Raw genomic sequence first — 70,242 nt, 5'->3', positions numbered from 1 at the left:
CATCCTACCAGGTTCCACATCCATCGTGGGCCAGGGCTGCTGACAGGGCACAGGCCCATCCCTCAACCCGGCTCCGAGCCCGGGGGAGACCGTGGAGACGAGATGAACATTTCGCATCCCCCCTTCCTCAGTGCTGCTCTGCCTCTCCCTTCCCTCCCCCGCTGCAGATCATCCACCCACTCGAGCAGGTGGTGCACCCCCGGAGGCAGCACCCCCGGCCTCGGTTCTGACTTCACTTGGCATGAAGTGTCAGACGCTCCATGACACAGAAGATGGGTGGTGATCAGGAGAGAGGCGACGAGAAGGCATTGGGTTCAGATAATCCAACACAGTCTGAAACCATGATATGGGGCAGTCATGTCACTAAAATGCCTGGAGGTCAAGTCTGCCCAGAAGGGGGACAGCTGAGAAGATGGGAGAGGGGTCAGGAGACCTGGATCCCAATCCCAGTTCCTTTAATCGATGAAACTCTAGGAATTTGGGTGAATCAACCCATGGTTCTAGGTCTAGTTTTCTTCCAAAACTGGAATGGATTCCTTCCCATGCTGGTAGTGGGTCCTGTGCTGGGGATTTAAAGTCATGATACTAATACTCACCCATCTGTCGAGCACTTACTATGTGCCCTGCATGGTACAGAAAAGAGCATCAAGCCTTACATGAACCTTGTTAAGAAGCTAACTTCAGCCCCATTTTACAGATTAGGTACCTGAGATACTGACTTGAAGTCCCTTGTAGGAAGTAAATGGCTGAACCAAGATTCAAACCCACCCTGTTAACTCCTAAGTCCTTTCTTCTTACTGGATGATGTGATGGTCCCAGGGCACAGAGACTCTTGGGAGCATGGACCGCAGGGAATCTAGTGAAAGTGTAAGTTGCTCAGTCGTGTCCGACTCTTTGCGACCTCATGGACTATACAGTTTATGAAATTCTCCAGGCCAGAATACTGAGCCTTTCTATTCTCTAGGGGATCTTCCCAACCCAGGGATTGAACCCAGGGAATCTGGAGGAATAAATAATTGAAAGGAAGGATTTGAAACCTCAAGAGAGCCGTTTGAGAAAGTATTTCCATTCTTGGCTTCAGTTAACACTTAGCATAGCTCCATCTCTCATTGGGCCCCAGTCCATCCTCATCTCTCTGCATCATAACCATCTTTCCAAACCCTCATCTTCTTTTCTTTAAAAAAAAATTTATTTATTTATTTATTTATTTTTATTTATTTGGCTGCACCAGGTCTTAGTTGCACTGTGAGGGAACTTTTAGGTGCTGCATGTAGAAACTTTGGTTATGGCAAATGGGATCTAGTTCCTCGACCAGGGATCAAACCTGGGAGCCCTGCCCTGGGCGTGTGGAGTCTTAGCCACTGGACCTTCAGGGAAGTCCTGCAAAATCCAAAGCCTAATCTTCTCGGACCACTCTGTACAAGTCTCCACTGAGGCACATCATGCCTGCCTTGCCAGTTTGCTCACGAGCTCATGGGGAGAAGTCTTGTGAGTTTCCAAAAATCCCAGGGCCCCCTGTTGCTTCTGAGTCTCTGCTCTATTCTGGGTCTCCTCCATTGCCAGCACAAGTCCTCCTTGTGCTGCTTCCAGAAGAAAGTTCTGACCTTCCTGGTACCTCTTCTGTTTGGCCAGTTGGACTTTGTTCGTTCTCATCCTTCCATCCTCACCCCGGCTCCTCGCTCCGTGGGGGGAACCCTCCAGGTGAGACCGCAGAGCCTCTTTTCATAGGAGATCGAGTCATAGGTGGGGGTGAGCCTGAGCAGCCCAGGGTGGGGTTCTTCCAACTCAGTCTTTGAACACAGCTCCTGTCATGCCTGCCTAGTGGCTGTGGATTCCATTTCCACAGTGCGAGGGAGACAGTCCTGGTAGTGGACACCAGCCTGAGACAGAGTCTCGTCAGACCACCTCATAGAGAGGGCACTGGATCAGGGAAGAGTCAATTCCACTGCCTTCCAAGCTGGGTCAGATTGGCCAAGGTGACGCCCAAGTTCACCCGGGGTGCCCCTTTCTCCCAGCCAGCCTCTGCAGGGCTCGCTCCATCCATAGGTGTTTCCATAGTCTCTCCAGGATCTCCATCTGATGTTTTCCTCCCAGAAGTCTTCTTGGCTTCTACGCCAAGAATGTCAACCCAGGCTCCAGGGCACACCCTTTATGTGAAGGCTTCTGGTTCTACCTCACCAGGCACGATTCCCAAATAAATCATTTCGTTAGGGTTAATAAGTAGTTAAAGTCCCTTTAACTACAAAGTATTTCCAAATAGAAGGCCCTCCAGTCTGCTTTAATGGACAGATAAGAATCTTTGTAATTAACTCAGTGATGGCTTGTATGTAAGTATTCTTCTGAGTGCTGTGAGACTATTTGGTTATTGTTTCAAGTATAAGGTAAACACACCCCTGGTCCCTCTCTCCAACAAGCTCTTATACAAGCAGCCACCCCCATAAGTTATTTACAGTAGGATGGGCAGCCGCCCCTGTCTTCAGACACCCCGTGGGTACACTGGAACCTACAGCGCTGTGTGTCTTTATTCCAGCCTCACTTTGTTGGGGCCACCCATCCATCCGTGGCTCACAGCTCGATCTGGCCCCCACTCATCTGATCTCTGCCTGCCCTCCTGGCAGGGTAGAGGGGCTCTGAGGGCTCTGCCCCTTCATGTGATCAAGCTTGCCTCCGGTGATCACCGCACTGGAGCTATGGGCTCCAGCTGCCAGTGTGCGTGCGCGGTGTGCGTGCGTGTGGGTGTGTAAGGGGCACGCTCCCATCTGTGTGGTTGAAGGGCGTGTGAATGAGCAGGGATGCTCAGAGAGTTTGCATTTGTGATGCGTGCTCTGTGTGCCGGTCGGGCGGGTGTGCACGCCTGCTCTAGGTGCCCTGCCCACAAGAGCCCGGTTCCTCGCCTTCTAACAAAGGCAGCACTTTAATCGCTGGATGCATCTGGTGCTTTGTCATGTCTGTTCCTGGAGCAGGTTTGCTGGAGCGGAGGGTCCCCCCGTGGCTCTGGCATCTCTGGAGATTTCCTCAAGACCCTGCAGCTCCTGGAATGTCCTTTCCTCCCCCTCCTTTCCTTCTCTTCCCTCGCTGGGAGATGTGGTCCCTGCTTGGTGCGCTAACCGTGGTCCAGCTTCCCTCCCCTGGGTCCGCCCTTTCCCTAGATGGAGAGCCATCTCACAGGGGATCTGAAATCTGGAATGGAGCCCAGATGGGGTGGGGAACAGACTGTGGAAGGAGGACCCCGTGGGCTAGTGTGTGTGAGGGAGGAGACCCTGGAACAGCATCTCAGCTTCTGTCAGTGCTGACAAATTGCGTCTCATCAGGCGAGGGCTGGGCTCCACTGTCTCTGCCCCTTGGAGGGGTGGACTCTGTGTCGAGGTGGCGGTAAAGAATAAATCAGAAGAGGCAGAGAGGGGGAGGCAGGCCAGACCCTTCCCTTGCTACCTCCCACTGTTGGTATCCCCCCAGCCTCCCCCTTCCCTGATCTGTCTGGGCTGGGGGTGTGCAGGTGGAGGTGGAGTCCATTTCAGGACCAGGGCTCAGCTGCTGGCTTCACTGAAGAACGGAAGCGCGGGGGTCCACTCTCAGGACACTGCTCATTTTACCTGCACTCCCAGGCAACTCTCCTAACTGGCTGGACCCCTCCTAATGGGAGAAGCTGCAGGAAGCAACCCCAGAGACCCTGCCCCAGGACAAATCGCAGGAGGTCTGTTGGGAGCTGTTGCAATGGAGGAGAAAGAAAGTCTTTCTAGAGCTGTAGAAGGTTGGGAGGGTACTTCTGTGAAGCCCAAACAGAGCTGGGCGGGGAGCTGCCTGAGTGTTCACAGGAGGACGGCAGCAGACCTGGGGCTCAAGTCCTTCTGGCCTGCCCCAGGGAGCCGAGAGCTCCCCCAGGGTCTGAGGACCCCTCTGTGCCCCAGTGAGGGGGGGCTGGCAGGCACCGTGAGTCCTGTGTTTGAACCCACTTGACAGATGGGCTCACAGCTGGGCTCCAGACAAGGGCACAGAGGGACAGACCTCAGTCAGAATATAGTCCAGACCCTTCCTCTTGCAGCAGAGCCACACTGCAAGTGGTCGGGGCACCCAGGGGACTGGGACCCACACAGCTCCCTTCTCAGCAGCACAGGGTCACCCATGGCAGCATCCCTTCCTCACTTCCCCTGCCCACGCCTCTCAGCCAGGCCCCTGCAGACTCCATCCCCCAGCTACCAGGGTAAATCCATCCCACCACCTCATCCTCAAATATCTGTTTCTGACTTCCCAGCCATCTGGTAGACCCTTCCTAATGCCTTCCCTCAATGCCACCTATAGCCTCGTCCAGGCTGCGTTTTTGGATAAAATCTCCCAGCTTCCACGTGCACTTGACCTCTGCTCTGTGGGCTAAGTGTATGTGTAGGTTACTTTGAGCTTATTTGTACGTGTTCCTGTATTTTGCTGAATGCTTGATGACATTTCTTCAAGTGTGTCGGTCTCTCCTCTCAGACTGGGAGCTGTTACAGCACAGGGCCTGTTCCTCTTCCATCAGACGGCGATCTCCCATGGAATAGACTATTGGGCCCTTCCATCAGACTGAGCGCTCCCTGTGGGCAGGGGATTGACAACTTGAATGCTTAAGCTCTGTCTTAGCCCCAGGAGTCGCTGCCTCTCTGGCATACACAGGGATAGTTATCATTCCCTTCCCCCCAAGCTCCATCCCTATGGACCCCTCACCCACAATCTGGCAAATCCCAAACCCACAGAAGCAACTGCCAGCAGCAGCATCAAGCAGAGGATGCCAGAGACGGCAAAGCTTGGAGAGCCGCTGAGGACCATCAAAGCTGTTACCCCACCTCCTGCCCACAGCATCTCTAAGAGGGGAGAGGGTAGACGGAGCGAACTGGCAGGGCTGGTTGGTGCTCCAGGCTTCACACGTCCAGATCTGAGGGCCATCACGACGGAAGGCACTAGAGGGACCATCAGCCTCTGGATTCTAGCTGAGGTCCTGGCTTGTTCCAGACACGGGCGGTGCCAGACTCATGGCCACACGACCAGTCAATAGCAAAGAGAGACCACCCACCAAACCGCTGGACTCCCAGCCTCATGCTCTTGACACTGCATTGGAATGATTCTCTGAGCTCCTGGTCTCCACAGAGGAGGGCAGTGTGGGGCAGAGGAAAGATGGGAAGCTCGAACCAATGTCACCTGGGTTTAAATCTTTTTTTTTTTTTTAAAAACTTTTTATTTCCAATTGAAGTATAGCAAGTAAGTGCAAGTGAAGTTGCTCAGTCATGTCCAACTGTTTGCAACCCCATGAACTGTAACCTACCAGGGTCCTCCATCCATGGGATTTTCCAGGCAAGAATACTGGAGTGGGCTGCCATTTCCTTCTCCAGGTTTAAATCTTTCTTCGGCTATTTGTTTGCTGTGTGGCGTGAGACAAGCCATAGAACTTCTGGGCCTCAGTTTTGTCATCTGTAAAATGAATATAATGATAACACCTACCTTACTTGGTTACTGTGAAGAGTCAATGGAATGATGAATATAAAGTGGTTAGCATGGAGCTTCAATAATTTGGCCACCTGATACAAAAAGCTGAGTCACTAGAAAAGACCCTGATGCTGGGAAAGGCAGGAGGAGAAAGGGATGACAAAGGACGAGATGTTTGGATGGCATCACAGACTCAATGGACACGAGTTTGAGCAAACTCCAGGCGACAGTGAAGGACAGGGAAGCCTGGAGTCCTGCAGTCCATGGGGCTGCCAAGAGTTGGATAAGAATGAGTGACTGAACAACAAAACAACGACAAAGAATGGAGTAAGCTCTCAGGAAACATTAGTGATAGCTATTTAATCCTTCTGCTTCCTCTGTGCTTGGCACTCCAACCGATCCATGACAAGGATTTAATAAATATCCACTGTGCTACTGTGCCCGGGGTGGGAACACAGGGGTTGGCCTCAACTTCCCAGTGTCTCTTGCTTACGCTCCGCAGGCTGAAGGGACCGCCAGTTCCCCAAGGGAAAGGGCAGGTACAACTCACACCCACTTCCTTGTCTGTGCGACCTGCTCTGCTAACAAGCCCAGCTCAGCATCTTGCTTGGGAAAGCCCCGCTGGCTTTCTGCTCCTAGGGGGAGCAAGAGAGCACTGGATGTGGTCTGTTGTGATGGTCAGCTGGGGGTCGAGCTCCCAGTAGGGGAGGGAGTGAGTCCCCTCTAACAACGGGAGAGGAACCATAGTGCTCAGCGTGTTCCATCTGTCCCCCAACAATATCCACAATCTATACCTTAAATGGGGGTCCCACAGCCTTGCTCCCATCACATGCTGGCGCTTCAGTCATGTCCGACTCTTTGTGACCCCATGGACTTTAGCCCACCAGGCTCCTCTGTCAATGGGATTCTCCAGGCAAGAATACTGGAGTGGGTTGCCATTTCCTCTTCCAGGGAAATCTTCCCAACCCAGGGAACTGAACCCCCGTCTCTTAAGTCTCCTGTATTGACAGGCGGATTCTTTACCACTGGCGCCACCTGCTTCCATCACCGAGCACATCAAATCCTTACAGGGCCTTCTACCCTCCACCTTTTGGAGGCCCTTTTCACCTCCCAAACTCTCCAGCATCATCTCTCCTTCAGTTGTTAATATCATCAGTTTCTTCATGTTGCAGTAGAAAGACGGTAGGTTTGTAGCAGCCTGCCAACCTACTTCTAAGCTGGAGGCCTTGGGCAAGTTACTTGCCTTCTCTGTGTACCCCTCTCTTCCCCTAGAAAATAGGAGTTAGTAGTTCCTATCTCGCTGGATTTTTGCTTAGTACAGGCGCTGAGCCCCTGCGGAAAGAGCAGTGGATATTGTCTGGTAGTGGCAGCTTCCATGTTTGCATAACTGGAGAAACGAAAGCCCAGAGCTGGTCATTTTCTGGCTGAAGGTCACACAGCAAATGCACTGTCAGATCCCAGGAGTCCTTCTCACTTGTCCGAGGAAGTTTTATCTGTTTAAATGAGAATTTCCTTTTCTGGGCCCTGTATTGTATTTCCCATGCTCTCATTTTGGTTCCAAGTCTCTCCCCCTTCTCTTAAGGGGGGGACATAGTACCTGGCACACAGTAGGTGCTTGTTAATATTTATTGAAGACAGACTTGGAGGTGAATCCCAGGAGGTGATCCCCCTGTGTACAGGTGGATCAGGCTGTGTGGGGGGTAGGGGAGGGGGGAGAGCTCAGGATGTTTTCTCTGCACCCTGGTTCTGCCCTCACCCGCCCCTGGCTGTTGGCTGTCTGAGAAATCTCATTTGGCCACCAAGCTGATTCATGGGCCGGGTTCCCCCGTGCTCCCTGAGCCGCTCTCTTGTCAATAACTGTTCTTTACAAGCTCCCTTGACTCGTTTTTGGGGTTGAAGACAAATTTTTAAAGCAGAGTTTGGTGCCCGGGCCATTCCAGAGGGGCTGTTAACTTAATGTCCCGCCTCGTTCCCTCCAAGCTTCCTGCCTCTTGATCTCTATGTGGGTCAGGACTTGCCGTTTCCAGCAACTGCTTCTCTGGGTCCTCGCCTTAGAACAGGCGGGGTGATGAATGGAAAGGAAGGGACCCAAATGACAAGCCAGGGTGGCAGGCAGGGCTCGGGCTCTGCTGCTAGGGTGGCTGTGTGACTGTCGGCCGAGCGTGCCCACTCTCTGGGTCCTCGTTTCCCCGTTTGTGAAAGCATGGATGCGGACAAGCACCATGATGATCGCTTCCGCGGGCTCCCCTGGAGTGACCAGTTCTCTGAGGCTCGTTTGGGAAGGCGATCTTGGTGTCAGTAGCATCTCATGTGTCATCCCTTCATCCTCACGTGGGGTGATGCAGCTGGCAAATTCTTCACATTCAGGTCTTCGTGTTCAGGTAACACGTGAGCCAAATGCCATGGCGTCCACCGGCTGTCTGCTGCCACTGCCTTTCTGCTGCAGCCTCCTCCTAACTGGTCCCCTTGCCGCTCCAACCCTTCCTTCCTTCACCCAGAGCAAGAGGGAAATGATCTGAACCTCACGTCTAAGCCTGACTCCCCAGTCCATTTTGAACCTGCTGGCCTCCATTCCTTGGCATATATGTTTTGTGTGTTTCTCCATCACCTGAGACCCATAGTCCAGACGCAGGGAAAGCGCGTGCAGAGACAAGACCGCAAAAGAAAGCCCCTGGGGTGTCACATACACAGCCTCTGGGCCCCCACACCCACTGCTCTCCATTTCAGGAAAGCCCTTGGCCTTGTTCCCAGCAAACTCAGTTTGAGTATGTCTCCCCCTCCCTTCTTTGCATCCTGCCAACCCAGGGCAAAGCTCTATCATTAATCATCCCAGGTGACCGTGGTCAGCTGACGTGTCCATTGTCCCTGTGGGGCTGAGGCTCCTTGCAGACCAGCCCACGGTTTTGCCTCCTCTCCCTGGCAGGGCCCAGCGCACAGTAGGAGCTTGATGTGTCAAATAAACAAATTGGACCGTCATTCCAGATTCCACACCAGCACCTCCCATGCAGACACACCCCAGCTGAGATGTTCATCCTTCCTTGATGCACACCTATGTCCCTCTTGTTTCTCCCTGAAACTCTGCATGGATATGTGGTGAGGTGGCAGAGTGGATGGGGATTAATGGAAATAAAAATGGAAAGCCATTGAAATGGAAAGCCATTCATAGCTTGTGTCTGGACTTTAGTTACCAAAGATTTGTTGAGCACTCGCCAATTCTGGGCACCATGGGTGAAAGAAACTGACAGAGAGCCCCCCTCCCCGCCCCTCTAGGACCCTCTAGGAGGCCACCGTCAGGGCACATTGAAACAGTGGGTACACTCCAGGGGCACCCTCATGCCCAGCCCAGCTATGGTTCTGCCCTACATGGCTTTCCGGCAGCTCCCTGCTTCCCTGCCGTTGAGCCACACCTGTTCTTTGCTGCCAGCACATCTGGGGCAGAGCTAGCCTTCTTTCAGGCTCACGTGTTACCTGAACAGGAAGACCTGAATGTGGCGATCCCCGTTTACTGACCATCTCTGCGTGCCGGGATCTGTGCCCGCAGCTTTGTCTGCTGCCGCGCACCGTGCAGAGCACTTCACAGACATGATCTCATCCAGTCCTCACCCCAACCCCAGGGCTGCCCCGTTGGTTGAGCAGAGGATCCTGGCTGGCAGTCTTCCTTTGGTCGTGGGCAATAGCCGTTTGGGGCAGTTGCCAACACAGCACTCGTCCTGCCCCCGATCCCTTCTGGGACAGATGCAACCAGCTGCAGCCACCTGTTCAGGGTGCTGAAGGCTGGCCAGGGCGCCTTGGCTGGGCTTTTGCTCCCCCCAGACTTCCTGTGGTCCCCAGGACTGCAGCCTGCACTGGAGAGGGGTCCCGTAGGGCCAAGGGAGGCCATGACTAGGTGTGGGCCAGCCCGTGGTCCCCTGGGTAGGGAGGGGTTCACCCAACAGCCATTGCTCTCTCCCGCCTGGTTTTCTGACTCAGACACCCCCAGATTGTCCCCATCAATCCCTGGAGAAGAGAGGCTTCCCTGGGAGAGGTTGATGGTGACAAGGAGGGTCACCCTCTGAAAGCTGGACTGAAGGCAGAGGAGGAAACTGGAGCGAGCTCAGCTGTGCACACAGCCCTCTCACCTCTCTCCTTATTTTTCTGCCCCTCTACCCCTCTCCTAGAGGAGGCATCTCTTTATGAGAGCACACTTCTGGGTCTACCAGTCCTCCATCCCCGTGTGAGCATCCCTCCAGCACCCGGGGGTCTAAAGGGACCCGGATGTCGGAGAAGGAGGCACAGAACCGCAGGCGGCTCAGCCGTGTTTCCACCTCACGTCATTTAGTGTGACCTCCGTGTGTGTGTGTACACGTGCGCGTGTGCATGCACCTGCACCGCAAGGAAGGGACACACAGCCAGCCACCACTTACTATCTGTTCTCCGGGAGCTGTTGCCCCACCCCAGTCTTGTTGCCTCCGTTTATTTAAGAAAAATCTGACACAGTGGTGGGTAGAACCCGAGAGAAGGGCGGCCGTGGGATGGGGTCGGGGAGCCGCGGCTCCCTCTGCCTTGCTCATCCCACAGTCCTTCCCAGCAGTTGCCTGGTGCCCTCGCCCCCTCCCACGGGACGCCGCCCGGTGGGGGAGTGGGTGGCCACCCCGCAGAGAGGAAGGAGGGGTGGGCGGAGCGGGAGGGGCGGCTAAGGCGTGGTGTTGATCTTGCTGAGGGGTGGGCGGGAGGCACCCAGGGCTCCTGGGCGCCCAGACCACAGTGCTCTGGGGTGGACCCACGACTCCTCCCCCTGAGGGCCTGCCCACAGCCCTTGGGGGCAGAGGATGGAGTCCTGAGATCTCAGAGAGGGGCCTGGCTTGACCCCAGCCTTCTCTATAGAGTCAGCTCCCAGATCTTAGGGAGGGACTGGGGCGGGGGGTGGGGGGCACCCGGAAGCCAGCAGATGCTACAAATATTCCCTGCTCCCCCCCAAATGTTTTATCCACAGCAAGATCCGTGGCAGGGCAGGCAGCCGCTGCCTCCCCACCCTGCAGGACAGAAATCCCTGAATAATGGTTTGAGAAAAGTCTTTGTGCAGCTTGTAACACAAGGCTCCCCCCAGAACCGTGCCCTCCCCCGCCCCCCTGCATGGGGGAAGCAGGAGACAAGGGGGGCGGGGCCCTCGGCCCAAGCTTGACTTCCATGCCCCCCACTTGGGGCAGGGGGGTTGTCTAAGATGGGAGGAGGGCTGGAAAGGGGAGAAGGAGGGTCGGGATTGCTTTCCTCGTAGCCAGCTCCAGGAGGAAGGCGCCTCCACCTTTGGGGGCAGAGGAGGGTGAGGGTGAGGCGGGGAGGAAGGACCACCTTGGTGCGGGGGGCGGCCCTCCCCACCCCGGAGGAGCAAAGCTGCAGGGGCCGGACTATAAAATCCACTCGCGCCGGCCCACATCACATGTGAGCAGCGTCCCGGCTGAGACTCACACAGAGCCCACCCTGCCCTGATGGGGCGGGGGGAGTCGGGACGGCACCTCTACGCAATCTCTTTGATTCTGCGCATGTAATTGTGCAGGTCAGGGGGCGGGGCGGGCCGCGTGGTGCCCGTCACATCCGGGCAGCCCCAGCCCAGGTCCTCTTCGTCTTCCTCGTCCTCTTCGCCGGCGGGCACCGAGTCATAGGCCAGCTCCTCCGAGGGCAGCGTGGTGAAGGTGGTGAACTTGACCCGCTTGCGCTTGGAGGTGGGCGAGCTGGCGGGGTCCTCGGCCTGGTCCCGGGCCGAGCCGCCCGAGGAGCCGTCGCCCCGCCCGTGCACCTGACTCTGGACGCTGGTCTGCGAGCTGCCGCTGCTGTGGTGGTCACCGTGGCAGCAGGCGGGCACGGTCTCCATCGGGTTGCTGGCGGGCGGCGACAGCTCCCCCTGCACCCGCAGGGGCTGCCCGTTGCCCAGGAACACCCAGTGGTGAGAGTGGTCCATGCTGGTCTGGCCCTCGGGCGGGATGCGCTTGTGCCGGTAGCGCAGCACGAAGACGATGCAGTTGATGAGGAAGACGAGGATGGCCAGGCAGAAGACGCCCAGCAGCGCGTACATGCCGATCTCCAGGTCCGTCAGCCCCCGGGGCATCTGCAGGAAGCCGGTGGGCAGCGGCAGGAAGTCTTCTGTGGGTGGCATAGCCGGGCTGACAGTGCCAGGGCCCGCGGCCTCAGGTCGGGGTGCCGCCGTGCCCGGCGGGCCAGCTACCCGGGCCTCGTCCTCGCCCCCGCCCGGCCCTGGCTGGCTGGGGCCCGGGTAGTCGTAGGTGGGGTCCTCCTCGTCCCGCCCAAAGTGCACCCGCAGGCCCACGGGGGTCGTGGCCAGCACACTCTTGCGCTTGGTCTTCTGGCAGCTCTCGGCGATGGTGAGCTCCGCGCGGAGCAGCTCCCCGGCCCCCTCGGCTTCTGCCACCACCAGTGGAAAGGCCCGGTCCTGGGTCACCGTGGCCACGCGCTCGTCCAGACTGCTCACCAGCAGCCCGTAGTCCCGGGGGCTGTAGAGGGAGAGTGGGGCCGTGGTGCCATCGCTGTAGGAGAGCCAGAGGCTCAGGAGGGCTTCCTGGAGGTGGAGGAGCAGGAGAGGACGGGAGTCAGAGAGCTCTTAGGGCTGGCTTCCCTGCTAGACCCTGAGCTCCCTGAGGGTGGGGCCAAGGTGCTCTGGCTCCCTGCTGTGTTCCCAGCGCTGGAACAGAGCCTGGTCGGTGACCAGTGCTCGGAACCATTATCTGCATGGGAGTTCTTCTTTGGAGGTGGTGGAGAGGGTACATAGAAGTTTATAGACTCATACTTCCCTGAGAATATCCTCAGCCACTTCACCCTTCTCCCCTGGATGAGCTGATGGTAAATCCCACCTTGGGTCTAACATGAATCCTCCTTCCTGCTCTAGAAGCCACACCCCATCTCCATGCCTGACTTTGGGATCACCCCCAGCAGACATGTGGACATCGAGAACACAACATACTCAACCTCAGACTTGTCCTCTGTGTCTTAAACCTCCTGAAAACTGATCTCCTTGTGGATGAAGAAGCAGGGCCCAGAGACAAGCCACAGGCCTGGGGTTACAAAGCAAGTTGAAGCAGAGAACTCCTGAGTCCTGACTTCTGGCTTGGTGCTCAACACCCACCTTTGCCCTCCCTGTGACCCCACATGTAACTTTTCACCTTAGTCCCACCGGCCAGTGTCCTGGTGTATCTGTGGGGAGGGGAGCTGTAGTTGCGGCAGGGAGAGGCAGTCCAGAGATGGGTGAGGGTAATTCCTAGGGGTAGAGGGAAAGTTAATGGGCCCTCTGAGAATCCAGGAGGGAACCCTCCACTGGAACAGCTCGTGGCAGCAGGTGCAGGAAGCGAGACCTTGGCCAGACTCCTATGCAGATGGCAGGGGATGGGGTGGGGCAGGCTTGCTGGGCATGAAGAGTAAACTGATCTTTCATTATCAGAGCCCGAATCTGGGGGACCCACAGTCAGAACCTGCAGGTTCTCCTTCCACACTCCAAGCCCCGAGGCTGGCCAGTTGGGCATCCGGTTACCTGCTTGAGGAAGCTGAGGGTCTGCTGGGCGGCGGCGGTGGCCAGGATGGTGTGGCTGCTCCCAGGGCTGGGTCGCAGGGAGAGGGCGAGGCTGGCCACCACCTGGGCCTGCAGCTGTGTGATGCTGACCTTCTCCTCCGTCACCGTCAGCAGTGTCTCCCCGAGCACCGACTCCGTCAGGGGGGACACCACCTGCAGCAGAGTGGGGTGAGAGTGGGTGAGAGCCAAGAAAGCGGGACTGCCCCCCCGCCCCCAGATCCCCAACCAGGGAGGAATCTGCAACCAGGAGGAGGGTCCAGAGGCAAAGTGAGGGTCAAGGGCTCACAGGAGCACAGATGAGAGGGGTGGGTTGAGTTTTAAAGAAAGCAACAGCCCTCCCCCCCGCCGCCACAGTGGTAAATAGCAACTGGTGGTCAGCCTCGATGTCAGGGAGACAAAAGGGACTGGTGGGGACTGGGGCAAATGGGAGAATTCGTGCCCATGTCAAAAAGGCATCAGTACTGACTCTGGCTGATGACTGCCAGGTCGGAATGCAGACCCAGTGTTGCCAGATTCATACTTTGTAAAATCAGAAATTTATATTAAAAAAGGGGGGGGGAACCTCCCAATTTTTAAATGGTGAATCCATTGGTTTATAAACCAGATATGTCTACAACCATATTTCAGCCCATGGGTCACTATTTATAATCCTTTAGGTGGATGATATCTGCCCAGGCACCCAGTTATCAAGGAGTAAGGTCAAAATTGAGTTCCTAGGTCTCCATGATTCCCTTTCCTGGCCTCTGGGTTGGCTGAGCCCTCCCCCCTGCCCCCTGCTCCTCATCCCCATCTACTCAGGGACCACACTGAGCCATGCAAGGTTGATGAGCCTGGGAGAGAGAACCTTCACCAAGGTGAAGTTGACCTTGACCTTCGATGATGGAATTTCCAGCAAAAGGGCAGGTGGGGAAGCAAGTGTGTCTCGGGGGCCATCTGAGGTTACTCCCTGAGGCTAAGGCCTCAGAAATCCTGTCTTGGGGATGTCTGTATCATGGCACACTCCCTGCCCCATGCCTACCTTGAAGGGAGTGGTGCCCGGCTCCAGCCCAGCCAGCGTGCTGCTGTCTACCATGCGTGCCACTCGGGGGTCACCCACCCGCATGAAGTCGCTGACCAGGTCGGTGACCTCCACCAGCCAGTCTGGGCCCAGCATGGTGACCACCTGGTCAGTGCCTTCTGATGACGTCGTGTGGAACTGGGTGAAAACCTGCAGGGTGGCGTGCTGGTACTGCAAGGTGCAGCCACGACTCGCACTCTGGGGCCGCTCCTCCTCCTCATCCTCATCCTCGCTCTCCCGGGCTGACCTGGGTGGGAGAGGCCAGAAGTCAGGGCTCCCCACCTCGGCTTGGACCCGTACACATCCCACTCTCTCCGTTGCCCCGCCGGCCCCTCCCCGGCTCCCGTGGGCGAAAGCCTGGGCTCGTCCCTTCTGTCTCTGCCAAGCTTGAAGCCCAGAGTCCCAGGCTTTGCTCTCCTAGATGGGTGTCTTTTTGACCCTCCCCATCCACTCCAGGTCCCTCTGCACCCCTGCTTGGCTGAATCCACACCTGTGACTAGCTGGCATCAAATATCAGCAAATACTGCCTCTTTCTCAGCACTGAGCATGTGCTGGGGCCTGGGCTCAGCTCTAAATTGGAGCAAAGGCGATCCTTGCTCAAGCGCCAGCAGGCTTAGCTGCCTCGTGTCCGACAGCTGTGTGGCAGGCAGAATTTGGATGTTTAGCTGATGAGATTTCCAAGCGGCATGTGGGAGGTGTGTCCTGGCTTCCTCTGACTGCTCACAGCGAAATGCAAGAGAGGGATAAAGGGAGGGAGGAACAGGCAAACAAAAGGGAACCCAGACTTGACAACTGGGGAAATTCTCAAACTCTCCAGATTGCCAAAAAATGTGAAAATCAGGAGGTTCAGCCAGGAAAGCAGGCTTTGGAGAGACAGAAGGGTGTGGCTAGTGCTTCTGAAGGATCAAACCACTGGAATATTCATTCACATAGAGGGTTCTTTAACTTATGTTAACTAATTTAATCCTCACAGTGGTCCTCTGAGTTAAGTGTTAATGTGCCCATTTCAGAGATGAGGAAACTGAGGCACAGTAGCCTCAGGTTGCCCTGTTAGCAAATGGCAGCGTCAGGATTTCAATCCAGGCCATCTGGCTTCAGAATTCTGGTTAATTCTGATAATGAATTAGAGTCTGGCATGCTAACTAGTTATGAGACCCAGGTGGTCAGTGCTCAAAATTTATAGGGTTAGAGTCCTCGCTACTCAAAGCAGTTTCAGCATCACCTAGGAGCTGGCCTGAAATGCAGACTTACAAGCCACATCCCAGGTTCAGAATCAGAATCTGCATTTTAACAGCGTCCTCAGGTAATTCATGTGCAAGTTTGAGAGGCTCTGGTAGACACCGCCTTGCTTTCCCAAATCTCTGCAGAAGTGAGCTGAGCCCAACTCTCACTGTGCCACCCGCGTCTCTCCCCAGGCCCACCGATCCCGCGCTAAGCTGCCTGCCATCCTGCCTCTCTTCTCTTCCCTGCTGGCTTTTCTGTCCAGCAGCGATGAGTGGGTGAGTAAGCATGCTGAGTACCCATGGGCCTGCCCCACAGATGGGCACACATCCAGATGTGTGAGCCTGGATCCCAGTGAGGGAGCCTAGTGTAAAGTCACTGTGTACCTGGCTGACGTACTCACAAGTGTGCCCCTAGTGTGCCCAGGCTGGGGCACGCATGTACAGTTGTGGGTGTGCCTGTGTTGGTGTTTCTATTCCATTCTGTCTGCTCCTTGACTGCTACCGGGTCAACTCCTTTTTCACTTATCCTTTAAAACTTAGCTCCAGAGTCACCTCCTCCAGGAAGCCTGCTTTGATTTCTCCTGGAGGAAGAGATGGATTTTTGCTTGGTGCCACTTGACTCTCTGCACTCGGGGCTTCCCCCATCCACTGCTCAGCAGCATATATACGACGGCTTCCCTGATGGGCCCAGAGCTTGGCTGGGTCAGGCTCTGGCCACGCTGACCCCCTCCCCCCATCAGGGCCTGGCACACAGTAGCTGCTCCATAGAAGTTTGTTGATTGCATAACCGACCTGCAGACTGTATACACCTAGGGTCTTAACACACACATGCAGATGAGTCTCCCCAACATCCGTGGTGCGTGGCGGGGCCGTACCTCCGGTCGGGAAGGATAGGAACCCTCCAGCCCTTCACTTGGCTGAGGCGGGCATCCGAGAGCTCGATGTGCAGGGGCAGCTTGGGCACCCAGACGGTCATTTCCAGGGGGGCGTTGAGGACGTCGTAGCGGAAGGTGACCCTGGCGTTCATGGACCCGCGGGATTCCTTTCCGCTAACAAACACATAGTCACAGCTGCTGGATACCTGGGGGTGGGGGGTGGGGAGAGAACCTGGTTGACCTATTTTGCCCTACAGGTCATCCTGGGGGGCAAAGAAGGGGAGGGACTTCATTCTAACCAGGAAAGTCAGCCAGAAGCCCATTGGACAGAGAAAGTGCCAGTCATAGGAGGCTGAAGGGGTGGGGCCGGCTGGGAGAAGGCTCTTAATTTTAATCCTCTGGGAGGAGGTGTCAGCTTTCACTCTTTGTCTCCAGAGATCATCTCTTAGTGGCTCCTGTGGGAGCTTTTTTGCTCCCTGGCAAGAAGTCAATGTGCCATTCCTTTGAAAGGGGCTGCTTCCGATGTGCCAGGCCCCACCAAGTCTGCAGGCTGAGGGTCCCCAGCACTGGCTCCCTTCCAGCATGACCGCCTGGGCTCTGGAGCAGGTGTCTGCTGGGCAGAGTCCTCCACAAGACAGAGGAGTGACCTGTCCTGAGCAGGACACTGGGGTGTGACTGGGTGGGGAGGAAGTCATGGAGGAGAAGGTGGCAGAAGGGCAGGCCCACAGCTCCTCCAAGGTGCCTCTGGCCCCGAGGCTCCGGGCAGATGGGCCAGCTGGTTAATTTCAGGAAGGGGGTGGTTCCAGCCAGAGGTGGAGGTGAGGGAAAGAGAGCAGGAATTTCAGGACCACAGAACCTTAAGCACAGACAGGTGGATGACTGCCACCAATGGGAGGGAATTTTTGCAAACGCATGCCCACCGGGACATCACCTTGCATTCTTAGAGGTTCCCCGGGTGAGCATATGCTCGCTGAACACATCTTGGTGGACAGCTGTGCCCACTCACTGAGGTGTCCATGCCAGTACTTCAGGGTAGATGCAATTGGTGTATGTGGAAGTGCCCATGCACACACCTGGCACGCCTGGAGAGAGTCCTGCGTGCAATGCATTTAGGTGCCTCTACCGGTGCACACCCAGGGGTGCCCATCCCTGCGTTTGGAGGAGGGTCTATCAGGCAGCCTGTAGGCTGATGCCACCCTGAAGGCTCCGGTGGGGGTGGGGAGGGGGCTGGAACGGCAGCTCATCTGTGGAGAAAGCCCCTGAGGTCCCAAGCTCCTTCAAGCTTTCTTAATCATCTGGGGGCGGGGGTGGGTGGAGGGGCGTGGGATGGCGACCCTGCCAGAAATGCTCATTTCCCACTTTGGAAGGCAGAGAATTCCAGCTGAAGGCTGGCAGATCCCATTTAGAATGTTGGCAAACTCCAGAAAGAACCTGGGCATATTTCGCTGAGAACGGAAACTAATTCCATTTAGACTCTGCTAATTCCCTTTGGTGTCTAAGCCACGGTGACTCTTCTGGTCCACTCTGGGGTGGGGCTGGGGGAGTCTGGCTGGCAGAGGAAGGGGCTGGGTGGGGGGGCAGGCCCACTTCTCCCCGTCCCAGCCTGCCAGCAGTGGAGAGCCCCATGGGCCTGGGCAAGGCTTCTAGTCCTCAGGAGGCTGTGGGGGTGTGGTACCCAGCCATCTGCTCTGGCTCACTCTGGGGATGTTATTCCTGAATGCGGGGGAAGGAGGAGGTGCGCCTGGGGCACCCCCATTCCTGGAGGGATCTAGTACAGAGCACGGAGAGAGAGAGCACACATTCTCAGGGAGGGAGAAGGAAATTCATATCCCCGGTGCCCCTGCTGAAGGATTTACAGGAACAGAGACAGATCCTGCTGTCTGATCATTTGATTTTGACACCAGCTGGAGGCTGCCATGGCAAGCAGCTCGCCCACGCCAGGTACCAGAGCTGGATGCCTCTTGCATCACTGCCCACTCCACTGCCTTCTCCCCACATCTCACCCATGACCGCTGTCTAAAGCCAGGGGAAATCTGAAGGACTTCCGGGGGGAGGTGGCAAACTAGGAGGGATGGCCTTCACTCCATGGAGGGTGTTCGGCCCAGAGAGGGGTCTCTGGGGAGGAGCTCGGGGAGAGGTCTTCGGGAGTTGGAGGGATTGCAGTGGGTGTTCCCAGAATGGGTCCTCTCATATGACCTTCACTCCTGGACTAACTCATGAGCTGCTTCTTCTTAATTTTTATAATATTTTTAATATTTATTTATTTTTAATACTATTAAATTTAATATTTAAATAATAGAAAATATAAAATAAATTTATAAATAAATTTATTTATAAAAATAAATTATTATATTATTTTATCATATTAATTATTATGCTAAAAATAAATTTATTATAAAATAAATTATAAAATAAAATATTATAAAATTTATAAAATAAATAAAATAAACTAAATAAATGTTTAACAATGTTATTAAATATTTTTAGTATTTGTTTATTTATTTGTCTGCATCGAGTCTTAGTTGCTGTGTGCAGGCTTCTCTAGTTACTATTCATGGGCATAGTTGCCCCAGGGCACATGGGATCCTAGTTCCCCAACCAGGGATCAAACCCACATCCCCTGCATTGCAAAGTGGATTTGTAACCAATGGATCACCAGGGACATCCCCTAACTTATGTTCTTCAGGAGGCTTCCACCCTGGGCTGGATCTCCATCTGTTCACCAGCCCCCAGGTTTAGGGCCTGTCTCTGAGTACCCCCAGGCCCTCCTCCCCTATTGCCTTACCCAGTGTTTGCCAGACAGCAGGGCTCCATAATGACTTGGGGACTGAATTCAAGTTGTCAATGCTGCCTTCTCCTGTCGGCCTGCCAGAAGGTCTCTTCTAGGACCTCCCCTTGCTCAGACTGAACATGGGATGCTCTCCCCCCCATCCCCTACCACTTCCCTCCTCTTGTCTACCAAGAGAACCTGTTTGAGATGTGAAAATTCCCCTCTGGGTTGGTGTCCTACTCCCCCTGAAGGTCTGAGGCCTTTTTCCCAGGGGCTCCCACCTCCAGGAAGCCCACCTTGATGATGTCCTCATTGTCAGATTCGCATTCCACCAGGGCAGAGACATCGAGAACAAGGCCAGTCACCTCAATGGCGATGACCTTGACAGGGATGGCCACTGTCCGGCCCGTCAGGATGGCTGTGTTGATGATCTCTGTGTCCTGCAGGGAGGAGAGGAGGGTGAGCTCTGTGAGTTGCCTGGGGTCCCCTGCTCTCCCAGGACCACCAGCCAAGGCCCCCAGCTCCTGGTTGCCCCCACCCCGCAGATGCATGTCCTTCTTGGAAGGACACCGGCACACAGGCACAGACGGATGCATCCACCCAGCCTCATGTGTCTTCTCTGATGCTCTGCTGATGTGGACTCCCATGGGTGCCTTTGGGGTCCACCCCACTCTGCTGCCAGAAAACAATGCTTCCCCAATCCCGCACCATCTTTTCAACATCTTCGATGCTCGTCCAGACTCAGAATAACATCCAGCACGTTGGCCTGGGTCTTCCACATGCCCCTGGGCTGGCTCCACGTCCTCCTAGCCATTCCAGATGCCCCTGGGCTGGGCCCAGACAATCATCCCAGTGCACTCTCCCTAAAACCCATTGCTTCTTTGAACAAACTATTCCCTTTCCCATTGCTGCACATTTGTGCACACAATCCCCTGCCTAGAGCACCCTCATCATCTTCTCTGACTGTGTGAGCTCTTCCTCCATGAGCTCTTCAAAGCTCCACTGTATGGTCACCTCCTCCAGGAAGCCCCCCCATGGTGATGTCTCCCACCTCCGTGCCCCTCAGCAGCCGCTGTCCCACTCCAGCACCGGGCACAGAGCTTGCCTGCCTTCTGCGAGGGCAACTCACCATGGCCAGGGGCAGGATGGCCTGCACGTCCCGTTGGATGACCGTCAGCTCGGTCACGGCCCGCTCCAGGTCCGGCAGGGCTCCGTGGCCCCGGTAGTCAATGTGCCACATGATCCTGCGCTTGACTGACTGGCTGGTGAAATTCTCCATCTCAAAGTCCAGCTGTAGAATCTCCAGGGGTCCCTGGCCCTCCCTGCATGGTGGGGGAAGGGACGAGAGCCCAGGAGGAAGGGCTGGGAGCAGCTCAGGAGCTCCAAAACCCTTGCTGGGGACTCCATCCCTCCTCAACGGCCTGCCCCGGGGCCCTCTAAGCCTTCCCTAGCCTGGGGAGTCCCCAGAAACTAAGCCCCAGCCCTTCTGCCGGCTTAGCCTCCTCCATCAAGACTTCCCCTCCCGCTCCCCCATGGTGTCCTGCAAAGAGCTGGACAGAGGAGCCCCCAGCTCACCAGGGGGGCAGTGGTGTGCCCTGGGCCCAGGACACATCCACGGTGGCTGTTGAATGCTTGGCCCCAGTCAGCAGCTCCGAGGTCACGTGCCATTGGCCACTCCGTGACTTGGTTCCTAGAAGGGTCACACCCTTCTTGGCCTTCACCCTGGGACAAAGCAGGAAGAAGAGGCAGAGGATCAGCCTGGGGTCCCAAGGCTGGCTACCACACTTAGGCTGGGGCTGGGAGAAGGGGGAGTGGGTGAGTAACTTACCCCAAGTTCTAGACTCAAAGCTTGAAACTAATCTGGGGACTCTGGTATCACATAGCTGCAGCCTCTGGCCCTCAGTGGAAGCTGTAGTCCCTTCTATTATCTCTCTCCCAGGTCTTGCCATACCTCTATTTATATACTTTAGTGACAGGGGACTCACTACTTCAGCACACATCACATTGCATTTTCAGAAAGTCCCTAAAAGGAGAAACCTCTTCCCTATATTTAGCTGAAATAGAACAGTCAGGGGCTCTGTTGGGGCAAGAACAATTCTCCTCCACCCAAATAGACACCTGGGGAGGTGAGCAGGTATTCTCTGAGTCTTCTTTTCATCAGGCCTTAAAATCTTCAGGGCCTCCAACTCTCAACTTTGGCCATAGTTTCAAGTTACCCATACCCTAGGACACTCTGAGATATATCTAAAGTGTAGTGTCTTCAGCGGTGCTGTAGTTAACACTAACTAAAGCAGAATGATTATCACCTCCCTAATCCTACACACTCTACTCCTATTAATGTAGCCTGAGATCTCTGAGGACTGATTTAACTCACATTCACATTCAGGTATTAATCACCGAATTAGTATCACCCTGGGCATGGTAACCCAGTCCAGTACTCCTGCCTAGAGAATCCCAAGGACAGAGAAGCCTGGCAGGCTGCAGTCCATAGGTTTGGACAGCATCGGACACAGCAGCAGCTCTCCAGGAATATCTGGACAGTTAGGAGAGAAGGCTGGAGGTTAAGGGTGCTGTTTTGGGCCCCATGTGTTGTGCTTGGGTTGGAGGGGAGCATTTTGGTGGGGCTTTTCTTATATCCTCAGAATCACTCAGTAAGACTCAAACCACGGATTCTGCTTGTGAGACGTCATTATGTTTTGTGGGGATGTGATATGATTGAAGGCAATTCTGAATTTGTGAACTGTATCATTCTCAGGGTGTAGAAAAACTGGGGCTCCCCCCAGATTTTATCCCAACCCCAAGATTAACCAAATGTCCTGACACATGGACACTCTCCTGTTCTTATTTTGGCTTGCAGTCAAGGGACTGCTCTCTGATGTCCATTTCTCCTCTTTGGCCTCAGTCTCATTATTTGTAAAATGGGGGAGTTGCACCTTAATGTCTAAGGGCCCTTCCAGCCCCAGTTCTATCATTTTGGATGTCCTTGCTTGTGAAAATAGGCGTTTCCTCTCTACCATGACACTAAAGAAAGCTGGGCGCTGAAGAATTGATGCTTTTGAACTGTGGTGTTGGGGAGGACTCTTGAGAGTCCCTTGGACTGCAAGGAGATCAAACCAGTCAATCATTCTAAAGGAAATCAATCCTGAATATTCACTGAAAGGACTGATGCTAAAGCTGAAGCTCCAATACTTTGGCCACCTGATGCAAAGAACTGACTCATTGGAAAAGACCCTGATGCTGGGAAAGATTGAAGGCAGGAGGAGAAGGGGATGACAGAGGATGAGATGGTTGGATGGCATCACGGACTCCATAGACATGAGTTTGAGCAAGCTCCGGGAGTTGGTGATGGGCAGGGAAGCCTGCCGTGCTGCAGTCCATGGGGTCGCAAAGAGTCAGACATGTCTGAGTGACGGAACTGACCAACCATAACTCTATGTCTGTGAGATAGGGAGGTCAGAGCTGATATTTTGTGGCCATTAGGCAGATGAGAACATTGAGGCTCAGATCAGTGAGTTGTCTTTCTGAAGTTGCTCAAGTGATAACAGGAAGAACTGAGACTAGGATATTGGAGGAGCAGGTCTGGGCGCACCCCCTACAAGATTTTCAGGTGCACATCAGACCTTGGGAGGAGGCCAGCCAGCACCCCTCCCGCCCCCCTCCGCCCCATACCCCATCTCCCAGCCATAGCCCCCTACCTCAGAGTGAAGTGCTCCAGGCTGGGGCTGGAGGGAGAGGAGGAGTTGGGGGCCAGGTAGAGGACGATGCTGAGCACCTCGCCCGGCTTGAGGGGCCGGTCCGGCAGCCGGATCATCAGGTTGCTGTCCAGCCTGTGCTCCTGAAGGGTCCTCCTGGGGGGCGGGCGGAACAGGCTGATGCTTCCGATGCGCAGCAGCGGGTGCTGGGTGGGGCTCTCGGCCCGCGCCCCCGCTCCGGGGCCGGCGCCCCGGCGGGTCCCCCCACACCCCCCCGACGCATCGGGGGCATGAAGCGTGTAGTAGAGCTCGGCTTGCTGACTCTCCCCGGTCGCCTCGGGCTCCAGCCCATCCGGAGACTTGCGGCGGGCGCTGGGCGGCGCGGCCGGAGCCGGGGGCCCGAACCAGGCCAGGGGCAGCTCGGCCCGCACGAGACAGGTGGCCAGACCCCCGCTGAGGCGGCAGGAGCTCTTGACCTCCCGGGCGTCGCGGAAGGCGTGCAGGCGGACGCAGGGCAGCCGCTCGGTGACGCCGAAGTCATCCCAGTCGCGGCCGGCCACGTAGAACAGCACCTGGGCCACGGGCTGCGAGGCGGGCACGCGCGGGTGGACGATGAAGGCGCGCACCTTCCAGCTGACCGTCAGGCGCTCGGGGATGTCCAGAGTGCTGGACGGCTGCAGGAGCTCCCGGGCCACCACCTGGCTGGTGCTGAAGGGCCCCAGGGAGACGTTGAGGACGGGCAGCTCCTTGGTCTGGAACACCACGAAGGGCTCGGAGCGCTGCAGGGAGCCGTTGGCCACCGTGGGCGGCGGGGGCCGCGCCTCGCGCAGGAAGAAGGCCAGTCGCGTGTGCGACAGGCGGTAGCTGATCGGCAGCACCGGGCTGGCCTGGGGCCCTGGCGGACTGGGGCTGGCCGGGTGGGAGCGGCCAGAGGCTGGGGACAGACAGAAGAAGAGCCCAGAGTGGTCAGGGGAGCGGGCTCTCGGACCCCAGGGCGCCCCAGCCTCTCGCCTTGACAGAGGGCTGTCCACTCCCCGCCACACCCTGCTCTCCATCCTTGCGGCTCCAAGCCTGGCCCCACCTTTACTGGTTAATTGCCCTCTTTGCTGATTCCTCCATCTGCGAGGTAAGGGTAAAGCTAATCCCTATATCAAGCGTTGGGAAGCTTTAAAGAGGCTTTCTCCTCAGGCATCCTCATTTGTAAAATGACTGTAAAAATTGTTTCTGCCTCCAAGTGCTGTTGTGAGGACTTACCAAAGTCATGTGTGTGGAGGGCCCACAGCAGACTGTGGTGCTAAGGAGTAAGTTTTCATTCTTACTGTTATTAATGGTACAGTGCAGTACATATTACCGGCTTTCCCAGTAGCCCAGCCGTAAAGAATCCGCCTACCACGCAGGAGTCTCAGGAAATGTGGCTTCGATCCCTGGGTCAGGAAGAGCCCCTGGAGGAGGGCATGGCAACCCCCTCCAGTATTCTTGCCTGGAGAATCCCACGGACAGAGAAGCCAGGTGGGCCACAGTCCACAGGATCACAAAAAGTCGGACATGACTGAAGTCACTTAGCATGCATGCCCAGTACATAGTTAATGGTTTACAATTGTTTATTAAACTCAAATGATTGTGCATTATGATGACAGGCAGTGACTTATTTGATCCTCCGATTGAGCCTTTGAACCAAGTATTATTATGATCTCCATTGATTCAACCAGTTTTCTATCAGCAAGTTCTCTTTTTTGAGAGCCTATACTTATCTCTTACAAATAGAAGGTGCTAGAAGCTTAAATAACTTATCCAAGTCCACACGAGTGAAAGGGGCCAGCAGTAGGATTCGAACCTGGGGCCACCAGGCTTTCAGACCCAAGCCTTTATGGCTCCAGCTGCCTCAGGTGGTGCAGGGTCCCCAGGGATTCCACATGCACCACCCCCCCACCACCTACTCCCTGTATGCTTACATGCATGCTCAGTTGCTAAGTCGTGTCAGACTCTCTTGTGACCCCATGTACTGTATTTTTCTAGGCAAGAATACATGAGTGGATTACCGTTTCCTTCTCCAGGGGATCTTCCGGACCCAGGGATCAAATCCACATCTCCTGCACTACAGGTGGATTCTTTACCACTGAACCACCTGGGAGGCCCTACCACCCCGCAAATACACACAGGGAAGTTGATCGCCACCCCCCAAACCCAAACATGGGTCTTGGGGTCTTGGGCTTGATTTTTCCCTCCTCTTGGCCCCTCTCCCCATTCTCGCAGGATTGTGCCAGGTTCTAGCAGCTCCACCTCTTGGTGCTCTGTCTCTGCGTTTGAAAGCCAGGTGGGCGCAGCTTCAAATCCTACTGCTGGCCCCCTCCCCAGGTTCCTGCTCCAGCTTTGGCTTCACTCTTGTTGTTATGACAACATAACAGCATCTAACTGGGTCTGTCCTCTCTGCAGCTCTTCTCTCATCCCTTCCCTGCATCGCAGCCAGAGGGATTTGTTTCCTCCAGACACCAATTCTTGGCTCCTCATTCCCAGCTCAGCACCTGGGGGACACTATCAGGGGACAAGAAGGACCAATATGGGGAGGTTGCGGTTTGAGAATCAGTTCTGGATCTTCCGATGGACCTCTGAGCTGTGTTCTTCGCTTTTGATGTAGTGTTGTTATTTGTTTTTGAGAATCAAGAAATTCCTCTGTAATTCATGCAACACAATGCAAACATTTGTACTATTAAAGACTCTCTGCTTACAGAATAAAATTCAAACTCACCTTGCACCTGAGCATGGCATTCAGGGCCCTCTAACAGGGGGCTCTAGGCTTCCCATTCCCCAGCATTCCACTTCCCAAGCCCCTGCTGCTAGCATAACTAAACAACTTCTGGCTTCAGTGCTTGCTGATGCTGCCTTCCCGGGAGAAGGGCATGGCAACCCACTCCAGTAGTCTTGCCTGGAGAATCCCATGGACAGAGGAGTCTGGCAGGCTGTCCATAGGGTTGCACAGAGCTGAACATGACTTAAGTGACTTAGCATGATGCTGCCTTATCGCACCCTCTGCATTGGATTCTCTCCTTTCCTATCTGCCCACATCCAAATCCAAACCTTCCTCCAAGGCCCTGCTTGAGTGGCACCTCCTCCATGAAGCCCTCCAAGATATGACCTCTACTCCTGGGAATTTCTTTAGAGTTCTGCCCTTCTCTGTGGGGACCTCTCATCCTGCCTGGTGGGACAGTTATCTATGAGGCCTTGCACTCAGCAAGCCTCTAACAAATCACAATTGATTTACACTGAGTGATTCACAGAGACCTCGAGCCCAAGGAGGAGACTCCTAATTGATTATGCGGTGGTTATTGCCACTTATGCATATTATTATTTTACTACCATCAATGAAACCTTGACAGTTCCACAAACATTCACACCCAATTCCTCATAAACTCAATGAACTAAAAATTCCCTACTCTTGAAGATCTGATGTCCATGTCTGATTTTTTTATTTAAATCTGTGGTTTAATTTTCTAATTTAACAAATGAGGCAATTAGCTAGGGGCATGACAAAGGCCCTGGGTCAAATGTCCTAAGAGGAGTGGGACCTGGTGTGTGTGACTCTTTAGGGCCCCTCCCAAGCAGCCCTTCAGATTACCTGGGGAAACCTCTGGCCCCTGGTTCTCTGGACAGCCTGTACTTTAATCATCAGACTGCTCCCTCCGTTTCCAAGAGAACTCTGTTCTCAGGCCGCCCTTCCCCACTAGACACTCTGTGGTGCTGCAGAGTAAGCCAGTTGCCAGTGATGGGGTGGAGTTGGGGGCCGGGTCCCAGATGAGGAAGGGGAGGTGTCTGGAGAAACGACAGAGCCTTCCTGGGTGGTGCCTGGAATCCCTGCTCCATGGTCACCACTGGAGTCTCTGAGTAGGTGTGTGTGGGGGGGCTGGTCCCAGGCACACAGGTGGGATCTGGGATGGTGACCTGGGCCAGAGCACACAGCTGACCAACTGCTTTGGGAGTAGCAGGAAGCAGGCAAACAGAAGCTTCGAGACTCAAATTCAAGGCTTATCCTCACCACACTCAAACGGCAACTTGCTTCCCATTCTGAGCCTCAGTTTCCATCTCTAAAATCGAGGTGGTAGCATCAGGCCCCTCATGGAGATGTTGAGGGGAGCTGAAAGACCAAGGGGGAGCGGTGGGGCAGTGCTACACGTGATGGGATGTCCAGGGCCTATGGGTACTGAGTCGAGATGGGGAGTGGGCACGGGTCCTGCTGGGGTGGAGCAGGGCAGTGGCTGTCACGACTCTCATGAACTCTGCGTGCTCAGGCTGGGTGGACAGGGTGGGGACATGGACGTCAGAACCACTGGCCCTGCCTCGCTTATCATCCCCAGGAGACCCCAAAGGCTGCTAAGTGGCACTTAATCCCCTTTGACCCACTCACAGTCCCAACCTGAGGGCGGGCCGTCTGGACCCCTTGGAGGCACAGTTGGGGCGGGACAGTCAGACAGGCAGCAGACTCAGAGGAGCGTGGAGGAAGGGACTGGAAAAGCATGCTTGCCTGCCCTGCTCCACCCTCAACAGATTTTAGTGGGACCAATGCAGTACTCTGAATGAACCTCTCCGCATCAACTGGGAAACCGCAGGCTAATGAGAGCACCCTCAATGGGGCTTCCAGGGGAGACCTGATGGCCAGTGGGCTGAGGGTTGCTGGCCCTAGGCTTGGGACTCCTGATCCTTCCCAGCAACCCTGCAGATAAGGAGACTATGCTTCTGAAACAGGAAGCAACTTATTTTAAGAAACCAACTAGCATTTAAAAAAGGGAGCCAGGAAAGGTAGTGTTAGGTACAACAGTTTTGGTACTGATGGCATTATGACACACAAACATGGCCCCCTCCCATCACCACGACGAATCATTCTATCCTCTGGCGCTCTGAGGACTTTCTGTGGGCCGAGCAGGGATGGAGGTGTCCCTGAGACCCCTGCGCTAATCCCTGCTCTCCGGCTCACTGACTCTGGAGCCTAAAGGAGGTGGCTTGATCTCTCTGGGCCCCAGTTTCCCCAGGGAGGTGGGGAAGGCCCTGGAAGCAGTCTGGTGGGGCTGCAGGAAGGGGAGACTGGTGGAGCTGCCAACAGATCAAATTTTCAGGGACACAGTGTGTGAATGTGCATGCACACGCGCACGTGCCGACGTGGATGGTGGCCTCCATCACGAGCTAGGTTCTGAGGTAGGGAGGGGTCCTGCAGGGGTGGATGAGCTGGCCTGGATTCACTCTGCCTTGGAAACAACTCAACTCCCTCCAGACTAGTGGGAAGCACACACACGCACGCGCGCACACACACACACACACTCGTGCTCATAGGGAGCCAGGCACACGCCTGTCTGTCAAGCCCCACAGCAGGCACCCCTTGACAGGTGGTTCCAAACCCCTGCTGCCCTGGCCTCTCATCGGTTCCGCTCGACTTGCCAGACCCCAAACTCCACCTGCTGACTTCTGATTCGGCTCGGCTCACCCTGTGAACCAGACAGTATTGTCTTCCTGTTGGTGGCCTCCCTGCCCCGAGCAGCATCACTTGAATTCTCCTCTGCCCACCCCACCATCTACACAACCTTGGGCCTAAGGAATGATATGGGTCTGCCCCCTGACCCCATTTCTGTCTCCCTAGGAAGGCGGTTCTCCGTGTCTCATCATATCTCACCATCAGCGTTACGGGCTGAGTTGTGCTCGCTCCCAGGTTCATACGTCAAAGTCCTAACCCCCGGAACCTCCAAATGTGACTGTGTTCAGAGATGGCGATCTTTGAAAGAGGTGATTAAATTAAAATGAGGTCATAGGGGTGGGCCCTAATCCAATAGAACCGGTGCCCTTAAAGGAGGAGATTAAGATATAGCCATGGCTGATTCATGTCAATGTATGGCAAAACCCACTACAATATTGTAAAGTAATTAGCCTCCAACTAATAAAAATAAATGAAAAAAATTAATTAATTAAAAAAGAAAAAGACATAGACACACGAGACAAAGACACACGGAGAAGGTGGACATCTACAGGCCACAGCGTGAGGCCTCAGAAGGAACCCACCCTGCCATCACCTTGATCCCAGACTTCCAGCCTCCTCAGACAGTAACTAAGGATGGGGAGTCTGTGAATGTAAGAGGTCTGAACTCCCATCCCCTGACCTCCATCAATCTCCCACCCGCTCCCCTGGGTTCTGAACCTGCCCAGGCTTGGGGACCCTTGGGAGCACCATCCTTGGGGCCACTTCAGGACAATGCCCAGCTGGGAGGCAGCAGGCTTCATCCTTCCCCTCTTGTTCCAGAAAGAGACTAAGGCATCACTGGAGCGAGAAAGACACTGGACCCACCAGCATGGAAGAGAAGATTTGCACAGGGGTGGGGGTGGGGTAGTGAGGACCCCTCATTCTGCCATGCCTGGCTCAGGCATCACCTCCTCCCTGAAGCCTTTCTGGATATCTCCATTACCACCACCTGGGTGGAAAAATTGTTCTGTGCAGCTCCAGCTCCAGCTGATCTGGAGCTTGGCCCTGGTATGAGTGTGAGATGCAAAATCGATGTTGTGTCTCGTTGGTCACCTCTGTGAGTGCTCCCTGGGAGGCGGGGTGGGCAGGATGCTGGTCCACGTGCCTCTCCATCTCTCAAGTCACCTCCAGCACCAGAGGGCAGGTACTTATTTATGCTTTTGCCTTTCTAGCTGGCTTGGGATCTGGGCAGACACTGGACTTGACCAGCTTCACACAGTGCACGGCGTGGTACACACGTAGGTGTGTGTATGTGCTTAACGAATGTCAATTCTATCCTCCTCTAAGGCTTGAGGCACCTGCTTAGGGACATTGGCTGGTACATAGGCCCTCCCTTTTCACCTCAGCCTGGCCCTAGGTGTCTAGGAGGGAAGGAGGAGCCTTTGCTAACCCCAGATACGCGTCATACCTTCTCCCCAGACACAGAGGCCACTTCCTTCCAAATCTATAAATGAATCTGTGTGGAGGCTAAGGCCAGAGGAGGGGGGCCTCTGGCCATCTCCCTGCCTCTCTAATCAAGATCAGATGCCTCCTGCTTCTATCTCTAATTGCCCCCAAATTAAAACTAATCACTTGCAAATCAGAAAAAAAAAAAAAGATTGTTGTTAGCTTTTTGAGTTTGAAGCTGTGGGGTCACAGCAGGGCATGTCAGCAAGGCCAGAGGGTGCAGGTTTGTGCTGGGAGATGGCCTGCTCACGTGTGTTGTGTGTGTGTGTGTGTGTGTGTGTGTGTGTGTGTGTGTAAGCACCACACCCAATGTCTGGTGCTTAGGGATCCTTCAGCATTTATTCTTGAACTTGCCTGAATGTGAGACTCAGCCACAGAAAATCAAACAGCCACAGCAAATAGATTCTAGAAGGGCTGGATCCAGGACGACACAGTCACAATGTTCAGGGGAGAGACCTGGTCCCTTGCATGCTTATTAAGCCTCCCAGGCATTGCCATTATCATTGGAGTTTGGACCACACAGCACTAAGCAAGAGGGACTGGGAGATGCTGAAGGGTTGTGACCTGCATGCCATCATGTGATGATGCTGACAGTGCAGGATGAAGCATCCAGAGCCTAGAACAGTGCCGGGCACACACTGGTGCCAAATCTACAAACGGATGAATGACAGAAGAGAGGAAGCAAGAGGCGGGGTTGACGTAGGTGGTGAGGATGCTAGTGAAACTGAGCAGGACCCTGCCGCATCCTTCTGAATACAAAAGCCTTTCCCTGTCCCCTTGCTTCTTGTCTGTAGGAAAAAGGCTTCAGTCTCCTAGTTGGAACTCGGGGAAGTCTTCCCTGAGTTCTAAAGAGCAGGCACAAGCAGTTAATGATTCGGAGAATAGAGTCACAGGACTCCTGGGTCCTCCTGCAAGGATGAAAATAAGTCTGATGCATGACTTTGAATTGTTCTGCAGAAACTAAGACTCCCCTCCTGACCCAGGTGGAGGATGGTGACTATATGCTGACCACAAGCATGCAAACCCCAGAGTGGCTGGGACTAGAAGGTTGAGATTCCCAAAACATCACCCTATTACCTTACCACCAACCAGTCAGAAGAAGGTCCGTGAGCTGATCACCCATCCTCCAAACCTCTCCCTTAACATCATCTTTAAAAACCCTCACCTGAAAGCCATTCAGGAATGTGGGTCTATTAAGCACAAGCCACCCATTCTCCTTGCTTGACCCTTGCAATAAACCTTTCTCTGCCCCAAATGTCAACATTTTAGTTTGTTTGGCCTTACTGGGTATTGGGCACATGAACTAAAGTTTGACAACACTGGAGGCCACGTGGTCCAGAATCAAGAGCCCATGGATGGGCTATATCCAGTGACCCTTCAACCCAGACCTCCAGGCCCACAGGAGGGGTATGACTTGCAGAGTACACTCCCCTGGCCCAGGAGTTGGCAGTGGAGGAAACTCTCCACTGAGACCCTGAAGATCTAGAAGAGAGAGGAGGGATGCCTGGCTGATGGGTGGATCTGATCCAGTGCAAGCGCGTCATTTCTGCATTCTGAGGCCCTATTTCCCCATTAGCAAAATGAGGATTTAGCAACCAATGTACTAGTTACTGGGCTTTCCTGTTGGCTCAGACGGTAAAGAATCTTCCTGCAATGAAGGAGATGTAGGTTTGATCCCTGGGTCAGGAAGATACCCTGGTGAAGGGATAGGCTACCCACTCCAGTGTTCTTGCCTGGAGAATTGCATGGACAGAGGAGACTGGTGGGCTACAGTCCAGGGGGCTGCCAAGAGTTGGATATGACCGAGTGACTAACACACACACACATGCACTAGTTGCTCCAAAGTGAGTGCTGGAGTAGGAGAAACCTACGTCTTGAGAAAGATTTTGTTTTTTAAATTAGTGGTATGCGGTGTCAGTAAGGGTTTATAAGATATTAGATGTTCACATGACCTACTATTGAGGGGTTAACTGGGCAAACTTTCTAGAAAGCAATTTCAAAATATGTTTTAAAGGCTTTGAAATCATTCATGCTCCTTGCCCCAGTAACTCTGCCTTTGGGAATCTAATGAGCAGAAACTGGTTCAAAGATTTATGCTGAAAGATATTCACCACAATGCTATGCTTATTAGTAAAAAAAAAATTAGAGACAACCTAAATGTCCGAAAGCAGGGTATTGTTCAATAAAAGCAAATGTCTAAGCATGGAGGTTTTCAAAAAATATTTACTCAGGTGGGAAAATGCTCCCCAAATAGTTTGAACTAAACAAAGGAGGATGCAAAACTGGCAATATGGCAGCATATCAATTTTTTACAAAAATATGTAGACACTGGGAGGAAATACATCAAAATGCTAATGGTAGTTATCTCTGGGGGGTGAGGATTATGCATGATTGTTATTTTTTACTTTATGCTTTTATGTATTTCTAGTTGTCTGCAAAGAACATGTATTGCTTGTAAAATTAGAAAGAAAACAATAAATGTCATTAAAAATGAAGGAAAGTGTTTGAAGCTGTTCCAAGAATTAAAAAAAGGAAATTAAAAAATAAAAGGAAGAAGAATCTATGTGGTTTGGAAGCACACAAATTCACATACAAATTCCAGATCTGACACTTGTGAGCTGTGTAAACTTGAGTCAGTTATATACCCTCTCTGAGCCTGTATTGCCACATTTGTAAAATAAGGATGTTCTGTGCTACATGTAGTCGCTCAGTTCGACCCCATGGACTATAGCCCTCCAGGCTCCTCTGTCCATGGGGATTGTCCAGGCAAGAATACTGGAGTGGGTTGCCATGCCCTCCTTCAGGGGATCTCCCCAACCCAGGGATCGAACCCAGGTCTCCCGCATTACAGGCGTATTCTTTACCGTCTGAGCCACCAGGGAAGCCCAAGAATACTGGAGTGGGTAGCCATTCCCTTCTCCATGGGATCTTCCCGACCGAGGAATCAAACCGAGATTTCCTGCATTGCAGGTGGACACTTTACCAGCTGAGCTATCAGGGAAGCCCAAAATGAGGGTAATAGAATCTATTTCATAGAGTTGTCATGACTAAATAAGCAAATTACTTGGCGGAGTTTCTGGAACAGAGTCAGTGATCAGTGCTCATTCATTCATTCATTCATCACTTACTGGCTATTTGGTTCTGAGAGGAGGGAAGTGCTGACCTGCTTTTCCCCAGCACTTGGTGCATTGTTTAGCTCCTGGCAGGTTCCCTGTCAACATATGTTAAGTTAAACAGGACAAGTGCTGAGGTGACAGGCACATGGAACAGAATGTCCCGAGGACCTGGAAAGTGGCACCGAGGCCGGAATGAGGGCTCGCTGTTGGGGTCCCTGGAACCCAGCCCAGGAACCTGACGCTCAGCACTTTCCTCCTCCCTCCGGGCCTCGGTGTCCTCACCTGGGAGAAGAGGCTAGTCCCTGTCCTGCCTGCCACATGGGTGACCTCGGGCTGGGCAGGGGCCATGTGTGCAGGGAATCCTGGTGGGTTCTCATCCAGGCAGGGACGGCCAGATAAAGGGGAGGTGACAGCTGGGCCCAGCAGGCCCCAAACACGGCCCCCTCTCCGCTAGGACAGGGCTTCTGTGGACTCTAGAGCAGTCTGGGTCTTGCAAAAAGATGCTAAAACCCAGCCTCACCTCTGCTCATCAAACCCAGTGCCTAGGGCGGGGCTGTTTCTGTCTCTTTTCAAGCTGACAAAGATGCATTATAGGCTGGTCCATATAGGCAAGAGGCCACCCGAGGTGGGACGGTGATCATCCACCCCGAGCAGGAGGAGTCCAGCAGAGGAGAGGGAGGCTCCCTGAGGCCTGGGGCCCGAGACACATGTCCACCCCCGCTCCGAGCACCCCTGCACCTCTCTCCTCCACTTAGCTCTACCCCTTCCCAAAGCAGCGCCCTTGGGGCAGGGCTGAGTGGCCCCCATCAACCTGGAGGCTCCCTGTCCTCTAGCCCCTGTGTCCCCAGCACTGAGGGCCCCCGTGTGCCGGCAGTCTGGGCTGGGCTGGGAGCAGCAGGAGCTGGTGGGGAGAACTTCCGTTCAGTGAGTATGCTAATACCTCACCGCAGGGGTGGGGGCAGGGGCAGGGTGGGCCCCTGAAGTCTCCAGTGGCCCTCCCCCCCGTAGCCCCCAGGGGCTCCTGCTGCCTCCTTGGAGGGTGCAAATCCTGGGGCAGCAGCTTCCTAATACTGTCCCATCCCTCATGGGGCTGGAGCACAACACTGGAATAGTGAGCTGGGGCAGGGGCGAGTAGGAGGGGCCCCCTTCTCCCACGTTGCCCTAAATCCCCTTGGCCTGCTTGGTCCCGACAGCACTGGGCGATTGGCCAGGTCATTTCCGGCCATCTGCCTGGGGACTCCCCGAGTCTTAGCTGAAGGACTGCAGGGCCCCTTCCCCCATATTTTACATATAAAGCAACTGAGGGTCAGACAGGCTCTGTCATTCATTAGCTGTGTGACCTTAGGCAAGAGGTCTAACATCCTTCTATTATATTTCCTGGCTTCCCTGGTGGCTCAGATGGTAAAGAATCCACCTGCAATGCAGGAGACCTGGGTTTGATCGCTGGGTTGGGAAGATCCCCTGGAGAAGGGAAGGGAAAGGCTACCCACGCCACGATTCTGGCCTGGAGAACTGTATACTTCATGGGGTTGCAAAGAGGTGGACAAGACTCAGTGACTTTTACTTTCACATTGAAAAACTGCAAAATGAGGTGATAGCGGTCTCTCTTTTTTAACTATTAAAAAAATACTTATTACTTTTTAGCTGTGCTGAGTCTTTGTTGCTATGCCCGGGCTTCCTCTATTTGCAGTGAGTTGGGGCTACTCTCTAGCTGCGGTACTTGGGCTTCTTGTTGAGGTGGCTTCTCTTGTCACAGAGTTTGGGCTCTAGGGTGCATGGGCTTGGTAGTTGTCACCCACTGGCCTAGTTACCCTGCGGCATGTGTAATCTTCCCGGATCAGGGATCGAACCTGGGTCCCCTGCATAGCAGGTGGATTCTTAACCACTGGACCATCAGGACAGTCAGAGATGCCTCTTAGAGAGGGTTACTTTGATAATTAAATGCTAGTGTTAGAAGAAGCAAAGCATTTCAACAGTGCCTGACACCCAGCTGTTGTTGTTTAGTTGCTCAGTCGTGTCTGACTCTTTTGCGACCCCATGGACTGTAGCCTGTCAGCTCCTCTGTCCATGGGATTTCCCAGGCAAGAAATACTGGAGTGGGTTGCCCTCTCCTTCTCCAGGGGATCTTCCCGACCCAGGGATGGAATCCGCATCCTCTGCACTGCAGGTGGATTCTTTCCTGCTGCACCACCTGGGAAGCCTAACACCCAGTTAGCCCTCTTGAAATGTTAGCTATAGTTTGGGTGTTACTACCTTCATCGTTAAATGGATCCCCACACAGCCTCCTGAGCCCGGGCCCGGAAACCCTTAGAAACCCAGTGACTGGCTCCCCTTCCCCGTGCATGAACCCCTACCCTGATCGTCTCATGCTCTCTTAGTGGCTGACTTGCGTGCCACTAAGGGTGGGTGGCCTGTTGCTGGGTGTCCCTGGCACCCTGCACAGAGCTATGAATGAATGAAACGATGGCTGGGGTGGCCCTATCCTGGGCCATCTCTCCTGACCTGGCCATCTCTCATCTCCTGACCTTTTGCTTTCACAGCCTAAAATCCGTCCTTCCACTGGGCCAGATACTGCGGGAAATCAGAAAGACACAGGTGAAAAAGAGGAGGGAAGGAATAGATGCTGGTGGATGAAAGAAGGAACCAAACTCAGCTAAGGTGGGAGGTAGGGATGCTTCCTGAAGGTCAAAAGAGGTCCAGGGCACCAGAAGATCAGGCAGCCACGGGCCCCCAAGCAGGTGTTCCTGGGACAGCCCCTGTGTGCTGGAAATGGCTGTCTAGTCCTGCTCCTGGGCATGAGGGAGGGCACCTGAGGCTCCAGGATGGAAGGAAGACCTGCTGGCTACACAGCAAAGTAGGCCAGAGGCCCAAGGAAACAGGGTTCTTATTGCCCTGCTTCTCCCAGGAGCGTCTTCTTACCGGCCCCAGAGGCTTGATGCTAGACAGAAGCAATCCCAACAGGAGACTGAGGAAATGTCTCCTGGTCCCGAGAGACTGGTTGGGCTGAGATCACTCCTTCCCCTCCACCTTCTGCTCTCACGGAATCCTGTAAGTTGCTTCCCTGATGGCTCAGTTGGTAAAGAATCCGCCTGCAATGCAGGAGACCCCGGTTTGATCGATCCCTTGGCGGGAGGATCCCCTGGAGAAGGGAACGGTTACCCACTCCAGTATTCTGGGGGACTTCATGGACTGCATAGTCCATGGGGTCGCCAAGAGTCAGACACGACTGAGTGACTTTCCTTTTCATACATGACCCCGAGGTGCGGAGCCTTGGGACCTACGACACAGAGGGAGGGTGAGAAAGGGTAGCCCGGGGGGTGAGGATGTGGACCTGCTGGGGGGCGAGGACCTTGAGAAATGGACCACTCCTACTGTGAACCTGGGCTGCGGGTGGCCCCCTCCCTAGTGCCTGCTCCGTGAGCCTGCCCTTGGGAGTTGTGAGCACGTGTCTGTCTCTTAGTCTATCTGCATCTGCGACCTCATGATCAGGACCAGAGGCTCAAAACAGGCTCCTGCAGACAAGGAGGCCTGTATTTTCAGGCATCGCTCCCCTCTCCCCGCCCCAGGAACAGCTCTGTTATTTACTTCTGAAAATCTGGAGGGGCCCCGTCCTCACCCCTGGCCCCGGTGACCACCGGCAAGGCCAGGGCGTGACCTCGGCCCCAGACCTCAGTCGGCCCCGCCTGGTGGGCCGGATGTGACGTCTTTTCAGTGACGCAAAAGGCTGCATGGGGATTCAGCCCTCGGGGAGCCCCCGTTTCACCCCCAAACACACCTGCCTCTCCTGCAGCCCGATTTCCCCCACTTCAGGAAGACCCTCCCTGAGTGAGTGAGGAGCGGAGCCTCACTGATGTGGGAAGGGCCTTTTCAAGACAAAAGGGCTGCCTTTGCCAGCCCAGTCCTTGAGCCAGCAAGTACCAGGGGCCTCGGGCAGTGAAGGGGGTGGACAGCCGTGGGGCGGGGGCGGGGTACCCTCTAAAGGAGCAAGCCTGAGGGAGGTCACCCCACCCAGGAGGACCGGCCCCACCCCAAGGGCATGGAAACCCGGCCTTGACCTACTCACTGACCGACCTAACCAGACCACTGGTCAGGCTGCCAGGGAGGGCTCGGGGAGGGAGAAAGAACAGAAATAAGGCAAGGATGGCAGGAGGTGGGGGTACTGAGAGGTACAGAGGGGAAGGAAACAGCGGTGGGGGAGAGAGGAGGTAACTCCATCTGAGCGGGTGGCCAGGGGGTGGACGAGATGAGTAGAGGGCAGGGGATGAGGGCTGGGGGTTAGGATGGAGGCTGGGGCTGGTGGCCCAGGCCCAGGACACTGCCTCCCCGCCGCCCCCACCCCGACCCAGGAACCTGGGCAAACCTGCACAGCCCAGCCCGGGGGCTGTGGCAGGAGCGGTGGGGGAGGGGAGCCTGGGGAGGGGACTGCTCTCCGAGTTACACTAAATGACTAATGTGCATTATCCTAATTATAGCGGAGCAAGCTGAGCCTTCCCACTGGCGCAGCCGCCTGCATCTCCTAATAAACAATTAGCCGCAAACAACAGAAAAAGAAAGTGTGTGTGTGTATGAGAGAGAGAGAGAGCATGTTCCTGAGTGCGCCTGCGGTGAGTGGGGGTGGGTTTGGAGCTGGGCCTCCCCCCCACCACACACACACACTCTCCTCCTCCTGCTGCTCCCGTGGCAGGAGAACCACATCACTGTTCTAGCTCATTCCATCAGGTCGGGGGTCAGGGCTGCAGCCAACAGCAGCCCCTCCACCCCCTTGGAGGTGGAGGGTGGGTCCAGGGTTTATATGTAGAGGCTGCTTATGGAGAGCAGGCACTTGGACTGGGTCCCAGATTCCTCACTGATAACCCTGGGGACTAGCATCCTTGCTTTTGCCTGTGAAGGAGCCCAAAGCTCTGAGAGGCTAAGGGGCTTGTCCAGGGGCACACAGCTGGGGTGAGGCCCCAGTGGCCAATCTGAGTTCTCTGAGCTCATTGAGAAGGAGCATTGGTCTCCAGAAGTTGGAGACCAGGGGATCAACTAAATGGTGTTCCCAGACTGGCACTGCAGGTGGGCATGACTGTTACGTTGTTCAGTTGCTAAGTCGTGTCTGACTCTGAGACCTCATGAACACAGACCTCAAGCACACCAGGCTTCCCTGTCCTTCACTCTCTCCCAGTTTGCTCAAACCCATGTCAGCTGAGTCGGTGATGCCATCCGACCATCTCATCCTCTGTCGCCCCCTTCTCCTCCTACCCTCAGTCTTTCCCAGCATCAGGGTCTTTCTCAATGAGTTGGCTTTTCTCATCAGGTGGCCAAAGTATTGGAGCTTCAGGCACGATTATGAAGGCAAGATTTTGTTGCTGGTCCACAGAACCACCCCTAATGTCTTGACAGCAGTCTTGAGATGGGAGCCTTTTTCCTCGCACATTACGCCATTGGGAAGGAGAAAAGTATGTGTGTGTGTTGGAGATGGAAGAAACTCAAGGACCAGAGAACTGCCACCTGCAAGGAGAGACCTGGGCTCCCATTCCCCTTCTGCAGAACGCACAGGGGTACCAGTCTGTCTTGGTTTGTTCAAGATTGTCACGGTATAATGGGCTTCCCTGATGGCTCAGTGGTAAAGAATCCGCCTGCCTACATCATGATGTACCTTTTTTCCCCTCTGTACTGTTCGTTTACAGAGTTTGCTTTCTCTTATTTTTTCCTAAATAATTTATTTAGGCTGCACTGGGTCTTGGTTGCTGTGTGTGGGCTTCCTCTGGTTGCGGTGAGTGGGGCTACTCTCCAGCTGCGGTGCATGGGATTCTCACTGAGGTGGTTTCTCTTGTTGAGCAGCATGGGCTCTAGGCACACAGGCTTCAGCAGTCATGGCTCGGGGCTCAGTTGCTCCGCAGTGCTAACCCCTACACCATCAGGCAAGCCCTCTGCTTTCTCTTAGACCGAAGCCTTACTGAGGGCAGGGAGCAGGCCCTTCACTCTGCAGCCTGACTGCCTAGTACCGTATCATAACCAACACTCAATAAAGATATTCAACAAATAAATATTTATTCAGCCCTTTCTCTGCTCAAGACCCTGCTGGGAACTTCCAGGGAGACAGAGATAAAGAAGATGGTTTCTGCCCTTAAGGAATTTGCTGGCTACCAGGGAGACCAGACAAGTACATAAATAACCACGCTACAAGGTAGGAAGTGCTGTAAGGCTTCTCAGAAGAGCAGAGCTCCCTGGGCGTGGGAAGAAGGGTCAGATGCCTACACAAGCAACTCGGGAAGGAGGAGAAGGAGGAGGGATGGGAGCGCAGGGTCTTGAAGAATAAGTTGGAATTCACCAGCTGCCCAGATGTGTTGGGGACCTTTCAGGTAGAGAGAAGAGGGTGGCACAGGGGTCAGGGGGGCTAAAGGCCACTTTGGATTGAGCAGCATGTCCCAGGGAAAGCTGAGACTGGGTGGGCATCAGGGAGCAGAGGGTTTCAAATGCCAGGCAGAGGCATCTGTGGATTTCATCCTAGGGATTTTCAAACTGTATTCTGTGGAGCTCTGAGGCTCTATGGAAGCATCTAGGCCCAGTGTGGGGAGGATTCACAGCCATCGCCATCAACTTTGGTAGTCATGAATTTCCACCTAGGAAATAATGGCTCCTGTGTCTTTGAAAATCTGCCCACATGCCATGGGTGATAGGGAGCCGCTAGGGTTCTTGAGCGGCGGGGAGTGACGCCAGGAGGTGGTGCCTGGCCCTGTCTCCCTGTCCCCTTCCCTGCCACATACCCTCAAGACAGCAGAGAAAAGCAGGGGAGATGGATAAAGCTGCTGCTGTGAGGGGCTGATACACAGCATGAGAAGCAAGCACTGTGATTAATTTCCTAAGCTTCTGTTGTCTCAACAACCTGGTAGGTTGGTCTGGGCTCCCTGCCCTGGGCTGAACTCCTGACATCCTGAGGTGAAGGGGCAGAGACCCCGGCAGGCACCTTCCCCAGCTCACCCCCCTCTCACCTGATGACCATTTCTGCTCACAGTCGCCTTCCCCTTCCTCCTTCTCCCATCCCCATTTCACCCCCTTTAACCCGCCCCTCCTCTGTCCTTGCCCGACACCTGTTCTGAGGGTGCTGAGAGAGCAGAGTAGCCGAGAGGCTGGTCCTCCAGCCCACATGCAGAACTGAACACAGGATGCTCCCCAGACATCCCCCCAGACTCCACACCGAGGTCACGCTTTCCAGACTTCTGCTCACTGAGATTCGCCCACCATTTTTAACAGACGCTGAAATCCCACCTCTTCCAGGAAGCCTGTCTGGGCTGCTATAACGGAATCTGAGCTAAGAATGGTTCGGAATCTGAGCCCCTACTCAGGTAAAAACAGCGATAATCAATGAATGATGTCTGCTCTGAGTGCTGGATGGGAACAGTGGTTTCAGTGTCACATCATCACTGTCTTCACCCTCCTAACTCCTGGCATCAGATGGGCATACCCAACCAGACATTTTTGATGTCCCTGCAGCCCTGAGATTCCAGAAGAGGCTGTACAAGGACAGAGGACATTCTCTTCAATGCTGAGTCCATTTGTTCCTCTGTCGGCCCCTCTCCTCCTACCCTCAGTTTTTCCCGAGAGGCAGAACCAAACCAGAACCCTGGGTATCCAGCTCTGCCTGGCGTCTGCTGTGTGACATAGGCATGTCCCATCCCCTCCCGTGGCCCCAGCCTCTGGGCCTGTGACCTCTCGGGCCCTTTCCCCTTCTGACTCTGGACCACTCTCTCCCTGCAAGGCAGACAGAATTATCTCTATTCTTCTGGGCTTTGCAATAATATGACACAGCCATGCCCCTGCCTCAGCCTATGGGGAGTGGATCTACTTCCCCAAGTTTTGATTCAGGGCTTTGCTGTGGGATTTGTCTGAGTCAATGAGATTTTAGCAAATGACACACACAAAGAGTCTTGAAATGTGCTTGCACAACTGGGCCTTTTCATCAGAATAATAAGCCTCAAGTCGCACACAGTCCAAAGATGCAAGAAACATGGACAAAAGGAGTGACCATCAACTTGGAGTCCTGCCAGCCAATCCCAGTCCTCAACAGCCAAACCCCAGACACCAGAAGTCTTGCAAGAAACAAATGTGTAGCACTTTATGCCACTGAATTTTGGGGGCAGCCTGTTATGTGGCATTATTATGGTCATAGCTGACTAATACATCTTTCCTAGGTGCATGGAATCCTGGTGCTGAGGAGGGGCTTTGAGGGGTTGTCTCAGCCCTTCTTCTGTCTGTAGACAAGGCCACAGCCTTGTTGGAGGCACAGGGCGGTTCCCTGCCGCCCAAGGGGGACAGCAGGACAGGGCCAGCCTGCTCTGAGGCTGGGGGTGTCTTTGGGGAGCCTGGCCCAGTGGAGCCTGTTCTGGATAATGAAGAAGGGGCCTCTGACCCCACCACTGAGGCCGCTCTCATTCCAAAAGGAGGCATCTTTGCTGGGCTGAGCTTTGAAGAGCCACGTGGTTCTGGAACTGTGTTGTCTCATCATATAGTTCATGCTCCGAGGGCCTCAATTGCCCGTGTGACAGTCAGGGACAAGGGACCTGAGTCTGCTCACTTAGGGCTTCGCGGCTGATTACATAAGGAAATGCAAGCAGCTCTTTAGGCAGCGGGAGACAGGCACATCTCTCTCAGTGCTGCCTAAGCATTCACTGGCTCTCTGCCTCGGGATTCTGGGCAGCTGAGTTGCAGGCAGTGAAGTCTGCAGCTTAGCTTCCAGGCTCAGATAAACCTGGCTTCGAATACCAGTCCTGCTTCTGTCCAGCTGTGTGACCCTGGGCAAGCAGCTCACCCTCGCTAAGCCTCTGCCATCTCTCCTCTAAAGGGCTCATGACAGTAGTAGACACTCCATGGGGTTGCCTTGAGGATGAATGCAAGTCCTTTGCATGATGCCGGGCACAGAAGTGCTTGGTGAAACATGTGAGCAAGGGCTATTAATAATAAGCCAGGAACTTCTCTGGTGGTCCAGTGGTTAAGAATCCGCCTTGCAATGCAGGGGTCATGGGTTCGATCCCTGGTTGGGGAACTAAGATCCCACATGCCATGGAGCAACTAGCTCATGCCGCAATTATACAGTCCAAGCGCCACAATGAAAGAACTCAAATCATGCAGTGACGATCCCCTGTGCTGCATTAAGTCCTCATGCTGCCAAATAAATAAATAAACATTAAAAATAATAAATCACCATTATTAAATAATTTTTATAATAATTCAGTTCAGTTCAGTCACTCAGTCACGTCCGACTCTTTGTGACCCCATGGACTGCAGCTCACCAGGCTTCCCTGTCCTTCACCATCTCCCAGAGCTTGCTCAGGCTCATGGCCTTTGAGTTGGTGATGCCATCCAACCATCTCATCCTCTGTCATCCCCTTCTCCTCCTGGAGGAAGGAAAACAGCCTCAGGGTGTTTTCTAATGAGTCAGCTCTTCGCATCTGGTGGCCAAAGTATTGGAGCTTCAGCTTCAGCATCAGTCCTTCTAATGAACACCCAGGACTGACCTCCTTCAGGATGGACTGGTTGGATCTCCTTGCAGTCCAAGGGACTCTTGAGAGTCTTCGCCAAACCACAGTTCTAAAGAATCACTTCTTTGGCACTCAGCTTTCTTTACGGTCCAACTCTCATATCCATACATGACTACTGGAAAAACCTGGACTAGAAAAAGCCTTGACTAGATGGACCTTTGTTGGCAAAGTAATGTCTCTGCTTTTTAATATGCTGTCTATGTTGGTCATCGGAGAAGGCAATGGCACCCCACTCCAGTACTCTTGCCTGGAAAATCCCATGGACGGAGGAGCCTGCTAGGCTGCAGTCCACGCGGGGACGAAGAGTCAGACATGACTGAGCGACTTCACTTTCACTTTTCACTTTTATGCATTGGAGAAGGAAATGGCAACCCACTCCAGTGTTCTTGACTGGAGAATACCAGGGATGGGGTCGCACAGAGTCGGACATGACTGAAGTGACTTAGCAGTAATAGTAGCAGCATGTTGGTCATAGCTTTTCTTCCAAGGAGCAAGTGTTTTTTAATTTCATGGTTGCAGTCACCATCTGCAGTGATTTTGGAGCGCCCCCCCCCCCAATAAAGTCTCTCACTGTTTCCATTGTTTCCCCATCTATTTGCCATGAAGTGATGAGACCATCTAGTCAAGGCTATGTTATCTCCAATGGTCATGTATGGATGTGAGAGTTGGACTGTGAAGAAAGCTGAGTGCTGAAAAGTTGATGCTTTTGAACTGTGGTGTTGGAGAAGACTCTTGAGAGTCCCTTGGACTGCAAGGAGATCCAACCAGTCCATCCTGAAGGAGATGAGTCCTGGGTGTTCATTAGAAGGACTGATGCTGAAGCTGAGACTCCAATATTTTGGCCACCTCATGTGGAGAGTGGACTCATTGGAAAAGAACCTGATGATGCTGGGAGGGATTGGGGACAGGAGGAGAAGGGGACGACAGAGGATGAGATGGCTGGATGGCATCACCGACTCGATGGACATGAGTTTGAGTAAACTCCGGGAGTTTGTGATGGACAGGGAGGCCTGGCGTGCTGCAATTCATGGGGTCGCAAAGAGTTGGACACGACTGAGCAACTGAACTGAACTGATGGGCCCAGATGCTGTGATCTTAGTTTTTTGAGTGTTGAATTTTAAGCCAGCTTTTTCACTCTCCTCTTTCACTTTTATTAAGAGGCCCTCTAGTTCCTCTTCACTTTTTGCCATAAGGGTTGTGTCATCTGAATGTCTGAGGTTATTGATATTTCTCCTGGCAATCTTGATTCCAGTTTGTGCTTCATCCAGCCCAGCATTTCGCATGATATACTTACTCTGCAAATGAGTTAAATAAACAGGGTGGCAATATACAGCCTTGACGTACTCCTTTCTCAATTTGAAACCAGTCCGTTGTGGCATGGAGTGGAGGCTTATGAAATATGATCAAGAAAGCAACACGTGACTCAACCTTGGGTCATCCGCTGGCCTCCAGGGAGCACCTCTGTATGGTATGACCTCAGACAGGCTGTGTACCATCTGGGCCTCAGTCTCCCCACCAGTAATAATAAGAGGGGGTTCCCCGAAAATCCATCCAGCCCTGACGACCTCTGCCCTCAGGCTCTGAGTGGTCTGTCACCCTGCAGCCTCTTGCCCTGGTGGCCCCCATACCCATCGGCTGGGGACTCTGAGTTCACACACATTTGAGATGCAGCACTGGCTTATCCTCAAAGGGAATAAGGCAGGAGAATATAAACAGGAGGGAACAGTCTCCTCCATGCGTCACCATCCTGCACCCTGACCCTCCCCCATCCCACTCTCTATCAGCCAAGATGCAGCCACAGAGATGAATTAATCATCTAAGGACTTAACCCTCAGAAACTACCTCTGGGCCCTGCACTGACCATCTGATCCATCTCGGTCCCATGCAAGCCGGGCCTCGGCCAGGGGACAGATCTTGCAGGAGGACGCCCCCTCCCCAGGAGACAGTACTCCCACCCTGCCTCCTGCAGCTTCTGCTATTGTTTTGCACCAGCACTTTCAGGAAGATGTCCTGGGAGGTGGCTCTTTTCTCTCTGTGGACAGTTCGATTACTTCCATCCCGCTTAGACCTGCTTCCCCACCTTCTGTTCTTGATGTACATGGTTCTGGTTGCAAGATGGGTTAAAGGCAGCCAACTGGCAGGGTCTGAAAGGTCAGCTTTGCTAATTCCATGGTGAACGCTGCCCTGCTGGTGCACGAGTCCCAGACTCTCTTCCCCCGATGACCTACCCAGAAACCACTGCCTGGGTCATGCCCTCCCTCTGCAATGAGAGTTAGGTTCTAACTGGTTCCATGGGGCTGAAACTTGAACTCAGGCTCCTAAAGGGGACACGGGAAAGCTCTGGATCTTCTTCATCCCTGCTGGTCTCCCAAGGTGACACGTGTCCCCCTGCTCACACCTGTTGGGAATGGACATAGAGAGGGAGCACTTCACTTCCAAGCCCCTTCTCCCTGCTCCCCACCACCTGATGGGGTGGGGGAGTGGTTCCCAACATGTGTTCCTGGGAACCCCCTCCGGGACCAGGACTCCCCAGGGACCCCAGACGGAGCACCTGGAGGTGATCGTGGAGCCCAAACGATGCAGCGAGAGGAGGACAGAGTGCCGGGCTCAGATCCTTTCTCTTCTGATAACTGAGAGCCACTTCCTCCCCGGAGGACACTCAATTGCTCATCTACCCAAGGAGGGTTAACCCTGCCTGACCTGCCTTACGGGGCGGTTGCAGGGAGGAGAGTTGTGGAGTCTCCCGGGCAGCATCATGGGAGGGGTCACAGGTTCAGGAATGTCTCTGAACCTGGGGCTCTGGGACAGGAGCGGGGAGAGAGGCCGCCCTGTAGCCAGGGCACTGCCCCTTCCTCCCTTCCTTCCTCGGAGGCCCCAGAGGGGACAGGGCCATTACAGAGGAGGGACTTCAAGTCGACAAAGACAAATTGGCTTAATTGACCCAAATTAGCGGCAGGGAGGGCCCCGATGGCCCAGCTGCCGGTGCATTTAATCACTGTCACCCTGTGTGGTCGGGGCGGCCCCCTCCCCCAAGGCCATTAGGGTCATCTCCCATAATGAAAGCCGCCTCTCTGGAGTGTCCTCCGTCAGCAGGAAGTAGGGCTGCGACTTTGGGGACAAAGACAGCCTTAGTGTTCAGGGGTCGGCGCGCCCTGCAGAGCGGAGCCTGGTTTCAGGAGAAACAGCTTGATCTGAGATGGGGCAGCCCCGGGAGCTGGGGGTTCTTCCCAAGTCCCTCATTCTAGGCTCCATGGCCACCCCTTGGAACGAGAGGGCTCCCCCTGGGGCCAGCTGACCAGCACGCCTTCTCCGAGATGCTGCCCAACGCGTGCTCTTTACAGAGGCTCACGGAAGGGCAGGGGGCCCGGGCCTCGAGACCGGCTTCACTTCTCTCTTTCCACTTTCCACCATGATGGCTGGGGTGATGCTGGGGTGATGATCAAACCGGAGTCTCCTGCAAACCTTTAGAAGGTATCAAGCCGGAGCCCTCCTTGGCCTCTGGTGACACCGTCACCAGGATCACGGTTGGCTGTTACTGCTGAAGTCCTATACCACGAGACGGCCGGCAGGACACTCTTCCCCCCCGGCTCCCTCCAGGTGTCTACCTGCTGCTTGGTGGGGACTGTCCCTCCTCCCTTCCCCTCCCACAGCACCCACTGGGGGCTGGGCCTGGGCTCAGCTGGCCCCGTCACCGGGTCACTGGTCTTGAGACCTCAGCGCCTCCAGCTCATCGCTACCCCTCTCCAGCTACACCTGTCTTTCTCTTGCTGGGAATCTTGATCTGCCAGGACCGTCCTTGCATCGCCGACAGAGGCTGTGTGGAAAGTGCCCCAACACTGTGCATCTCCCTCTGGCCATGTTCCTCTCTTCCTCTCCATAAACGCCGGGTGCCGGTATTACAAAGCACAGACCCCCAAGGGTGGAGTCCATGCTAGGTTCAATAAGGCCAGAACATTCTGTCTCCCAACCTCTCTCAAAACTGGCTGTTAGAACTTGGAAACACATTTCCACCCCTTTCTCTATAGAGACAGTATTATCAATAGCAGCTACATCCCAGGGCAGTCCACCAAAGAGCTGTTACTTATCATACACCCCATAAATATTTATGGAGCCCCTACTATGGGTTACCATGAGACGGAACAGTGGTTCTAAGCTGGTCTGGGTCCTGGGACAGAGGACTAAGTGAGGGAGAGAAAGGGAAGGAGAGAGAAAGAAGTTTCCCTGCAAATCATTTAAAAATAGGACAAGTCCAATCATCAACACCTTTTTCACATGCCTCCTCCTTCCCAGGGCCCCTCTCCTCTGGGGCTTCCAAGTCTCCCCTCCCCAGTGGAACTCCCAGCATTGGGATGGCTCCTCTAGGATCATCCCAGTTTCAGGGAGCTTTATAAAATGCAGGTTCCCAAGCTCCTCCCCAGCCAAACTAATCCAGAATTTCTGGGTGGGTCCTGAGAGGGGACTCCTACTCTATTTCCACTCCCTCTACCACATTTAGAGAGTCTTGCTCTAGTTGTTGCTGTTGTTGTCGCCAAGTCATGCCTGGCTATTCGTGACCCCATGAACTGCAGCACGCCAGGCTTCCCTGTCCTTCACCATCTCCCGGAGTTTGCCCAAGTTCCTGTCCTTTGGAACATTTCTAAAACTCTCATATTTAGGGAGAAAAAAAAAACTGAATAACTTGCTAATACAGAGATTTTCCTTTGACACAGACTTTAGGATTTTTTTAAAAAAATTAATTAATTTGGCTATGCTGGCTCTCAGTTTTGTCACTCAGGTTCTTTGATCTTTGTTGTGGCATGGGACCTTTAGTTGAGGCATGTGGGATCTAGTTCCCTGACTAGGGATCAAACCCGGGCCCCTTGCATTGGAAGTGCAGAGTCTTAGCCACTGGACCACCAGGGAAGTGCCTAGGCTTTAGTTTTTAGACCAGCTTTAAGTTCACAGCAAAACCAAGTGGAAGGGAAGTCCATATACCCTCTGCCCCTACACTTGTTCAGCTCGAGTAGCGAGCCTCAATCATGGCTTCCCTTTAGAATCACCCAGGAGACCAGACCACAGCCCAGACTAGTGAATCCAGAATCTCTGGGGCTGGGATCCAAGACACATGCATTTATTAGAAAGAGAAAACCAAATGTTGCATATTGACACATGTGTGTGGGATCTAGAACAACAGTATGGATGAACCTAGTTCCAGAGCAGGAGCAGAGTGTGGACACATCGGAGGAAGGAGAGCGGGGGATAAATTGGGAGATTAGGCTTGACATACACACACGACCACGTGTAAAGCAGCTCGTGGGAAGCTGCTTTGTAGCACAGGGAGCTCAGCCCAGTGCCCTGTGATGACCCAGAGCGGGGATGGGGGTGTGTGAGGGAGGCCAGGGGGAGGGGAATATGTATCACGTAGCTGATTCACTTCTTTGTACAGTTGTTCTAAAACAACTATGAAAAGTGAAGGTGTTAGTTGCTCAGTTGTGTCTGACTCTTTGCGACCCCATGGACTGTAGCCCACCAGGCTCCTTGACGCCTCCATCCATGGCATTCTCTAGGCAAGAATACTGGAGTGGGTTGCCATTCCCTTCTCCAGGGGATCTTCCTGACCCAGGGATCAAACCCGGGTCTCCTGCATTGCAGGAGGGTTCTTTGCCATCTGAGCCACCAGGGTAAGCCCAAAGCAACTATACTGCAATAAAAAGCAAAGCCTGACTGTGTAGACAACCCTGAGAATCACTGCTTGGGTTGTTATATTTTTCACAGAAGCTTTCCCTCCCCTACCCCTGCATCCACAGATGACCAAAACTCATCCCTGCCCTCTCTCCCTACTCCCCTCCACCTCCCTGTTTCTCCTTGGGACTCAGGTCCGTGCCTCCATGATGACACTATTTCCATCTGCTGGGACCTAGGATGGCAGGTGCATATCTTGGGTCAATACTGTGTGGCTCAATGTGGTTACCAGAGGCTGGGGGCCCGAGGCTGTGCTCTGGCTGCAGGGACTGGACTGAAGCTCTTCCCACGGGGTGGGGTGGTCAGGAGTTCTGTAGGTCATCCCGTGGAAACCCTCAACTGCTGGGCCAGGGCTGGGTCCCAGCCTGGGTCACCCAGGCTCACCCTGAGCATGGGTTTCCATCCTCAGGTGGCTGGCAGGTGATTTCACATTTGTAACAATTACTCACTTAATTGGGTTCCAATTACATCAGAGAGGGAGTGGAGGACTGTGTCTGTGTTTGTTCCCCCCCTTCCTCCTTCTGCACATCAAAGAGAGCAGCACGGATGACAAACAGGGCTTTGTGAATCTGGAAGAGTCCTGCCTTCTTTTGGGGTGAGTGTGGCTGTCCTGGGCTGGGACCCCCTGCCCCTTGCTGAGCGACTCTCATGCCTGCATTTTTAACTGGTTGTTGGACTCATTCAACGGTTCTAGTGGGTGCTGGGTGCCCAGGCAGGAGCCGATTCTTCTTTGGGCTCCCCTGCCCCCCAAACTGAGTAGGGTCCTAAAGAATCAGTGGTCAAAGTGAAGGGACCTCCCCCCATCAAGCATCACCATCCAGATTCCTTCAGTGGCAGAGCATCAGGGCCCCAGGGACAGGTTACCGCTGGGCTCACCGTGGGTCTCCAGGGCGGCCACGGGGTGACAGCGGGGGACAGATAATAGGGAGACACTGCTGCCCTCCATCCAACCAGCGGTTCTGCTTTGATCTACATTATATACCACCTGTACTCCACATAATAGGTGCGTGTTGTGCTGAGTCGCTTCAGTCGTGTCCAACGACCCTCTGCAACCCTGTGGACGGCAGCCCTCCAGGCTTCTCGGTCCATGGGATTTTCCAGGCAAGAATACTGGAGTGGGTTGCTATGCGCTCCTCCAAGGGATCTTCCCGACCCAGGGATCAAACCCAAGTCTCCTGCATTGCAGGTGGATTCTTTACTGCTGGGCCACCTGGCAAGCCCAATATGTTGTATAGTATAATGTGTTATATCTTATATGTACTATGTATTCTTCTGGTTAAAAAAAAAAAGAAAATCAATGATTGAGTGCAATCCTATCACATCTCAGAAAGGGAAACAGACCCAGAGAGTGGAAGGGACTTGCTCATGGCCACATACCACTACCATTTTAGAGGTTAGGCTGCTTGGATCAAGGTCTGCTGGCCCTGATCTCACTCTCTGGTGGCCAGGAGACGGTGGAGCTCCAGGGGCAGGAAGTGAGGTGGGGATCTGATGGAAGGGTGAGCCAGGCTGGGGTCTCATAGGAAGCACCTACCTCCCACCTCTGGCCTCCGCCCTCCAAGAGGGACCCCTCTCTGGTCCACCCTGAAAAGAGGCCAGGAGGTCAAGTGTGGTGACCAGGGGCTGGGGCTTGGCTCATGTCCACGGGGCCCTTTGGCTGGATGCCCTACTCCATGGGGAACCAGGTCATGTCTGGGGGCTCTGGTGACAGGAGCACCTCAAAGGGGCCACATCCACAGAAGGACATATGTCTGATCAGCGTTTGGAACACAGCAAGTATTAAGGAAAGCTTTGCAGAATGAAGGAAGGAAGGAAGGAATAAACAAAGCCGATCTCAGTCTAGGAAGCAAGACCTAGATTTCTAGTCCAGGATGAAAGAAATGAGGCCCTGTTAGGGAGCAGGTTGCAGAACCAGGGAAGTTAGAATCAGAGGGGCTGCTGAACGCCCCCCGCAGCCCTGCCCAGAGAGAATCCCCTGGCAAATGCAGTCTCTCCTGGGGAAGCCCCTCGTCTGATGAGAGAGGCACAGCGTTCCCTGGAGGTGCCCCAGAGTGATGATGGAGCCCAGCTGTCTCCTGGGAGAGTCTGCAGCTTGGTGGGGGCGAGGGAAAGGAAGGGAAAGATGCTGCTGCCTGGGGGGAGCTCCCCGACTAATGAGAGATGCACGTGGGCAGCCTCCTGCCTGAAGGAGGAGGCGAGGCTGGGGCTCTCGGAGGCCATGCGCCCCTTCCTGGGTTTGGAGCCGAGAAGCATGCATCCGGGTGCCTGGCAGCAAGGCGCTGGGAGCTGCGGCCAGGCAGGAGGGGAGCCATCAACATTCCGGTCAGGCAGCCAGTGGCTGAGTTATTATTATTTCTTTTTTTTTTTTGGAGCTACTTAGAGCAATTTACAGAAATCATTTAGGGGCCGTTTAGGGAGAAGAGAAAAGATGAAGACTTTTAAAGGCAGGGCCTGGGGATGGCTTTATGCAGATGGGCTTTGCAGGGATATGGAGAAGGAAGGAGAGTCTGGATTCTTAAAGGTGTGGGGAGGAGGGGAGGACTCTGGTCTGATAAATCTGGGTGGGAGCACCCCCACCCCCCTGCCCCAGGCAGCAGCCAGGGACCGAGGAAAAGGGATGGGTGGGGAAGGTGCCTTGAGCAGAAATGACTGAGACTCAGGAGGAGGCGGGAAGCAGGGTCATGGGCTGGTGAGCCAGCCGCTCTGCCTCAGTTTCCTCTTCTGTAATCAGGACCCCTGCAGGGGTGAGCAAACCACCCGGGGACCAAGCTGAACGGGAGTGTCACTTCTAGGATACTGGGGCCCGGAGGAGGGGCCCAGGGACCTTGAGCTGCAGACTCAGGAGATTAGGGCCCAGGGGGAGTGGGAGACACAGTCTCTCCACCTCCTCCCTTCTGAGACCCGAACCCGTCATTTCACCTCTTGAAGCCTCCGTTTCCTCATCCATCCACATGACGGGCATGTCAACCTCACAGGTGAGGCTTTACCTGTGACAAGGTCATAAAGTGTAGCCATTTTTTTCAACTGCCAGTGGCTCCAGGAGCCTTAGCCATGGTGGAGAACAGGGGGAAACTTCAGGGCTGAGGGCCTGACTTTCAAATACCTGCTCCTTGAGCCCACCCCCAAGATGGGGAACTCGCACTTCTAGGGCTGGACTAGGACAAAACTGACCTTCCCTGAGCCGGGATCAGAGGCCTGATGGGATGCCCGGGGAATGCAAGTGTGTGGGTGCATGTGTGCGTGCGTGCGTGTGTGTGTGTACATACGCATATGATGTGGAAGACGAGTGGGGATCCTAGGGAGGGAAATGGAGGGAAAACGAGAAAACCGGCTATACATTTATCAAAGTTGTCCCCATAGTTTATATTTCAGGCTGTTTGTGATGTGATTATTGGGGATGGAATCTGGTTATGCCTTGTAAACAGCATGCTGGCTGGCTCACCCCTTGGAAATGCCCCTAGGGAAGCTGAAAGCGAGGGGGGCGGGGAGGGTAGGGTGCTCTGATCTGTGACCAATCAGCTTCCTCTGGTGGTGGTTGGCCGTGCTGACTCCCCCTCAACCTCAAACACCCTCGTGTGAAACCTCTGAAGACACAACAGCAAGCCCACTGGCCTGGGTGAAGAGACCTGGGTCTCGGGTCTGGCTCTGCCCTTCCTGACTGCTGTGTGTGCTGGGCTGAGATCGGTCCCCTCTCTGAACCTTAGTCTCCACCTTCCAAACAGGCGTGTTTCCAGAATGAGAGATGCCGGAAGCTCCCATCTATCTCCCCTGACTTTAAGTATCTCCGCCCCTCACTGAGTGGCCCCTCTGTTCCACAGTCTAGAGAGGATTTCAGGGTGCAAACCAGCTCCCAGTGCATCCAAGAGGTGCTGATGGAGGAACAGCTGCATGCAGGCACTGCCATGGAGGTTCGCACACTCTCCTCCCTTTGGCCAGTACTTCAGCAGGGAGGGGGCAGATAGCATCTCCTGTCTATCCAGCCTCTAGGCAGTGCTGGGCACTCTACACACATTGGCTCATTGAATCCCCGTGATCTGAGATGCAGGTGGTACTTGCTCTTCTTCCACTTTACAGATAAGAAGCCTGAGGCTTAGGGAACAGAAGTAACTCCCTCCGGCTTGGTGGCAGAGTGGGGGTTCCTTGCTGCCATGCTGTGGACTTCTCACTGTAGCAGGTGGACAAAGGTCACCCCATGTGGCTGCTGGAACTCATTGCACCAGATCGCAGAGATCTGGGCACTGGTAACGTCTCTCTGAAGTCCAGGTTAGTCAGTCTCTGGTTGCCTTCACCTCTGCCTTCACAGCTGGTAACCATATCTTTCTGCCACGTGACTGATATTTGTCACAGTGCTTGGCATGGAGCAGATATTCAAAAACCCACACTGAATCAACCTGTAGCTACTTTTTATTGAGCACTTACTACAAGCCAGGCTCTGCTCCAAGCACACTGCATGCATTAATTATTTATTCATTAACCCTATGAGGAAGGTACTCTTATTATCCTACTTTACAGATGTGGAACCTAAGCCATGGGGTTGTAAAGTCATTTTTCCTGAGATTTCAAAGCCAGGGCATGGCAGCTGAATGTTCGAATGAAGGCAGGCAGGCAGGGGGCTTCCCAGGTGGTGTTAGTGATAAAGAATTTGTCTGCAATGCAGGAGACACAAGAGACGTGGGTTTGATCCCTGGGTCAGGAAGATCCCCTGTAGTAAGGAATGGAAACCCACCGCAGTATTCTTGCCTGGAAAATTCCATGGACAGAAGAGCCTGGCGGGCTTCAGTCCATGGGATCCCAAAGTGCTGGACTGAGCACAAGTAGGCGGGAAGAAATAAACATCACCCCTCTGGTCCCTGTCATCCACTCAGAGCCCAGACGTTTCTTCCTGGTGGTGCCCTGGGAAGAAGCAGTGAGAGGAGGGAAGGGAGCAACCTTTCTGTTCATTCATTCCACACAATACATGCTGAGCATCTCCTCTGGGTGAGGTGCCAGTCCAGGTGTTGGGAGTACAGCTGTGAACAGACGTTGCCCTGTTCTCGGGGGCTTCCATTCCAAGGGGAGTGGGTGAGACATGACAAGCAGAGACATGACTATATAGTATGTCAGAAGGAGGAAAATGGAGCAGGGTCGGGGCAGAGGAAGGGGTGGCCGGGGAGAGCCATTCTGGTAAGATGCACCTGAGCACACACCTGAAAGAGGGAGGGGGTGGTGAGCCATGCTTCTGTGGGGCAAAAAGCCAGGCGGAGGAGGGGTAGCGAGGACCTGAGGCTTGGTGCCAGGCATGGGTATGGACTGCAAAAAGGACAGTGCAGCTGGAGCTGAGTGGGGGAGAGGAAGATACGGTCAGAGAAGCATTGCCGGGAAAAGGGACAATCGAGTGGCCTTGTCTGCCCCGAAGGACTCAGGCTTTCACTTTCAGTGAGCTCAAGGGTTCTGAGCAGGAGGGTGACTTGATCAGACCTATGGTCTACAGGCCTACAGAATCTCCTAGTAGAAGGGGAAGGAGCTGAGAGCTGCTGCCTGCCTGAATGGGAGCCCCCAGGGCCAGCAGGCACCATGCCAGGCTGGGGAGGAGCTGAGAGAGCTCCAGGCTGGGCAGGGAATCTCTGAGAAGGACCGCAGAGAGTTCCCAGGGCTCACAGATCCCCAGGGCACTGAATGCTCACCCCCAAAAATCCTTCTCAAGGGAGAGGAGGTGGTAGGGCCCTTGGGGATCACCCAGGCCTGCACCTTCCAGGAGGGCGGCCACTTGCCATGTGTGGCTACTGAGCAGCTGAAACAGGGACAGTTTGGAATTGCGATGAGCTGCTGATGGTGTAAAAGGCATGGGGGATTTCAAAGATGTAACACAAAGGGAAAAAAGAGGATGTAAAAATCTTTGCATATTGAAATGATCACCTTTTGAATATTTTGGTTGAAATATACTGTTAAAATTCATTTCACCTGTTTCTTTTTACTTTTTTATGTGATAACTAGAAAAATTGAAATTATATATGAGGCTCATGGTACATTTCTGTTGAACAGCACCGGCCCAGCATGGCAACCCAGGTCTCATGGGCAGGGAAGCTAAACTCCAAAAGGAGGAAAGAATTTGTCCAAAGGCAAGTAATTGGCTGAGAGAACACCCGAGGCAGAGGAAGAACCTGGTAGGACACTGGGGAGACGAGGGGCCCGCTGAGTGGATCGGGACATTTGAGGACTCCTAAGGGTTCATGGTGAATTATAAATGGTTATAGAGACCCCGCACTGAATTCTGACTATTTTCTGTTGTTGTTATTCAATAACTAAGTTGTGTCCAACTCTTTGCAACCCCATGGACTGCAGCAGGTCAGGCTCCTCTGTCCTTCACTATTTCCCAGAGTTTGCTCAAATATATGTCCATTGAGTCAGAGTTGCCATCTAACCATCTCATCCTCTGTCTCCCCCTTCTCCTTTTGCCTTCAATCTTCTCCAGCATCAGCATCTTTTCCAATGAGTTGCCTCTTCGTATCAGCTGTCTAAAGTAGTGGAGCTTCAGCTTCAACATTAGTCCTTCTAATGAATATTCAGGGTTGATTTCTTTTGAGATTGATTGGTTGGCTCTCCTTGCAGTCGAAGGGACTCTCAAGAATCTCTAGCACCACAGTTCAAAAGCATCAGTTCTTTGGCGCTCAGCCTTTTTTATGTTCCAACACTCACATCTGTACATGACTACTGGAAAACCACAGCTTTGACTAGATGGACCTTTGTTGGCAGATGACGTCTCTGCTTCCAGGCCCCAATAACCATGCAGGATGGTTTTGCTTTCCTTCCTGTTTGCAGATGAGGAATCTGAGACTGAAAAGCAGGAGGAGTCAGCTCTGGGATCGGGGTCTCCCACAAGCTTTCAGGCTGCAGGAGGCGCCAGGGAAGAATTTCAGGGACCCCTGGGCTCTGTCAGAAACTTCTTACACCCCTAGATCTTATTTCTGGTGATGGCACCGGCTGCCTGCCCTGATGGCATCCAGGCAGCTTTCATGCCCAGCTTGGGGGCTGCCGCGGAGGAGATGCAAATACTGAGATGCCGTGGCCTTGAGGGCTGGGTACCACCTTGGCATTGTGTGGGCTGGGGCTAGCTGCGTTCCCAGGAAGGCCTCCTCCATTCAGGAATGCAGAGATCCTGAGAAGGCAGGGCGAGGCTTGAGACTGCTTTCCTAGGAAGGGAAGGAGGCAGGCAGGCAGGGAGGGAGAGGGGCGGGCACCTGGCCACTGCTGTTTTTAAGACATTTAAAACAAGCCGCATGTTGCTAGGCGGTATCAAGGGTTAAAAAAAAAAGACCCCCTAAAAAACCAAACCAAAAACCCAACCGCCAGAAAACAGCTCTCCAGGAACTCTTTGGCACTGTCTTAAACATGCTTCCTGGCAGCGGGGTCTGGCTCCATGCAAGAAAGGAAGGAGACAAACCCACGGACTGTTTCCTGAGCCTCTCGGGAAGGCACACGGCTTCTGTTCTGGGCACGTCCACGCACACTGGTGTCTTAGCCTTGTGGCAGCCCAGTGGAGAGAGGTGATGGTATTATTCCCATTCTGCAGATGGGAAAGCTGAGGCTCAGGGAGACAAAGCGGACAAGGGTTCCCGGGTAACCTGGCCACATAGTGGCAGGGCTGCGATTCCAATCTATGTTTGGTTTGGGGCAATGCAAAAACCCACCCCAGTCTGATGTGACTGACTTCTGAAGCTTTCCTGGATCCAAACACTGAGAATGACTCTTGATGGGTTTGACCCCTCAGCTTCAGGCTGCCAGGGTGAGGGATGAGGAGGGAGGCTGGGCCTCTACTAAAAATCGTGAAGAAGATCCCATCTGTCTCAGTTCTCCCTACTGGGCCACCTTCCCCAAGACTCCGGAACCGACAGTAAACATTCCAGTCATCAACCAAGGGGGTCAGAACTGGTGAACCACAGGGAAGTCCCTTCTGCTCTCTGGACTTTAACTGCTAAAATAATAATAATAAACAAAAAAGCTCCAACTACTGAGCCACATGCTCCAGACTCCCCATTTGCCATCCAGTGTTGTGTTAAGTCACTTCAGTCGTGTCTGACTCTTTGTGATCCCAGGGATTGTGACCCACCAGGCTCCTCTGTCTGTGGGATTCTCCAGGCAAGAATACTGGAGCAGATTGCCATTTCCTTCTCCAGGGGATTGTCCCAATCCAGGGATCAATATCTCTCACTTTTCCTGCATTGGCAGGTGGATTCTTTACCACTCACAGTACCTGGGAAGCCCGCCATCTAGTCTTACAGAGGCAGAAACCAAGGAGTAGAAAAGAGAGGCCAGGCTGAAGTTAAGAGGCAGAGCCAGCTCTCAGATCCACCTCCCTGCTTCTCAGAGTGCGCCTTCTGCCATGTGCTGGCACCTCTGATGATTTCCAATGGTCATTCCCCATCCCAAGAGCCCTTACTCTCAGCCCCCGGGATCAGCTGCTGGAATACCTTCCTTAGCATTGTTACCATCTGCAAACTGCCCCCAGTCAAGTCACTGCTGTTTGATTCCTGCTTTGATCAAGCCACTCCCTCCCTCCACAATGCTCCACAGCTCCCTAGTGCTCTGCGGAACACAGGGTCAAAGTTCTGAGAAATCTTAAGAGATCATCCAGGTAACCCTGCACTTGGCCCCCTTGCCTGCTGTTCCCTCACAGGCAGCTGTGGCTCTTCCCATGCTGGTCAGAGCTGGTAAGCCAGGGACCACTTTTGTCCGATGTTTCTGTCTCCCTCAGGGTCCTGAACACACAGTGGATGCTGACCGATTAGTCCTGAGAGGCAGGATTCCTGAGTTTGTTAAAGCCATCTGCAGTGGCATCTCCTCCATGAAGCCTCCCCTGATATCTCCAGCAGATTCACGATTTCTCCCTTCACAGGATTCTGTATCCCTTCCAGCACATCCATGGCTGAATTTCATCATGGTCTGTGCAGAAACGGCTCATCTCCCCGGGACACCACCTTAGAAGTTCCTCGTGGAGCAGGACTTGTATTGTCTTCATGTTCACAATTAACACAGTGCCTGGCATGCGCTGATAATATCGGTAATAATAATACTGAGAACTATCATTTTCAGACACTCTGTGCCAGGCACAATTCTAAATATTTGACTTGGAATAATGACTCAATCATCACAACAGTCCTCTAAGCTGGATGTTTTGATAATCATTTTCAGATGAGGAAACAGGCATAGTGGTTAAGCAACTGGCCCAGAAACCACAAGAGGATGGACAAAGCCAGGCAGTTTGGTGTTGGAACTCAGTACAGGAGAGGGTGGGGGTGGGAAAAGAGAATTTTGAGCTTCAGGAGAATCCGGACAGTTGACTGCTGGCTCCAAGGGTGTCCAGCACAGGCCATGGCACGTGTTAGGTGCTCTGTGAGTAGTAAGTGACTGTTAAAATAACTAGATAGTCCAATAGCTGCTCAGACCCATGTGCGTGGTCAGCGGGGCTGGGTGGGGAAGGGCTTCCCAGACAGGAGGGCTGCAGCCAAGTGGTGAGACCAGTCCTTTGTGCCAAGCCAGCCCGGCCCCCACCCCTGCTTCTCATCTGACCACCCCCTCCAGTTCCAGCCCCCTTTCCCCAGCATCAGGCTTCATGCAAGGGGCTGGCGGCTAGCAGTTTTTCTCCCGCAGAGAACAGTCACAGAAAATTGAGATCATTTCTCTGCTGTGTTGGCAGCTGAGAAAATGGCAAATTTTCCTATTTCCTATCCAAGAATCCTTCCTATTGGACAAAGGCCCCACATGCCTCTCTCTTCCCAGGGCAGGCAGGTCAGGGGAGAGTGTGGGTTAGCCCGGGGGCAGTTCACCATGTTGGCTAAGAGGCGTGGGCTGCTGCAGTCTTGTGGCGGCAGGGGGCTGGACGTGGGAGGAGGAGGTGACCAACCGAACCCTGGCAGACATGCAACAGGGTCAGGCGGGGCGGTGGGGGGGGCGGGTCAAAGCAACAGGTAATCTGGAGCCACCCGTGGGACTTCTCAGAGATCCAGGCTGACTGGGTTTGGCTGCAGCCCCATTTTACAGACAGGAGGCCTGAGCCCACAGAATAGGCTGCTAATTTGGCCAGACGCGTCTGGAAGCCAGCCTTGCTAATCGTTGGGCGGTCTCTGCAGCAGCCTGCTCCCTGCACACCGTGGTCCTGCTTCTGATGGGATGGCTGCAGGAAGGCAGCAAAGACAGTCACAGCCAGGATGGTGAGGGGCAAGGGGCAATAAAGAGAGCTGAGGAAGGTACCCCTCTGTGGCCGGGGGTGGGGTCTCCACCCCCACAGGTCTGGAGCTCTGCAAGCTTGCAGCTCCCAGCAGCTCAGGTCACTCCCACTCCAAAGCCTGCTATGGCTCCCCATTTCACTCAGCTTACCAATTCATCTTCTCCCAAGGGCCTCCCCGCTCCTCTAGCCTCCCTGCACCCTCCCAAGCCCACAACGCCTCCCCTGTGCTCAGCCTCTCTGGCCTCCTTGCTGTCTGGAATGGTACTCAGCCCTGCCCTAGGACTGGTCCCAGTGTGATATTCAGGCGTTCGCTTAGTTTGTTCTCTTGCCTCATTCATGTCTGCTTAATGACACTTAATCAAGTGATCATTCATTTAAATACTGCACAACCTCTTCCCACAGACTCACACACATGCACACACACACACTGGAATCCCCAATTCCCATACCCTACCTTTTTCTTATTTTCCTTGGTTCTCATTGTCTTCTAACACATCATATAATTTATTTATCGTATGTATTTATTACTTGGGTTTCCCTTGTGGCTCAGCTGGTAAAGAATCTGCCCGCAATGCGGGAGACCTGGGTTCAATCCCTGGGTTGGCAAGATCCCCTGGAGGAGGGAAAGGCTACCCACTCCAGTATTCTGGCCTGGAGAATTCCATGGACTGTATGGTCGATGGGGTCACAAAGAGTCAGGCATGACTGAGCGACTTGCACTTTCACATTTATTACTTACTATCTGCCTCTCTTCCACCTGCCTAGGAATAAAGGTCCAGGAGTACGGGACTCTTTGCTATACTCATGGATTAAGTCCAAGTACCTAGAACAGTAGTCACTAGCTGAATATTTGCTGAGAGACAAGGAAGAGGTCTCTGCCACATGTATTTGAGTGACTGTATGATCATTGACTCATCTGACAAAACATTAAATGCCTACTTTATTCCTTACATCTTGATAGCCCCCAGGGGATACAGCAGCAGGCAAGTGGTCTTCCAGGTCCATCCAAGTTTGCAGCCATCAGGGAGGCCAGGCAATGCAGTTTACAAAGAAGGCAAAATGAAAGGGTGGCAGGGGTTGGTGGGTCTGTGTTCAACTCAGAATCTGGCAGGCTTCCAGGAGGAAGTGTGGATACACTTGAGCCTGAAGGCTGAGTAGGAGATGGGGTGGGAGAGTGTTCTGGTCAGAGGGAACAGGATGTACAAAGGCTCTGATGTGAAAAAGAATGTGACTCATTTAAAGGACTGGAGAGCTGAGTTGGGTGGGATAGGTGGGCCTCACTCAAGTACATGGGTATGTGGCCGTCGGTCCGTCTGGGCTGATTCCCGTATGCGTGAAACAGGGGGTTAGGGCAAGAAGACTTCCATATTCAGGGTCAGAAAACCTGATGGCAAGAGCTGGTGTGGCCAGGACTCTGTTGAGCCTCAGCTTTGCCCTCTGTAAAATGGGATCATGATTGCTGCCTTTACCTGGCGGCTGCTGGGAGAATCAAACGAGATCACGAAGCTAAACTCCAAAGAACTGTTGGGACCTTCAAGCGTTCGGGTGAGTGCCCATGACCATGTAGGCGCGCGTTTGAGCGCACTGCACTGCCAGCTCCCACCGACACCGTTCTCCTGCCGTGACAAGTCTGCAGCATCATCTGTCCCAAGATGCCAAAAATACACTTGCTTCTGGCCCTGAGCCAGGCTCCTCAACAGCCTTGGAGGCTGGGGGGAAGAAGGGAGGCCTGAAAAGTGGGGTCCTACAACTGCTGGGCCAATGAGGTCATCTTGTTTCTCACCATCGGACCCTCAACGTGCAGGAGGACAAAACCCTTGAGGGCTGGGGCAGTGCCTCTCCCATCAGACGGGGGGCCTCTCTCATCAGATTGGTGCCTCCCTCATCAGACTGGGACCTCTCTGAAGATGAGACTGTCTCCCTTGCCATAGGAGGCACTCCCTGTGAGTAGGAATCATCTCCCCTCTTTCCCCCAAATAGCAGTGAGGTTGTCACTCAATGTGACTCTGGCTGATTCTGTTTAAGAGCTGACCACCTCCGGGGAGGTGTCCTTGGGAAGGGGGTCAGGCTTAAGGGTGCCCTGGCTGCCTGTTCTCTCCCAGAGTGAGAGGCCCGTCCTATAGGGTCTGATGATGTTCGGACCTGGATCCTTGGATGAGATGCCTCTGAGAACCTGGACCATTTTGAGTACCATCCTCTATCCAGGTGACTCTCCTAGCCTCAAGGATCATAAATGGTGGGCTCAGGAAACAGACACAAGCTGAGAAATTCCTCCAGCAAGCACACAGCCTGCCCACTGCCCTACAGCTTGAACGGACCAGGAAGTCACACAAGAGAAGAGAGTAACCAGTTGTTCACCCTCATGGGCCAAAAAAAATGTGGGCAAGAATGAAGCAGAAAGGACTCAAGTTTGATACAAAGCAGAACTTTGCAAAGGCAGATAATTAGATAATTTGGACAAAAAAATTTTTTTTTTCAATTACCTTTTTTTTTTTTTTGCACTGAATTATTCATTCTTGCATTCATTCATTTGTGCAACAAGCATTGAAAATCCAGGTAATTGCTTCCATTTTCCACTTCATCCTGCTGGGTTGTTTGCCAGCCAGCAGGGCCTGGGGCGGAGGTGTGGGAAGGCGGAGCTGGGGAGGTGGTGGTGGATCAGAAAGGGGTGAACACAGCAGAGGAAAGGAGATAATGACTTCTGGACCCTCAGCCTGCCTCCCACGAGGTCACACCTGTCTTAGGGCATCCTTCCCTACCCTGGCAGCCTCTTGGTCCTCTGGAGATGGATGCGGTAGCTGGCTGAGTGTTGACACTCCCTGATACACTGCCCCATCCTTGGGGACCTCTGGAGTATGGCATCGCCAGCTGAATTGATGATAAGGAGGCCCACTTTTCATTTAAAAAAACAGAGCAGGAAAATAGAAAAAAATTTATTTTCCAAAAAAAAAAAAAAAAAAAAACAAACCCACAACTGGTTCATTAATCTCTTATTAAAATTCTGTGCTGAGCACTGGCAAGGAAGAAGTAAAGAAGACCTGGGGAGGGGACAGAGAGGAAGAATCGTATCCACTTGTTAGCATCTGTGGCTGGTCTCCAAGGACGGGAAGACCAGGGAGGTGACCAGAGGCTTTTCCGTGGCACAGCCAGTGAACTGGAAGGGGGCAGGGTGGGCATCACCTGCTTTCATTCGGCAGAGGAGAAGAAAAACAAGACTTGGAGTGGGAGTGACTGTCCTGTGGCTACACAGCAGGTGGATGACCAAGTCCAGATTTGAAGCCTTATCTGTTGGATCCTGGGGACTCTGATTCCAGACTGCCGCGAATGTCAGAATCAGAGTCTTTTTTCTCCTCTCCCCAACTGGACTTCAAGCTCATGAAAAGGAGTTGACGACTAGGTTTTGAGACCATCCACGTGCCCTCTGGAGTACTTGGCAAGGTTTATTAACACTACTGGTGATTGATTATCTTGACTATGTGGGACCCGAGGCTAGCTTGAGGCTGGAAGTATATCTTTGCACGAAGCCAAAGCCACAGACAGAGGATATGAGGAGATGGAACTTCTGCCGAGGGGCCAGAAGCAGACTGCCAGTTTCGAAAGCTGGACTCCGGTGCTAGTTCCGCTTCCAGAATGAACTGGCAGGATGACCTTGGCTGGTCCTTCCCCGAGTGTCCATTTCCACCTCCACACGAGGGCTGGATTGCAGCTTCTGTGATCTCTTTTAGTTTCAGGGTTGTGAATGGACATCATTGTGGGCAGGGCAACAGAGAGAGACCCCCTCCCCCGGCCACTCCATCCCTCTGCTCTGGTGCCTCTCTAGGTCTCAGAGTCTGCAGCATCACAAGTACTTACAACTGATCTCAGGCTTGGGGGTCTATCGGTTTCAGACAGGCCCCCACTGAGGACCTAGGAGATGCCCAGGTCCCGCCCTGGTATTCCAAAGTGGCCTTACCTCCTGCAGCCAAGCATTGAGCTATCTTCAGAATGGATTCCAATAAAGCTCATTTTCTGCCACCAAGTTTATAACACATCCCCACCTACTGGTCTTAAACATTAACTAAGGCTGTGTTGTGTAGGGCTCCATGTGGCCTGGAAGATGGGTGTGTGTGTTGGGGGTTGCGGGGAGCACCATGTCTCACTTCCAGCAGCGAGGGATCCTCCCAAGGTCAGCAGTGACCCTGTCCTCCTGCATGTCCTTCCTGCATCTAGAAAGGGGCCCAGAGCTTGGGTGATCAGTGGGGTGGGGTGGGGAGAGCACAGGCACAGCCCGAAGAGAAGCCGGGCTGGTGACCACAAAGGTAAGGACATAGGCACTTGAGATCACGTATTCAGAGCATCATGAGACATTACCTTCACATCTGTGTTATATAATGTCACCCCAGACATGTGTATCCTGTATATGCCACTTAAGGGGTGTGGCACAGTCCTGCCCCACCCCCTGACTCTCTTCTTGGTGTCTCTGTCTCTTCCCTCTGCCCTCTTATGCTCCACACCCCAGAGCTCCAGATGCAATTAATACTGTGAAGGCCCCACAATAGAGCTGTCTTCCCACCACTGGAGAGTGGGGCAAAAACAAGACATGGCTCCTGCCCTAAATGCAAGTATGTGGGGATGAGGAGGGATACACATATAAATATGACTGTAAATATGCCCACACATACCCTTCACACACACACTGCTGTCCCTGAGGAGTGCTGGGAAGGTGGCATGAGGGGCCAAAGCAGCACCAGAAAGAGACCAGTTATTTCTGTTGGGGGTTTGATGCTGCTGATGAGAAGCCAAGGAGTAATCTAGGCAGACTCCCTGGAGGAGGTGACATTTCAGTTGGGCTTTGAAGGCAAGGTAAGGCTTTCTGAAGGCAAGGTATTCCAGATAGAGAGAGGTTTGGTGGGTGCAAAAGCAGAAAGGCAGGAAGGTAAGAAGAATGATACCTCATAAGATGCATGGAGGATGAAGAGAGGACAGTACCACAGAAGTGAAGATGTAAATTGAGACAAGAACAGAAAACGTTTTGTATGTTAAGAAGGCAAAGAGTGTATCCTTGATCATACAGGCAGAGGGGAACCAGTGAGGGCTACTGAGTGGGAAGCTGACATAATCAGTCCTTGAATAGGTTAAACCACCACCATGCCTCACTAAACTCCTATCCAAACTAAAAATGGAGCAGAAGGCCTCCCCAGGGACCAGATGCAGGGAAGTGGCCTTCTCAGATAGCTTCTGGCAGAAACCTTGATGGTGACAGCAGTGTAGGGACTGCCACCCCTGGGGCTGAGCCGGGCCCTGAAAGGTAGCAGGACTCTGTTCACAGATGTCATTGGCCCGGGAGTCTTGATAGACAGTGAGGAGGGGAGGGATGGCCAGAGGCCACACTGCTTGGGAAAGATGGGGGACATGAGGGAGGTAGCCCAAGGTCTCCCCACCCGATGGTGCCAGAGGTCAGAAACCCAGGCTGTCTGGCTCCCAGTCTGGCTGTGTGGTCAGAGCCCTGTGGCCTCAGGAGCCTGCCAGGCATGAAAAGCTGCAATTGCACCCCCAACTCCACCCCAGCATCTTCGAAGAGCCCAGAACTCAACCAAGAGTGAGTGAAATGAGACTAAATCCATGTACCCGTTTCCGGATAGAGGCATGCTTCTGGTGCGCAGGTGTTAGGTATTCCGGAAGGAGGAAGGCCCAGGGGAGATGATATTACTGGGGGAGGAACTTCTTTGGCCTTATCCATCTGGGGGTGGTTCCCAAACCTTGAGCATCTGCTGGTACCCTCCCCTAAGGAAGCGGAGACTGAGGCATGGGATGGGGATTCAGGGAAGAAACTTGGGAAGGGAGACAGAAAACGAGGAGGGGGAAATGCCTGCTCCATGGGGGACCCTGCTCCATCTCCTCAAATTGCTTCCTTCTCACCACCTGTCTAGGGTTTCCCTGGTGGCAGTGGGAAAGAACCCGCCTGCCAAGGCAGGATGCTAGGGTTTGATCCCTGGGTTGGGAAGATGCCCTGGAGAAGGAAGTGGCAAACCCACTGCAGTATTCTTTTCTTTTCTCAGCAAAATGTGTCCACATTACATTTTTCTTTTTTAAAATCTATTTTTAGTTGAAGGATAATTACGATATTGTGATAGTTTCTGCCATACATCAACATGGATCAGCCTTAGGTATACACATGTCCCCTCCCTCTGGAGCCTCGCGCCCCATCTCCCACTCCATCCCACCCCTCTAGGTAGTCACAAAGCCCTAGTTTGAGTTCCCTGAGTCATATAGCAACTTTCCACTGGCTACCTATTTTACATATGTTAGCGTATATGTTTCCACTCCAGTATTCTTGCCTGGAGAATCCCAAGGGCAGAGGAGCCTGGCAGGCTCCAGTCCATGGGGTTGGGAAGAGTCGGACACGACTTAGCGACTGGTCAACAACAAATCACCTGTCCACCCAGGGTCCTGAGTGTCCCGGGCACTGTGCTAAACCCTGGCAGTGTGGGGGACAAGGCAGAAAAAGCCCACCACCTGCCTCCACTACTCCATAACGAGCTGAGCACAGAGAAGACACTGATATCTAAGGAGAAGCTAAGGTAGATAGATTTACTCCAAGAGAAGCAAAGCCAGGACACCGAGGCCGTACTGGAGCTGGGTTTTAGGAAGCAGGTGAGATTCTGGCAGGTGAGGGAGGCCAAAGAATGTTTAATAGGAGGCTCAGGGGTGAGGAGGGTGCACATGGGAACCTACTGAGAGTGTCTGAGCTGCAGCGAGGTAGGACCCTCGCTGGGCTTTTGGAAGGGAATTCTGGTAGTAAGACAGAGGGTGGGGGCAGAACCATGCCTAGACCCAGCCTTGAGCTGTGTTTCCTTCCTACTGCATCCCCAAATTCCCCGGGAACAGGTCACAAGCACAGCCCCCTTGGTTCCAGTGCTCAGACATCCAGAGGTCCCCTCCCCATCTGCACCCTCCCCCATCTTGCACGCAAAGCCCGAGAGATTTCTGGTTCTCAGCTGCGATCCCCCAGCCCATTCTTCTGATAAAGCACCGAGGTTGGCTGTTCTTGGTGAAATGAACGCAAAATAGCCCCTCACCCCGAGCCACCCCCGTCCCCTGAAGCCGGGGAGAATCAATCTACTAGTAGAGGGAAGTCAGACCGTTCCCCACCCACTCCTAGCCTCAGGACCCTAGATTCCCAGAGCCTATTCCTCTTATTCTTTCAGGGTAAGAGAGGCCGCTGGTTAGAGACCTTGACCGCGCTCACGGCCCGCCTGGTCAGGTTTCTAAGAACCGGGTCGACGTGGGCAAAAGCTGAGCGCTGCACACGGATGGTCCTCCGCCCTTGCGGATGGTCCTCCGCCTCCTCTATCCTAGCCCCTCTCCACGCTGGCCAGGCTCACCCCTCGGCGAGGCGAGGGGCAACCAGATCCCCCACCCCCTTGCCGGTTGGGTAAGTGTGTCCTAGCTCCGCTCGTCTCCCGTTGGGAGGGGTCGGAGCCTCTCTTTCTTCATTCTTCCTCCCCACCTCCAGCTCTCTCCCTCCCCGCTCGGTCAGCGCCCCTGACCTCCTGGAGCGCCTCCAGCTTGCGTAAGGCCCGCTGCAGCCTCCTTCCGTCGGATCTGAGCTCCCACTCCGGGGGTAGGGGTGCTCTTCCGCGACCCTCGGGCCCCCATCCGTATCACTGCTGTCCCACTGCCAAAGCGCGCCAACCCCGGCTCCTCCCTCTCCCACCCCCTTTACCGCGGAGCCCGAGGCGAGCCTGGGGAGCAGACGCAACAGATTGCAGAACCCGAGCGAGAGCGAGCGAGCACGGAGCCGGCTCCCTCCGCCCGCCGGCCCGGCCTGCGCCCGCGGCCCAGACCCCCGCCCTCCGGCTGGGCTCAGCCGGCCATTTAGATGCAGCTCACAGGACGGCGGGCGGGCGAGAGTCCGCGGCTCCCCGGGCCCCTGTCAGTCCACTCCCCTTCTCCAACACCGCCGCAGGGAGCGAGGCAGTGGGCGGCGCGGCCCCGCACCCGGCTGCGCGCCAGTGGCGGGGTAGACACCATCCCTGTGGACCCCAGCAGTCCCCTGGGGCCCCGCCGGCTGCCAGGTTGGGAGCGACAGGAGGGGTGGCCCGGACGCGATCCGGCGGATCCCTCGGGTCCCTTTAGATTTCCGTGGGTGGACACGCCCCCAAGACTCCCGGGTTTGGACCTTTCTTTCTAATCTGGAGAGGGTTGGAGGGATACACCCCCCACCCTCCCGCCCTTTTCCGGGGCCGGATTCGGCCCCCAGGGCGGGGCTCGCAGCCTCCGCTCCCGCCAAAGGGTTTGCGGGGGCTAGAGGTAACTCGAGCTGCAGCCCGAGATGCTAAGCTGCGAGCGGCGGCTGCGAGTCCAGGGGGTGGGGGTTCGTCTTCTCCAGGCTCCTGTCTGCCGGCTCCAGCGGTCCCCGCCGCATCTTCACTCCCGAGTCCGCGCCGCGACACTTACCGTGGGCGAGCAGCGCCGAGAGGCAGAGCAGGGCGGCGCCGCCGCGGCCCGGCATCCCTGGGGCCATGGCCGGCCGAGGAGGGGGCGGCAGGGGGCAGCGGTCGACGACGACTTGGTCCCAGGCTGGGCTTGGTCGCATCCAACTTCAGGTGGCCGTGGGCGTCCGGCTGTCTCTGCTGAGGCTCCCGGGGCCAGGGAGTGCAATTCGGGAGCACTTTGAGGGGAGGGGGCGTCCCAGGCGCCGCCGGCTACACCCTCGGAACTGGTGGGGGCGCCGCTCGGGGCGGGAGGAGCCTCTAACTCCCCCCGTCTGGTGCCCCCTGCAGGATCAGTGCGGCTAGTAGGGGGGGAGTCGCACGTGCGGTCTCCGGGCCGGGTGGTCACTAGCGTCTCGCAGGCTTGCCTAGAGCCCAGTGTCCGTTTCCCCAGCCCCGCGGCCCAGCTCGAATCCGAACTCGCTGGAGGCTGTAGATTTCCAAAGCAAGTCCCAGTTTCCTCGGCTTCGGTAGTAACCCCACATGGATAGCGCGGCTTTCTTCCTCCCGAACAGCCTGCAACAGCAGCAGCAGCTCCAGCATAAAAATCCCAGGTTAGGCGCAAATGAATAATTTCTTTCGCAATGAAAGAGAAAATCCAAGCAACTTTAATCCATCTAGAGAAGGAAAAGTTTCCGTGCAGTGCTGAGACCGGCAGCGCGGGTCGCCACGACCCTAGACAACGCCCGCACCGAGGGCCCCGGGGTGGGCGGCCAGCGGCTGGTCCCCTCGCCGAGCTCCCTTGCTTGGCGCTCCCTCCAGTCTCGACCAGGGCTCAGCGCCGCCTGCCCGGGCAGCAGCACCGCGGCTGGGGCGAGGGTGGGGCGGCCGGAACGAGCTGCCCCATGGAGATTGGGTTTGGAGAAGCTACGGAGCAGGAAGGCGGGCTACATTGCCCGAGCCCAGCCTTTCCTGCCTCGGGCGCCGACTCCAGCCTCCTGGCCGCGAGCGCAGTGGGATGGAGAGGGGCTCGGCCAGCCCGCGGCAACCCCGGGTCGCCTCCCTCTCCTCCCGGGTCTCGCTGTCTCAGCCGAGGGGCGCGCTGCTCCGCCGCGCTCCTCGCCTTCCCCGGGGGAGCCTGCACAAACCTTGAACTTTTCCGGGGTTCAGAGTCTCCGACGCCTCCTTCTCCCCGCCGCCCCCGCCCTGCCCCCGGACGCCCGAGGTCTCGGTGCAGCCGGGCATCCGCTCGCGCTCTCTCTCCCTCTCGCCGAGTCAGTTTGGGTGAGCGGAGCGCCGCGCCAGGCTGGGCTGCGGGCGGCGAGACTCGGGCGCCACGCCAGGGGCCGGGGCACCGGGCGCCGGCGCAGCCCGCGGTCGGGGAGGCGGCAGCTGGTGCCTACCGGGCCAAGCGGAGAGGAGGTGCCGGCAGGAGGGCCGGCTCCCCATGGACGAATGTTGCGGGGGGGGGGGTGGGGGAGAGAAGAAAAATCAAGGAGCAAAAAGGAAGAGGAGGTGGGGCGGAGTGGGGGAGCCACAGTTGCACGAAGCAGCCGCCGCCGCCTCCTCGGCGATCGCGCCGGCTGCTCCGCCGTAAATGACTCGAGAGAGACACACACACTAGCGCTCGCCCGCCCTCCTCCCCCGTCCGGGATCGAGCGCCCACCCCGGCGGCGGCAGCGGGCGCCGAGCCGGGCGCGCTCGCTCCGCTCCCCTCCCCTCCCCTCCCAGATTCCCCGTGGTCACGTGGCCCCGGAGCGCGCGGCCCACGACTCGCGCGCCACGGAGACCCCCCCCCCCACCTCCGCCCGAACTCCCCCTCCCTGGTCCACGTGTCCATTCCGCATTCCCAGCCTGGGGGCGCGCGCGGCTCCTTAATGAGACTTGGGCGAGGGCCGACCTCGCGATTCCGCGATCCCCTGTTTTAGGTTTTATTTTTTTCCTCCCCAGTGTAGGCTAGCGCTGGGACCCGAGTGGGGCCCGCCGGCCGGCTGCGGCGGCCACATTTCGCCCCGGGTAGACGCCAACCGCAGCCGCCCGCTGTCCCTTTTCAAAGGATGCTTGCTCTTCGCCGGGCTCCAGAGCTGTTTTGCAGCCTCTCGGCCAGAGGCGCGGGGCGAGGGTACCCTATCTGCACCCACAGAGTCTGGGCGTGGGGTCTCTCCGGAGCCCCGGGTGGGAATCAGCCGGGCCGCCGCGCCCAGCTTCGTTTGGGGATGGTGTCCGGGACACCGGTCCCGGAAAACCTCTACGGTGCTGGGCTTGGAGGGGGCGCAGAGAGGAGGGAACGTGCCTTCGCACAACTTGTTTTGCAAACCTTTAAAGGGACGTGGGGTGGGGGTGGGAAACTGCCCTTCTGCACACTCGCCCAGGCACCTGCTGATGGGGGTGGGGAGGGGGGCTGGGATGGCGTTCTCTCTCACCGTTCTCTCTCACCATTAGAGCGCAACCCAGATCAGACCAGACAAGTCAACCGTCAGCTGTCAGCCAGGCATCGGATCAATAGAAATGATTTTATAGTCTCGCTGGGTATCAAGCCCCAACCCTCCAAGGGCTGGGTCTCAGTCCCACTCTACTCTGGAGGAAGAGGGTCTTCAGTCCTATGGACATAGCTCTTTCCGGGAGGGGGCCGTGGTGTATGGACCTTTAGGGTCACCCCCCCCCCCCAAACTTCTTCACCCATCCTGACTGAGAGTGTGGGTAGAGGCAGGCAGAGCAAGTCCCCCTGGGCTGCTTCCCCTCTGTCCCTCAATCTGCTTGACTGGTCCTAGACCTCGGACACGGTGAGTGTACGTTTCACCTAGAAAAGTGACATCTCCTGTCTGGAAAATGGGCTCGAACCATTCTTAGAGGCCTCCCACCTCCCTGCCTGCTGGCTGTGGCTCCTCAGCTCAGTACTGGGGCCTGCGGGGGCCCCCACCACCGCCCCCCCATCTGTCTGGAGCTCTGGGCGGGCTGGACTGGCCCTCGAAGGCCCTGGGGATGGAAGGTGCTGTAGTCGTCAAGGCAGGCGATTCTCATTAGGCCCCTAATGCCTGCTGGCAATTAATGTCACCCAAGTTCTTATTAACCATTCCACTGAGAGGCGAGCCAGCAGTCAAGCTTTGTGCGGGAGAAAGGGGGAAACAAACTACCTCCTGAGACCCTGCTGGTAGAGGAACGGTGGGTGGGGGCAGGGAGGTCTCCCACCTCTGCCCACCTCCCCCCAAGGGAAGGCCCCAGAGCTTGGCAAGAGTGAGTCCAGAGGACAAACACAAGTTTGCTTTTCTGAGCTGAGGACCCACTGTCCCCAAGATGTGGATCAGCAATCTCAACCCACTCTCCTGGCCTCCTCTGGAGACTGGGCACGGTATTCTGGTTCTTCTCTCCACCCCCTGCCACCTACAGCCCTTCGGTAATAAGAATCTAGTCTCCCTTGGCCCACTCAGTTTCCCCTCCTCCCTCCTTCCCTCCCTCTGTCCCTACAAGAGATGGTGCATATTTCTGATGTCAAGCCACTGCTCAAAACAGTGAGCAAGACAGACCTAGCCTGTCCTCATGGGACTTCCATTCTGGGGGTGGGGGGAAGGCAGACACTAAGCTTGTAATTGATTACAGCTGTGATAAGATATGCTGCATAAAAACGTAGGCATTTTTTGCTCATCTTACGGAGAAGACAGACCCAGAGTCAGGAAGGGTCGTGGGGAGGCAGCTTGCT

General features: G+C 54.6%; 1 protein-coding gene across 1 annotated transcript; it reads right to left on the bottom strand.

Moving 5' to 3' along the window:
• Positions 1-9,891: 9,891 nt before the first annotated feature.
• Positions 9,892-66,699, bottom strand: TMEM132E (transmembrane protein 132E). The gene is made up of 9 exons (XM_065910117.1): positions 66,571-66,699; positions 22,630-23,560; positions 20,510-20,656; positions 20,064-20,256; positions 19,231-19,374; positions 16,165-16,370; positions 14,028-14,313; positions 12,971-13,162; positions 9,892-12,004 (listed from the first exon to the last, which is right to left on the bottom strand). The coding sequence occupies exons 1-9, from the start codon at positions 66,635-66,637 to the stop codon at positions 10,949-10,951; spliced, it is 3,222 nt and encodes a 1,073-aa protein (XP_065766189.1). The 5' UTR covers positions 66,638-66,699; the 3' UTR covers positions 9,892-10,948.
• Between the last annotated feature and the right edge of the window lie 3,543 nt (positions 66,700-70,242).

This window comes from Muntiacus reevesi, chromosome 18 (assembly GCF_963930625.1).
Source record: "Muntiacus reevesi chromosome 18, mMunRee1.1, whole genome shotgun sequence".
Taxonomy (NCBI): Eukaryota; Metazoa; Chordata; class Mammalia; order Artiodactyla; family Cervidae; genus Muntiacus; species Muntiacus reevesi.
Note: the sequence above shows the minus strand (reverse complement) of the source record. Positions and strands in the feature narration are given on the sequence as shown.

Coding starts and splice junctions, on each gene's coding strand:
- TMEM132E (XM_065910117.1), bottom strand. CDS start 66,637: ATGGCCCCAGGGATGCCGGGCCGCGGCGGCGCCGCCCTGCTCTGCCTC. Junction 16,371..19,230: donor ACAATGAGGACATCATCAAG/GTGGGCTTCCTG, acceptor CCCCACCCCCAG/GTATCCAGCAGCTGTGACTA. Junction 14,314..16,164: donor CCTATCCTTCCCGACCGGAG/GTACGGCCCCGC, acceptor TCTCCCACCCAG/GTCAGCCCGGGAGAGCGAGG.